This window comes from Rhinoderma darwinii, chromosome 4 (assembly GCF_050947455.1).
Source record: "Rhinoderma darwinii isolate aRhiDar2 chromosome 4, aRhiDar2.hap1, whole genome shotgun sequence".
NCBI classification, from domain to species: Eukaryota; Metazoa; Chordata; class Amphibia; order Anura; family Rhinodermatidae; genus Rhinoderma; species Rhinoderma darwinii.
In genome coordinates this window covers 36755460-36827548 of record NC_134690.1, presented here as the reverse complement: position 1 = coordinate 36827548, position 72089 = coordinate 36755460, and the positions used below count along the sequence as shown (strand labels likewise).

The 72089-nt window shown below is 42.3% G+C and overlaps 1 protein-coding gene across 10 annotated transcripts; it reads left to right on the top strand.

Moving 5' to 3' along the window:
- Positions 1-21480: 21480 nt before the first annotated feature.
- Positions 21481-53827, top strand: LOC142759143 (embryonic protein UVS.2-like). Of its 10 annotated transcripts, XR_012883092.1 has the most exons (16): positions 21481-21588; positions 21719-21740; positions 22497-22562; positions 22704-22838; positions 22943-23060; positions 24115-24143; positions 24269-24350; positions 28718-28839; positions 35654-35763; positions 35870-36095; positions 37959-38077; positions 38900-39122; positions 52585-52629; positions 53165-53215; positions 53321-53374; positions 53516-53550. XR_012883092.1 is itself a non-coding variant. In XM_075861029.1 (15 exons), exons 1-15 carry the CDS (start codon positions 21523-21525, stop codon positions 53590-53592), a joined length of 1494 nt encoding a protein of 497 aa, XP_075717144.1. In that variant the 5' UTR covers positions 21481-21522; the 3' UTR covers positions 53593-53827. The 10 variants fall into 10 exon arrangements, 3 of the variants coding, with proteins under 3 accessions (XP_075717144.1, XP_075717145.1, XP_075717146.1); XR_012883096.1 differs by lacking the exons at positions 53165-53215; positions 53516-53550 and adding an exon at positions 40953-41009 and having other exon boundaries at positions 53321-53338; XR_012883095.1 differs by lacking the exons at positions 53165-53215; positions 53516-53550 and adding an exon at positions 40953-41066 and having other exon boundaries at positions 53321-53338.
- Positions 53828-72089: the final 18262 nt, after the last annotated feature.

Genomic DNA, 72089 nt, shown 5'->3' with positions numbered 1-72089 from the left:
TTGCACAAGATGTTGGAATGTCAAGTAATCTGGGAGAGGCAAAATCTGTGGGCGGCTCCAATTGTTCTGGTACGCAAGAAGGTTGGCTCCCTTAGATTTTGCATGGGTTAACGAAATCTAAACGCATGTACAAATATAGATGCTCATCCATTACCCGGGTGGAGGAGTCGTTAACTGCCATACAAAAAGCACAATATTATACGACTCTGGACCTAGCCAGTGGGTACTGGCAGGTACCCATGAAGGAAGTGGACAAGGAGAAAACTGCATTTATTATCCCCACCGGACTGTTTGAATTTAACCGAATGCCGTTTGGGCTCACCAACGCTCCGAGTACATTCCAGCGGTTAATGGAGCATTGCTTAGGAGACTTGGGCAAATATGGTCTCAAACTGAAACCTAGTAAGTGTAAATTGGCCCGTCAGCAGATCAAGTACCTCGGTCATCTCGTGGATGCAAATGGAATCGCCCCAGACTCTGCCAAGGTGAAGGCGGTGCAAGAGTGGCCCGTACTGGAAAACACGATGGAAGTAAGGGCCAATCTGGAATTAGTCGGATACTATCGCATATATATTCAAGACTTTGCCAAGGTCGCGGGCCCTTTGAATCAGCTCCTTTTCGGACAACCCACGCATAAAAAAGGAAGTCACAGTCGGACTGTCGCTAAACAGTGGCAGAAACATCAACAACTGGCGTTCGAGGAGTTAAAGCCCAAGCTAGTGACAGCCCCTATCCTAGCTTTTGCTGACTTCAATTGAACATTTAGGTTATATACCGATGGTAGCTTAAAAGGGCTGGGAACAGTACTTGCACAACAGCAAGGAGAAGTAGAACGGGTCATCGCGCATGGCAGCCGCAGCCTATGGCCCACGGAGCGTAACCCCACAAACTACAGCTGGACATCTACCCTGATAATCCCCTGACCTACCTCAATACCGCAAAGTTGGGAGCAATGGAACAGAGGTGGGTAGCCCGGTTGACTCGGTTCGACTACGTTATCCACTACAAACCTGGCAAGGATCACACAAATGTGGATGCTCTATCCCATCAACCATGTGAAATCCCTAGTGGAGAGGTGGATGAAGAACAGGATGAAATTGAGATTCCTCCACTGCGGGTGGCCCCTGTAGAGTCAAAGGCCAAGAGGGTCACTAGAGTGGCTAAAGCAACTACCACGATGGCTGAAATTTATGACTAAACTGAATGGGCGACACGCCAACAACTAGAAGAAGACATCAAGGTACTTAGAGGAAAAAGACCAACACCGGTCGAGAGGAGCCGACTGACATCGCGAGCACGAATCCTGGGCCGCCAATTAGAGCGGTTGGAGCTGCAAAATAGAGTCTTGTACCGCAGAGTGTGGGTTCCGCGAGAGTATCATGAACTATGGCAGCTGGTGTTGCCAAAGACAGATGTGAAGTCGGTATGCAGATGGATGCATGACAAGGGAGGCCACTTTGCAGCGGACAAAACGGTCCAATTGATCCATAATCACTTCTTTTCCCCAGGATTAGGGGAAGTAACCAGACACATATGCGAAGAATGAGCGAACTGTGTTGTGCACAAAGCTACAGAACAGTGCGAAGAACCGATGGTCATCAAGACGGGAGAACCTTTGGAACTGCTGTCAGTCGACTTCCTGACCATACAGGAAGTCACGTCGGATCACAAATATGCCTTAGTGTGTGTCGACCACTTCTCCAAATTTGCTGTAGTAATTCCCACCCAGGATCAGACGGCATCAACAACAGCCACTGCATTATGGAAACACGTCCTCCGCCCTTATGGGTGTCCAAGACGATTGTTATCCGACCAAGGGCCAAATTTCTAATCCAAACTCATCTGGGAGCTATGTATTCTACATATCAAGAAACCGAGGACGACGCCTTACCACCCACAAGGTAACGGGGCCTGTGAGGGATTTAACCGCACGTTACTTGGTCTGCTGAGAACTCTTGGGGAGGAGAAACACGAACGATGACCAAAGTACGTAGACGACCTGGTGTGGGCTTACAATCACACAGTACACCGCACGACATGATACGCCCCATATCAGCTGATGTTCGGCCGTCCTAGTCGGTTACTACTAGCGCTCCTGTGGGAGACCCCAGAATATCACATGGATAGGTCCCCCGCTGAGTGGTGTACAAGACCACCAGAGGCGTTTGAACATCGCAAAAGTCAGGGTGGAGAGAGTTGGATTAGGAGAGAAGTCTCCGAACCGAGCTAGACAACACGCAATCTTTCATCCGGGAGATCGAGTACTGGTCTCCGGAACCACCAAGCGACACGTGGGGGTAAGCTGGAACCCCCGATGGAAAAGGAAACCATATGTGGTGATAAAATGCATCGATCCTGAACTCCCGGTGTATGAGGTACAACTAGAAGGAGATCGGGGTCAGAATAGAACCCTACACCGGAACCTGTTGCGACCCTGCACCTTTCCAATGTCAGACGTGATCTCATCGCCAGTACCAGAAGATCAGAGGGACTCATTACGGACTAATGCAGAGGGGAACTGGTGTCTGGTGATCACCTCAAACAACCCCAATTCATCTTGGGAACCGCTGCCAACAGAAGCATTGGAGTTGACCGGGTCCTTGGAGTCATCAACACCCAAAGAGAACTGCGGATTACGTTTTCCTCAGGGATGTAGCCGCAACAGACAACAAGCTTATTTGCAGGACTATGAGGTTTAAGTGCAGAGGGCTGCACTTCAGAACGAAGGGGGAAGTGTAAGGCTGGGTTCACACGAGCACATTAACGTCCGTAATGGACGGACATATTTCGGCCGGAAGTCCCGGACCGAACTCAGTGCAGGGAGCCGGGCTCCTAGCATCATAGTTATGTACGATGCTAGGAGTCCCTGCCTCTCTGCAGGACAACTGTCCCGTACTGTAATCATGTTTTCAGTACGGGACAGTAGTTCCACGGAGAGGCAGGGACTCCTAGCGTCGTACATAACTACGATGCTAGGAGCCCGGCTCCCTGCACTGAGTTCGGTCCGGGACTTCCGGCCGAAATACGTCCGTCCATTACGGACGTTAATGTGCTCGTGTGAACCCAGCCTAAGGGTGGTGAAGGGAGAAGCGAGTGGCTGTGGTGGAGATGGTTGAGAGAGAGGAAGCGAGGTCGGACAGTTGGCGGCAGAGTGGTGGGGACCAGCGAGATACAAGTGTGGAGAGACCAGAGGCAGCAACCAGCCACATATTGGAGCAGCGCCATACTCAGCAAGCTGGACCAGATGAGGAGACAGACCAGAGGGGTACAGGTACTGGATTCCTTCCCCCCCATTGGCACCTCCTGTCACCATAAGGACAGGGGATTGCAGATACCATGCTGTAGGCCTAAATTGCCCGTGCCTTCACCTATACACAGAAGACGGAGTAGATTCTGAGCTACGGTCTCCAACTTTCCAGCCTGCCCGTTAGTATTGCACATGCCAGTGTCCCTGCGCTTATCTATGAGGAAGTATGTTGTCTGAAGTTAGAAGTTTTCCAAAGATTGTTTTGGACTGTTAACTATATCAAGTGTATGGAGTTTGGAGCAGACAGTAAATAAGCAGAGTGACATAAGTCAGTATCGGACTAGCACCAGGACTTTGAACAACTCATATCTGTCACCTGTGGCTGTTCGGTTGTGTCCTAGGCGTGCTGCTTAGCTTGGCCGCCGACTGAGGGCGGAAGAGGGTTGCCATGAAAGGTTGCGGATAGCTCCGCAAGGACCCGTGACAGTGCCCGAAGGCCGGTCGAGCTACTGACCCCCACGATGCAACCCATGGCCGAGAGTGTAACTCTTACCTGAGGGTATGCTGACAATAGTCGATAGCTCCCAACGTGACTGTCAGAGGCATGCAGAAACCAAAGCTTGGTAATGTGGGGGTTAGGCGCGACATCTCTCAGGGGGATTCCAGCGGGCTCGACGTCCCCCAACCTTGGTGGTACTGTCTGCGCCGACCAGAATGAAAAGGACCTGTTCAATTGATTGCAGTAAATGGTTAAACCAGAAGCTGTGTCGTATCTGTTGTTCCACACCGAGAGTTAAGCCACCTACACACAATCTACAGGGGTTTGTGTGTGGCACAATCTACAGGGGTCTGTGTGGCACTATATACAAGGGAGGGGGGCTGTTAGGCACTATATACAAGGGAGGGTTCTATGTGGCACTATATACTAGGGAGGGGGGCTGTGTGGCACTATATACAAGGGAGGGGGGCTGTGTGACACTATATACAGGGGGAGCTGTATGGCGCTCTCTACAGGGGGGCTGTATGGCACTATTTACAAGGGGGAGGTTGGAGGCGCTATCTACAAGTGGGGTGTGACATTGTCTACAGAGGGGCCATATAGTACTGTCTACAGGGGGGCTGTATGGCACAATCTACAGGGGGGCTGTATGGCACAATCTACAGGGGGGCTGTATAGCACTGTCTACATGGGGCACTATGTATAAGGGGGCTGCCTATAAGGGGGGCTGTGACACCTAGGGGAGGGGGAGCCCTGTCAAAAGTTTGCTATGGGGCCCAGTCTTTCCTAGTTACGTCCCTGACACAAAGTTTTTGGCTCCGTTTTTTGAGCCAAAGCAAGAAGTGGATCCAAAAGGAAGGAAATGTGTAAAGAAAAGTCTGATGCATCTCCTTTCTTTTGTGTCCACTTCCGTGTTCGGTTCAAAACTCTGAGTCAAAAACTGCCACAAAACCTGCATCAAAACTGTGTATGACCCTGGCCTGATACGTGGTAAAACACACACGGTTTTACCTGGTGGCTTTTATTTGTGCGGCACACTACTGATGAAAGTCAACACATTAGAATACACCTTAAATGTTGCACTCGCTTCCGGAGTAAATTGAGAAATATTTTTGGCATGGACTTCAACCACTGGTGAGGTCCAGGCATCATCATGTTCTGGCTAGTGAGGACCTAGAAGAAAAAAGTTGAGAAGCCCTGCCCTAGAACTTATACAAACTGGGATTTCTAGAAGGTTATACCACCCTACGTGTCCAATACATAAATGCAAAAAAGCATTTACAAACCCCTTTAATCCCCATACAAACCCCTTTAATCTGGCCAGAGGCGTAGCTAGGGGTTTAGCACGGGGGTGGGGGGGCAAAACAGATCTGAGTGCGCCCCCCCAATGCATGTAACACGCAGGATCGAGCTGTTACCATCACTTCTAAGGCTTCGTTCACATCTGCGTCGGGGTTCCGATCATGGGTTCCATCAGACATTTCCATCAGGGGTACCCATGAACGGAAACTGAACGGAAGCGAGATGGTAGCCACAGCTTTCCGTTTTCATTACCATTGATTTCAATGGTAACTCTTCAGTTGCTAATGGTTTCCGTTTGTCTCCTACGGAAGCGTTACCATTGAAATCAATAGTAATGGAAACGGAAAGCTATGGTTTCGTTCAGCGTCTGTGTGTGTGTGTGTGTGTGTGTGTGTGTGTGTGTGTGTGTGTGTGTGTGTATCAGTGTGTTTGGTGCAAATTTCTAATTCGATTTTGCTAAAAATTATTTTTACTTTTGTAAAAAAATAAATAGTGTACATAGACTTCAATCCTTTCTCTGACATCTGACAGCGGAGTTTGAATTATAAAGAGTTGCAGACCTCTCTGTATATACCAACCATCATCCCTGTTACTGTATATACCAGCCATTATCCCTGTATATAACCACCATCATCCCTGTATATGCCCCTATCATCCCTATATATACCAACCATTATCCCTGTATATACCAACCATCATCCCTGTTAATGTATATACCAGCCATCATCCCTGTATATAACCCCTCCATCATCCCTATATACAGGGATGATGGTTGGTATATACAGGGATGATGGAGATTATATATAGGGATAATGGAGGTTATATACAGGGATGATCGCTGGTATACACAGGGATGGTGGAGGTTATATACAGGGATGATGGTTGGTATATACAGGGATGATTAATGGAGGTTATATACAGGGATGATGGCTGGTATATACAGGAATGATGGGGGTTATACACAGGGATGATGGAGGTTATATACAGGGATGATGGGGGTTATATACAGGAATAATGGCTGGTATATACAGGGATGATGGGGTTATATACGGGGATGATGCCTGGTCCAGCCATCATCACTATATAACTCCCATCATCCTTGTATATAACCCCAATCATCCCTGTATATAACCCCCATCATCTCTGTATATACCAGCCTGGCTGGTATATACAGTGATGATGGGGGTTATATACAGGAATGATAGTTGTTATACACAGGGATGATAGGGGTAATATACAGGGATGATGGGTAGTCCCATGATCGCTATATATACCACCTATTATCCCTGTGTAACCCTAACTAAATAACTGTATCGATCAGGGAGGGGTGCTTACTCACCCTCTCCTCACGCAGGCTTCTTCTGCTCCTAACGGGCAGAGTCAGACGTGTGCCCTAGCAGACGTGCCTAGCATGCGGCACGTCTGCTAATACTGTAGCGTGAAGAGAGAGAGAGAGCAAAAAACACACGGCGCCACCTTGTGCAGGTCAATATGTTAGGTGGGTGAAGCAAGGGGGCAATTACCATGCTCACCTAGGTAGGATGTTTAAAGCGTAAGGGTAGATCCACATATGCTGCTGCCAGATCCGGATCGGTTCCCAGAAGGGACCGCTTGATTAACGGAGAAAGGAGGAGAAAAAAATGGATCGTCTGGAGGCGCTGCTGCGTGGCGAAATTTGTAGAAATGACGGTAAAGTCCAGATATAATAAAATAGTTTATTTCAATATGTGGCTACGCGTTTCAACGCTGAACGAGCGTCTTCCTCAGGCCTTGTACACATTGTGCTTCTGACACTTTATATAACATAGTGAGTTCAAATTAAAAGGAGTGAAAAACCGCCAAATCTGCCGAGGTCAGAGTGTGACCGTGACGTCACACCCGTTTTTTTCAACAAAAGGGCAGTTAAAACAGAAATGAACCATTATAAAAATAAATACTTTCTTTTGTTTACAAAACATAGACACTTGATGATAGGGATACAGTGGGATAGTGCCTGAATTGTATAAATTACAGAAATAACCTAAAAGTAGTGGTCTTTAAAAGCCGGGAGTGTGTTCTCATCTGCAATGCATTAAAACAGGTGTATTAAAACCAGTAAAACAAGCTCTGAATTGACAATTTTATATTTTTATATAAAAGATTAGTTAAACTCTCAATATTGTTGATAAGTTTAGCGTGAAGTAACTTTGTAATGAAAGTAGTTGTGTTGCTAGGTTACACTGAGAACGCTGAGACGCGTCTCCGTGGCCGGGACAACCAAGGAAAGTCAAGACATAATTTAATTTGGACAAAAAGTTTGAGTCAGAGACCGTCTCAATGTGATGCTTGGTTGAGCCGGTATCACATCCTTCAGATAGGGGTCATTTATTATAATATGTTTGTGCAGGATGACCCTGACTGCTTTGTTCCCTTGATTGAAAGTAGTGATAAAATTCGTATTGTATTTATTGGATTCTAATTTTTTATGTGTTGGATTTATACAGAAGTTTTGGGACAACTCTGAGGCTTTACGACGTGCACTTTTGATGAGGTTCAAAGGGAAATTCTTCTCCTTGAACCTTTAAGAATTTAAGAATTTCCCTTTGAACCTCATCAAAGGTGCACGTCGTAAAGCCTCAGAAACCGAAAATGCCGCAAACAAACTTTTTGGTGTCTATGTTGTAACAGCATCACTCACAAGAAATATACATACACATCCACCGTCACAAAATAATTATTTACTATTAAGTCATTCCTCAATTGCAGTAGTTCCTACGTAATTTACCTAATGGAATGTACCTGCCATTTACAATATATAGGGAGAACCACACAATGTCTGCCATCCAGATTGAACAAACATCGATTTAATGTGAACACGGGCTTTCTAAAACACAGCGTGTCCCGTCATTTCTCCCAGGTACACAATTGCCAGTTCAACCAAATCAACATTACACCAATTGAGGACATCCATCTAGATGTCCCCAATAGGTTCAACAAACTCAAACAGAGGGAAAATTATTGGATATTCAGACTACAAACACTACACCCAGGGGGTCTTAATGACATCTCTGAGTCCACATTAGATTAATATATCTTAATTTCAGGCAACGTGATCAACAAAAGCCATTGCTAACATGTTCATAACAGTGAAATTAAAATAAAACGAAAATAAGAATATAATTATCCCTAATGGGTACTCCTTCTGGCATACCTACTATCTTATATCAATATCGATGTAAACCATTTGATGTGATAACTAAAAAGTTTGTCACTATGCCATTACCATTCATTATCTTATATATGCCAAATAAATACACATAGAAGTATTCTTACTTCTTCATCAACTTACCTATGTTCCGTTTGGCCCATCATGTCTTGTTCCCCCTGATGTCTTGACTTTCCTTGGTTGTCCCGGCCACGGAGACGCGTCTCAGCGTTCTCAGTGTAACCTAGCAACACAACTACTTTCATTACAAAGTTACTTCACGCTAAACTTATCAACAATATTGAAAGTTTCACTAATCATTTATATAAAAATATAAAATTGTCAATTCAGAGCTTGTTTTACTGGTTTTAATACACCTGCTTTAATGCATTGCAGATGAGAACACACTCCCGGCTTTTAACCCCTTAACGACCACCCACCGTCTTTTGGCGTCGCTGTAGTAGAGGGGGTTTAACGGCACCCTGGTGACATCTGCACTAAAAACCGGCTGTAAGTAACAGGTCCGGTTCTTAGTGCAGCCATCAGGACCTGCCGATTTCGTCGTAACAGCACGTGACCGCTGTGACAGCCAATCACAGCGGTCACATGCTGTTACTGCGTACAGAGCCGCCGGGAGTGTCTAAATGACAGCTCCTGCTCTAAGAACGAGCTGTTGCTAGCAGCTCTGTTCTTAGAGCAGTGATCAGGAGCCAATAGTATTGGTTCCTGATCTTTTGTGATCACTATGAGATCCAATCATAGTGATCACTACTGTAAAATAAAAGTAAAAACATGTATCTGTTTCTCCTCACTGTTCTAGCTGTGGAGAGAAACAGATACAAGTGTGTCAGTGTCCCCACACAAAATCACTTGTCCCTTAAACAGTTTATTAAAAAAAAACAATTTTTTTCAGTATTTTATAGTATAAAGTATATACATATATATATAAATATAAATATATTTACTGTATATACTAAGAATCGTACTATAAACTACTTTCTTTTTAGGGTACGCTGTTAGACGGCGTGTACGCTGTTATGCCTCATGCACACGACCGTAGCCGTGTGCACGGCCGTGATTTTCGGGTCGGCCGGCTGCGGACTGTCAGCCGCAGGCTGCCCGCAAATCGCGGGACATGCACATGGCCGCCACCATTGTTTTCAATGAGCCCGGACCGCAGAACAGGGTCGTAATAAGACATGCCCGTTCTTTCTGCGGTCCGGGCTCCCGGGCCGTGCAAGGACCGCAAAAACTACGGTTGTGTGCATGGCCCCATAGAAAAGAATGGGGCCGCAATTCTCCCGTGGACTTTCGGTGGAATTGCAGCTGCAAAAACACGTTCGTGTGCATGGGGCCTTAGACGGCATAGGGTGCTGTTCTGGGCTTGGGTTTACGGTTTGTGTTAGGCATAGGGTTTAGGTTTAGGTTTGAAAAAAAAAAAAAATTTTAAAAAACAATAAAAAAAAAAAAAGTTTCATTCTTTTAGTGTTCTTAGTTGATTAGGCTTCATGCACACGACCGTGCTCGTAATTACGACTCGTAATTACGAGCACGGCCGGGCACGGCCGGCAGCGGGCAGCCGGCCGCTTTTGCGAGCCGTGCTGTCATTATAAAGTATAGCAGCACGGCCCGTAAAATAGAAAAATAGAACATGTTCTATTTTTTTAACGGCACGGGCACCTTCCTGTGAGAAAACGGGAAGGTACCCGTGGGTAATAGAAGTCTATGAACCCGTTATTGCGGTTATAACGGGTGTTTTTACGGTCGTGTGCATGAGGCCTTAGTTGATAAAAAAAAAAATTGAAACCGCTAGTTCCATTTATTATTTGCGGTTTAGACTGTATTATCATTATGGCTGCCAGAAGATACAGCGTTGAGGAAGCCTATCAGATGCTATGCTCAGATACGGATTCTGCATCTGAAGTTGAGCTTTTAGGGTATGTGCACACGTAGTGACCAAAAACGTCTGAAAATACGGAGCTGTTTTCAAGGGAAAACAGACCCTGATTTTCAGACGTTTTTTGAGCAACTCACGGTTTTCGCTGCGTTTTTGCGTTTTTTACGTCCGTTTTTGGAGCTGTTTTCATTGGAGTCTATGAGAAAACGGCTCCAAAAACGTCCAAAGAAGTGTCCTGCATATAATGTATATAAGTGTCCTGCACTTCTTTTGCCGAGGCTGTATTTTTACGCGTCGTCGTTTGACAGCTGTCAAACGACGACGCGTAAATGACAGGTTGTCTGCACAGTACGTCGGCAAACCCATTCAAATGAATGGGCAGATGTTTGCCGACGTATTGTAGCCCTATTTTCAGACGTAAGACGAGGCATAATACGCCTCGTTTACGTCTGAAAATAGGTCGTGTGAACCCAGCCTTACTTGAAAGCGACAGCGAAAGTTTAGCTTCAAGGGATTCTATGGATATGAGACCCAGCACCAGTGATATGGGAGACGGCGCAGTTGCCACTACGTCCGTTCAAAGTGCAGCCCCTGAAATTGCACAACCCCACCAAACCGATTTAGTGTGGGAACCCACGAGTCTATTTTCTCCCACCATAAATGACTTTATTGCTACTCCTGGCATAAGTCCCAATGTCAGTAATTTTTCACCACTAAATTATTTTAATATTTTTATTACGGACCAAGTTTTGGAAAATTTTGTGCAGGAAACAAATTTGTATGCCAGGCAGTACATTGCCAATAAGCCTTCGTCACCTAATGCCAGGTTGTGGAATCCCACAAATTTCAAAGGGCGTCTCTCATTCCGTCAATTCATACCCTCAAAAAGTGCAAAATACGGGGTAAAGATCTACAAGTTATGTGAAAGCACTACTGGCTACACATGTGCATTTAAGATCTACGAGGGTAAAGACAGTGAATTTAATCCACCAGGGTGCCCTCCAAATATTGGTACCACTGGTAAGATTGTGTGGGATTTAATTGCCCCTTTCCTACACAAGGGGTATCATGTATACACGGACAGTTTTTATACCAGTGTGCCATTGTTTAGCGCCCTTCATTGTGCCAACACCGGAGCCTGTGGCACAATACGCAGGAATCGCAAAGGTTTCCCACGTCAACTTGTGGATAAAAAACTACGAAAGGGGGAGTCATGCACTTTTCAAATTGAGAAGATGCTGGCTTTAAAATTTCGTGACCGCAAGGACGTCTACATGATCAGCACTGTCCATTCAAGTGCAACAGCAACTATTAGAGAACGTGGGGCCTCTGCAGATAGACAAAAGCCTGTGTGTGTCATCGGCTATAACAAATTCAGGTTGCGATGCAGAACGCATTTGTCCTGTACAAAAAATCAGCGGGCAGGGCGACATTCTTTGAATTTCAGGAGAAAGTGATTGAAGATCTCCTATTTCAATCTGCAGACCAGAGAGTAGTCCATGAGTCAGAGGATGTACACCGACTTGTTGAAAAACATTTTTTACACCCCATCCCTTCAACATCTAACCAAAAATACCCCAAAAACGGTGTCGGGTCTGCAGCAAACGTGGACAGCGAAGTGAGTCACGATATTATTGTTCCGCTTGTCCTTCCAACCCTGGTCTATGCATAAGTCCCTGTTTTGTCCTTATTTTTGGTGGACCTCTTACACCCGACAAAACTTCTAGAAATAGCGACATTAATTTGGGGAGTAGTGGTCCTTTACTGTATCTATACATATGGTGTGGGACACTGCCCCTTTATATATTCTACAGGCGATTGGTTGTTTTGTGCACATGGCGGTTCCTACCTTGCCGGGCAGGGGCTTGTTATGGTGTACCGCGTCACTTGGCACATTCGTCCCTTATATAGGGATTGAAGGAGCTAAAGAGACGTTGTATGACCAGTCACTTTGAATAATAAAGTCATTACAGCCCTACAAATTTTCTTTCATCCTGTGAACATGCTCTAGTTTTCCACATAGCTGGATACATTCTTCCTCCTTTTTTTGGATATATATCCTTTTTCCGCCAACAGTTTAATTCATTTTCCCACTCTAACTTACTATATATCAGAGCGGGTTGATATGCATAATGTCTATGGACTGACATGATTTCAGGACAGCTGCTTTCTTAGCACGACATAGTCATAGGGTGTAGAAACTGTTAGGGACATCTATTTCTCAATCTAGAAAAGTAGAATCCTCCCATTTTCAAAGCAAAATGTCTGTCCTGAAAGCCTCCGGGTGCTCCCTTCCTTTTGGGTCCTGCCGTGTGTCCAGGAAACACATTAGGGCCACAATGGGGATATTTTTGAACACAGGAGAAACAGGGTGATACATTTTCTGGTTCATTTCCTTATTCTCATGTCCTCTGTACAAGAAATCTGACCTTAAAATGACACATTTGTGAAAAAAAGTTAAATAAAATTTGCTTTCCACCTGCTTTGCATTACTTCCTGCGAAAACTGTGGGGTCAAAATACTTAGTACACACCTAGATGGATACCTTAAGGGGTCTAGTTTTCAAAATGGGGTCATTTATGGGGAGTTTCTATCTTTTTGGCAGCTCAGTGCCTCTATAAATGTGTATTGGGACCTAAAACATTTTCAAGCAAAACGTGTGTCCTGAAAGCCTCCGGGTGCTCCCTCCCTTTCGGGCCCTGCCGTGTGTCCAGGCAACGCATTAGGGTCACAATGGGGGCATTTTTGAAAACAGGAGAAACAGGGTGATAGATTTTGGGGTGTGTTTCTTCATTCTCATGGTTGCTTTACAAAGAAATCGGTCTTCAAAGTGATACTTTTATATAAAAAGTGTTTTGTTTTTTTTATTTCACCTGCTATGCATTAAATTTAGCAAAAAAACTGTGGGGTCAAAATACTCACTACACCCCTAGATAAATACCTTAAGGGGTCTAGTTTTCTAAATGGGTTCGTTTATGGGGAGTTTCTTTCGTTCTGGTAGTTCAAAACCTCTCCAAATGCACAGTGGGGCCTAAAACATTTTCAAGCAAAATATGAGACCTGAATGCCTCCGGGTGCCCCCTTCCTTTCAGTCCCTGCTGTGTGTCCAGGCAACGCATTAGGGCCACAATGGGGGCATTTTTGAAAACAGGAGAAACAGGGTGATAGATTTTGGGGTGTGTTTCTTCATTCTCATGGTCGCTTTACAAAGAAATCGGTCTTCAAAGTGATACTTTTATGAAAAAAGTGAAATTATATTTTTTTACGCCTGCTTTGCATGAATTCTTACAAAAAAACTGTGGGGTCAAAATACTTACAACACCCCTTATTAAATACCTTAAGGGGTGTAGTTTTCCAAATGGGGTCACTAGTGGGGGTTTCCACCATTCTGACACCTATGAGCCTATGAAAACCTGGCTTGGTGCAAGAAAACAAAATGTACTTCAAAATGTATAAAATTATTACCAAACATGTAAGTCTTCTAAATTGCTAAAAAAAAAATTTTTTTTTTCAAAAGTGCTGCCAAAATAGAGTAAAGCGATGGAAATATATATTTAATAAAAAAAATTGTACAGTATGTATGTACATATGTGACATATTGCAGTTAAAAATAGGGAAAAATGATAATTTTTACAGTATTTCTTACATTTTTCTATTTTTTAATTAAGTTCCGCAAATCGTATCAGTCTACTTTTACCACTAAAATAAAGTACAACATGTGACGAAAAAACAATGTCAGAATTACTTGTATATTCAAAACTTTCGCAGAGTTATTCTCTGATAAAGTCAGACATACCAGATTTAACAAATCTGGCTTGGTCATTAAGGTCTTTTCAGGCCCGGTCATTAAGGGGTTAAAGACCACTACTTTTAGGTTATTTCTGTAATTTATACAATTCAGGCACTATCCCACTGTATCCCAATCATCAAGTGTCTATGTTTTGTAAACAAAAGAAAGTATTAATTTTTATAATGGTTAATTTCTGTTTTAACTGCCCTTTTGTTGAAAAAACCGGGTGTGACATCACGGTCGCACTCTGACCTCGGCAGATTTGGCGGTTTTTCACTCCTGTTAATTTGAACTCACTATGTTATATAAAGTGTCAGAAGCACAATGTGTACAAGGCCTGAGGAAGACGCTCGTTCAGCGTTGAAACGCGTAGCCACATATTGAAATAAACGATTTTATTATATCTGGACTTTACCGTCATTTCTACAAATTTTGCCACGCAGCAGCGCCTCCAGACGATCCATTTTTTTCCCCTCCTTTCTCCGTTAATACTGTAGCGTGGCCTTGCCGGTCATGGTGCCCCCACCGCTAGCTACGCCACTGAATCTGGCTAAAGGTGAGGACAGGACAAGGCAAAGTCCAGATCTCAACCTTATTGGTCTTAAGAAAGCTTTGCATAAACTAAGGGTCCTTTTACATGGCCCGACGTAGGCCATGTAAACGAGCACCGATGAACGAGACAGCTCCTTGATTGGCGCTCGTTTGCTCCTTTCACAAGGAGATATGTATGGGGACGAATGCTTGTTACACAGGGCAAAGATCGGGAACCAGCGTTCTATGACCGCTCTTTTTCCCGATAATTGGCCAGTGTAAAAGGGCCTGAATACCCTCAAACAGCAATGAACTGAAGCAATGTTGTAAAGTAGAGTGGGAAAAAAATCTCTTAAATGGTTGAACTTGATGGACATGTGTCTTTTTTCAGCCGTACATACTATGTAACTATGTAACTATGTAACTATGTGCGAGACTAAAAAATGTATACAGAAGACATTTCCTTCAAGTTATTGTTACTAAAAGTGGTTCTACACGTTACTGAATTATAGGGTTTGGAAAAAATAACGACATTGTATATGTGTGTATGTGTATGTGTGCAGGCGCACAGGATGTGTTTCTTTCTTGCACTAGAAATATGCCCTGCAGGTCACATTACACCTGTAGGTGGAGAAGGTCAGAAGCCGTTAGAATCGTTACAGTAGCCCTTCAAATATAATTGTTCTTTGTGTGTCATTGATACAAAACAATTTAACATCCCATTCACAGCAAGATCTCAAACTATCCCCAGGACAAACATGAACACAACTGACCAGTACTTGTCACCTCTTCCACCACCCAAAACGGTAATTTGACAAAAATAATGAGACCATTTACTGTACTGTTACTTTCTTCATGAAACCGGCTATTCACTATAATCTTCAATTCCGTTTTACTCTAAAGTCTTGTTTACTCAAAGATCTTCACAATAATCACATAGCACTAAACACAAAGCAAAATAAACCTGAATTTTCGGCTGTAACTATTCTGTCAGACCTCCTTAATATCCCTAATGCATTGACCATGATAAACAGTAGCCTGCAGGTGACACATACTGCTCCCCACTAAAGGGTCCTAAGATTAAGACTAGGGTTACAGGTAGACATGTGGGACCAAAATTCAACGTATGTAGTGAGTAAAACAACAGTAACAAAACTTAAAGGGGTTATGTGGGGACCAAAAATTATTAGCAGTGTACTCTCTGCAGTATGTGAGTACACTCACTAATATACATCATGGTCCCCCTTTACGCTGATTCTGAGATTTACATATATTTTTAAAGTGCTGCCTGGGGACCGGAAGCTTAGTTGCACAATCTTCTTTGATGACAATACGAATTTGTCATGTGACCGGCCCCGCTGTACTCCATGTAATCGATGTACTACTGCTACTGCTTATACATAGGCAAATCTCCTATGTGTCCTGCGTCCTCACAACATAATCACCTCTTCTCGTTTCTGCTGTCCTCTTATCTACCAGATGCCACTGCACCAGATGACATTCAGATGAAATTCAGATAAATTTTATCCGAACCCGCCAATGTCTGCAGGATTGGCTGACTATCCAATGTGTATAGGGGTCTCCAATATCTGCCGTCGTGGAAAGAAGTATTGGGCATGTTGGATTTCAACATGTCCAGTTTTTTGCTCCCGTGGGAAATAAGCCACTGCAAGAGAGATTTTGGTAGTGGATTATTCCCCTCTATCCATTGAAGAGTCTTATTTGATGACGATAGGACTCTTCGGCTCGCTGTACTCTATGTACTTGATGTACTACTGCTACTGCTTATACATAGAGTACAGTGGGGCCGGTCACATGACAAAGATGACATTCAGATGACATTCAGATGAATTTTATCTGAACCCGCCAAAGTCTGCAGATTTGGCTGACTACCCGATGTGTATGGGGGTCTCCAACATCTGCTGTCGTGGAACAAAGGATTGGGCATGATGGAGATCAACATGTCCAATTTTTTGTTCCAGTGGGAAATAAGCCGCTGCAAGAGGGATTTTGGCAGCGGATTATTCCCCTCTCACCATTGAAGATAGGGAAAGCCAAGCTGAACAAGCAAGCTTATGGTTGAGTCGGGAAACCAGTGATTTAAAGTATGTATGCCCAACTTTACGGTTTCAGTGACTAATACTGCTCTACTATGAGAATTACAGCAATCACAAAATGACTTGCTTCTGAAACACAAGAACTAAAAACGATAAAGAAAAACGTTAAAAAAACACACAAAACAAAGTGGGCAAAACTCCATATATTGTAGTATCAAAGCCAGGTCCAAAATAAGACACGTGACCAGAGACCAGCACTAATGTAAGACATAGATACACACTAGTCCAACCCAGCAAGAAAATCAATTATGGTAAAGAATACAATGCAACAAATGCTACATAAATATACATATATAAAGTGCCATGTGCAATATACAATACCAACTGTGGCTACTTATGATCTCAAGATGGGAAAGCCTGGACAAGGTAAACCAGCTGAATGGGCACTAAGTGTAAAGCTGGCCTCAATCCCTTCCCCACGCGTATAGCCGGAGGGACCCGGCTTCCTCAGGGGTCAGTTAAAAACAGTGGCTGAATCAAGAATTTTTATATAGATAGCTGCGTGTGTAGTCAATATATACGCTGCAATAATTGATAGCTATGTACCATTATGGCGCCATGGGTAAGTCAACATGTGTCCCAAGTACCAGCGTCTGCAGTCCTATATTGCGTCTGTCTATGCACACGTGTGCCACAAGTGCATCGGCATCCACTGATTGGGTCTAGAATAGATGCGACCAGTGGATTGCTCATGCGGGGCTGGACATGTGTTATATCTAAATTCCTGGACTCCCGTGATCTGCATTAAAATCGAGCTTGAGGAACGCTATTGAGCCAAAACATTACGCGACCGGATTCAAGATTTTGCATCAAGGCGTCAGTAATGTCTATTACTTTGTTGGTGGATATATCTGTTTTTTGTCTAAAAAATATATGTACGTATACTTTGGAGACAAGATGTTTCAAACTAATTAAGGAAATGTTGGGTATATTTCCATGTATTTTTTTTGTGTTCAAGAAGGCAACCATTATACTATCATACATAATTGCTGTTTTATTGTCACTTTGCCTTCCAAAAATTTGAATAAAAAGTGATTAAAAATTTGCATGTATCGAAAAACTATATCAATAAAAACAATAGCTCGTCTCGCAAAAAACAAGCACTCATACAGATCCCTCGACGAAAAAATTAGAAAGTTAGGTTTCTCCAAACATGGTGACAGAAAAAACACATAATTTTTAAAAAAAGTAATTTTATTGTGCAAAAAGTTATAAAAAAGCGCTATGAATTTGGTATCGCCGGAATCATACTCACCCGCAGAATAAAGTTAACATGTCATTTATAACGCACGGTGAATGCTGCATAAAAGGAAACCTAGAAAACGATGACAGAATTGCTGTTTCTTGGTCTCCTTGCCTCCCAAATAATAGGACAAAATGTGATCAAAAAGTCGCATGTACCCCAAAATGGTAATAATAAAAACTACAGCTCATCCTACAAAAAAACAGCCCTCATACCATTACGTCTATATAAAAAAAAAAATGTTATGGCTCCAATAAGTCAGGAAAGAAGAAATATGCAGGTGTGCAGGCCCGGGGGGAACATTTCTTCTGTTTCAAGAGGCGATTATTAAGACCCTAATATTATGGAACCAGGAAAGGGAGGGCCCAAACATATCTGCTTGAAGCGAGGGTGCCTGTATTATACCAGGACAACACTTTCCCAGCAAAATTCCCCAAACTGCAAATGTGCGGAGTGTAAACCAGGACATTTATCAGTGCGACACCGGCCTGTGCAGAACGGATTGTTCCACAGCGTAACACACATCTATGGATTATTTTATTGTTTTTTTTACCCCATTATTCTACCACCTGACTATGCCCCTGATGTACTCTGCCCAGCTTACATGTACCCCCCACATTATAAACTGAAATGTCAGTCAAACTCCAAATAAAACTACTACCAAGCAAAATCCACGCTCCAAAAGCAAAATGGTGCTCCCTCTATTCTGAGCCCTACAGTGTGCCCAAACAGCAGTTTACATCCACATATATGGCACCATCAAATCCGGAGAACCGTTTTAAAAATTTTTGTAGTGAGTCTCTCCAGTGGCACAACAAGTTTGCCACTGAAATATCACATCTGGGGAAAAATTGCAATTTTTACTTTGCACCATCCTCAGGGCAATAATTTATGGAAAAGACCTGTGGGGTGAAAATGCTCACTACACCCCTTAATAAATGCTTTTAGGGGTGTAGTTTCCAAAATTGAGTCACTTTTCAGGGGTTTATTTTCTTATTTCACATCAGTCCTGCAGATGTGAACCAATACTTTGTAAATCGCCAAATTAGGCCTCAATTTCGCATGGTACTCTTTCACTCCTGAACCCTGTTGATCGTCCAGGTAAAAGATTAGAGGCAGATGTAGGGTGTTTCTAAAACCAGGAAACTCGGCATATTAATTAGAGAGCTGCGTTTTCATGGTGACACATGCTGGACACAACATATTGGACACTGAAATGGCAAATCCATGGTAAAATTGCCATTTTCACTCTGCAACATCGAGTGCACACTAATTTCTGGAAAACACCTGTGGGGTTAGCATGCTCAGTCCACTACCAGGTAAATACCTTGAGGGGTGTAGTTTCCAAAATGAGGTAACTATTGGGGGGTTTCCACTGTTTTGGTCCCACAGGGGCTTTGCAAATGCGACACAGCACCCAAAAACGATTCTAGCAAATGGTGCTCCTTCCCTTCTGAGCCCTGCCGTGTGCTGAAACCGCAGTTTATGACCAAATATAGGGTATTTACGAATTCTGGAGAAGTTTCTTTACAAATGTCGGGGTTGTTTTTCTCCTTTATTTGTGTAGAAAATAAAACATTTTGAGCTAAAGCTACATCTTATTGATAAAAAATTCATTTTTATTTTCACTGCCCAATTCTAATAAAATCTATGAAACACCTGTGGGGCCAAAATGCTCACTACACCCCTAGATGAATTCCTCAAGGGGTGTAGTTTCCCAAGTGGAGTCACTTTTGGGGAGTTTCCACTGTACTGGTATCTTATGGGCTTTGCAAAAGCGACATGGTACCGAGAAACCAATCCTGCACTCCTATCTTTCTGAGCCCTGCGATGTGCCCAAACAGCAATTTATTACCAAATATGGGGTATTTCCATACTCTGGAGAAGTTGCTTTACAAATGTTGGAGGGCTTTTTCTCCTTTATTCCTTATGGAAATATTTTTTTATAGCTACTGTACAACAACATCTTATTGGAAAAAAATAAAACTTTTCATTTTCACGTCCAAATTCTAATAAAATCTATGAAACACCTGTGTGGTCAAAATGCTCACTACACCCCTAGATGAATTCCTTGTGGCATCTAGTTGCCAAAATAGGGTATTTTTGGGGGTGTTTCCTTTGTTTTGGCTCCACAAGACCCATTCTAACCTGACATAGTGCCTAAAATTTAATCCAAGGATATATTCACACGCTTACAAAAAAACGTCTCAAAATACAGAGCTGTTTTCAAGGGAAAAAGCAGTATTTTTAGCACCTCGCGTTTTTTGCTGCATTTTTTAGGCCGTTTTTGGAGCTTTTTGTCTATAGAGTCAATGACCGTTTCCCATTGAAATCAATGGGCAGATGTTTGAAGGCATTCTTCTTCCGATTTCCCAGCCATTTTTCGGGATGTTTACGGCCCAAAAAAATGGTTAAATGGTTAAAATAGCCCGTTTGAACATACCCCAATAAAAAGAATGCCCCAAAATCCACTAGGTACTCCTTTGCTTCTAAGGCCTGTGTTTCGGTCCATTAGGACACTAGGACATGTGAGTTATTTATAAAAACTGCAGAATCTGGACAATTAATATTAATTCGTGTTTCTCTGATAAAACCTTCTGTGTTACAGAAAAAATTGATTAAAATGGAATTTCTGCAAATAAATGAAATTTGTAAATTTGACCTCCACTTTGCTTTAATTCGTAAAAAGTCTAAAGGGTTAAGAAACTTTCTAAATGCTGTTTTGAATAATTTGAGGGGAGCAGTTTTAAAATGGGGTGATTTATGGGGGCTTTCTAATATATAGTCCCCTCAAAGCCACTTCAGAACTGAACTAGTCCCTAGAAAAATAGGCTTTTGACATTTTCTAAAAAATGTGGGAAATTTCTGTTAAACTTATAAGCCTTGTAACGTCCTAGGAAAATAAAAGGATGTTAAAAAAACGATGCAAACATAAAGTAGATGTATTAAAAATGTTAAGTAGTAACTATTATGTGTGGTATTACTGCATGTCTTACAAGCAGATACATTGAAATTTCGAAAAGTGCTAATATTTGCAAATTTTCTCTTAATATTGGTGTTTTTCCACAAGTTCCAAAGTTATTACCACATAAAGTGAAACATGTCAGATTTGAAAAATGAGGCTCTGTCAGGAAGGTCAAAAGTGGCTGCAGCGGGAAGGGGTTAATAATAAATTTTGTGTTACATCTCACAAAACAGAAAATTTTTCAATTGTAATTTTTTTTAAAAACGTTCCCATGTGCAGATATTTTTGTTACATACATGGTTTGGTGCCCCCTGGTGTTCTTTTGATTTCTTCTCTCCACCTAATGTGTGGACTCAGTAGCACTGCCTGGATCTTCTTGTACACAGGTCACGGATTAATTCCTGCAGGCCAGTTCATTAGAATCGGCGTGCTGGATTTATTTTTATGGCAAGATTGGAGCAAAATTTTTTGGTTAAGAATTAATTTAATCCTAACAAGATATCTGTGAATATACGGTACCAATTATCCGGATAATGATATTATTCTTCATTGTGTGTATGTAAATCCAGCCTATATGTGGGTGGACCCTATCACATTACAATCCTTCCTTGGGGTGGGGGGGGGTCACTCCCTCTTTATGATCACATGCCCGTGTGATGATTGGCTGTTTCATCCCCAATTTTGGGTTTAAATAGAGTCTATGATGCACATGTACTAGCAGAAGAGAGAAACTTGACACACAAGATAATGGCGCTTAGTATCATGTTGCTGTGGTTAGTTGGCTGTTTACTCATTCAGGCGACACCAATAAAGGTAAGTAAGGATGCTTCAGTCTCTGAACTGTAACTGTATCCCATGCTTCTCTTACAAGGAGAGGTAGATAGTCCTGTATTTAGTACTTTTCTCATTCTCCCAATATAAACATGTCTCTATTTTCTCATAGAAAACAAAAGATGCTGGAAAAAGTAAGTTAAGATTTTTCTATCTATCTATCTAACCTTATTTCCATTTTTCTTCTCCCAATTAACTCTGCTAATTTTCCTTCTTTCCCTCATGCTTTTTGTTATGGTTTTCACGGTCAATAAAACAGTTACTAGTAATTCAGTTCACCTATCCAATTGCCACTTTAAAGTTGCTCCATCCTCACTTGTACTAACTCTGCCAATACAAATGTATAAAAATGACAAAAATCTTAAGCTTTCTCTGCTTCTTCCTGACTCTAAAAACACATAGAAGAGTACTCACTGTATTATCAAATGGAAAACATACTTTATTTTGTCAGTATTCAACATGTTCAATAGAGGCTAGTCTGCTTTTGGGACAGATTTTTTTGTTTCTACAGATGGTTATTATGTATCACGAAAATTGTTGCCTATGTGAATTATAATGATCTTGCATGGTAAATGTTATCCGTACAGTGAGAGAACAATTGCATCTTGAGTATTGTTTTTGCTGAAATTGTGAGGCTAGGATGGGAAATATCATTATTGTGCTGGTGGTTCTTATTTCTAATCCAACATTGATGCCCCTATTTGCATTGTTCAAATTATGTTCTTGCAGAGGCGTTACTTGAATCTCCTGAAATTTAAGTAAACAAAATTCTCCCCAAAAATCATCATAAGTGAACTCTAGTGAACGCAGTGTTTTGCTAAGGGTAAAAATGTTCTAACATTTGTGCTGCTACTTTGGTATTACATTTTAATTTCTTTTTTTTTTTTTAGCAATTGCCCCTTATCCTTACGCTGACAGCAGAGCAATGTTTGAAATAATTAAGGAAGCAAACAAAGGTGAGATGTGTGTAATATTTGCTAATGAAATTACTGCATTGTATTGATAAACAAAACTTTTTGGGGCAATTTTTGGGTGTTTTTTCATCATTGTGAAAATCTGTCAATATAGACCTAACTATTTGTCCTTTCTCATCGCAGACATCGCTGTCTTCCTTGTGGGTGGTGACATTAACGTTAAACACTCACGTAGTGCCAAAGTATGTCCTGGGTGCCAATGGAAAAAATCAGCAAATGGAATGGTAATAGTTCCGTTTGTCGTGTCCCCTGATTATTGTAAGTTATCCCTATTATAGATCTGACCTGAGATACTTGTGTCTAGAGATGAAGTTTGTCAATATTTTAAACCTAAAAACATAACTCTGTTCTTCTGTTTCCAGCTAGTTTCGAAATATCAATGTTCGATACGCTCATGAAGGAATTTGAGATTATGACCTGTGTACAGTTTGTCAATAGAAGCAATGAACACGACTATATCAGTATAGAGACTGGAGGAGGGTATGGAAATCTATCATTTAAGCTTAACTATAACAGTGTCCACAAAAATGAATCCATGAAGAATGAAAATCAGAGGGGTTGTCTCATCACAAACAACCTCTTTAATATTATAGCCATGAGTTCAGCTACCGAGGCACCCAACAGCGCTCTTGGCTTTTTTTGTAACTCCCAGTGTGCAGCCAACTCTCCATTCACTTCTATGGGGAGTGTGGTCGTCCTGAACTGGGGTCATGGATTCACAGATCTCTCGATGGGTGAGGGCCCCAGGGTTGGGACCCTTACCTCTCAAGTATTTATGATGGGAATACCCCTTAAATTATAGTATAAGTACTCTATTAGTTTTGCAAATGTATAAAAAATTTAGATTTTCCATTCTTCACTATTTTCAAGCTTTTTGCAGTCAGTAAATAGCAAAATTCTTCTTTCTCGCAGCTGGGAATTTGCTACAGTGGTATGTAATCTAAGCTATCCTCTGTAAGCCTAACAGTCAAGGCTACCTACACTGATACATTGGAGCGAGCTAGACCAGAGAGTATTGTCTACACTGGATATAAGTGTAGTAAACTCCCAGTGTGAGAAGGTTCTGGTCTTTACAGGTTTTTAACCTCTAAATGTATGTTTTCATTCACTGACAGCAAAATAAGGGCTTGGAAATGGTGAGGAAATAAAATGCCATGTATGTTCAAAAAAATGGAAGAACTTTTTATTGTAAATTAATTTTATGGGAATATACTTTGATAGCCTATCCTTAATATAGGCAACCATTGTGTGATCAGTGGGGATTTGACCCAGGGACCCCCCCACCCCCACTGATCATGTGCATGGATGTGCTGCTGTGCCTGTAGAGATGCAGCATCTTCTTCTGCTGATTATTGGGGTTTCCGGGGTATGGACCTCCACTCATCACACATTGATATCCTGACCTAAGGATAGGCTATCAACGTACATTTCCAGAAGTCTCTTTAAGCTTTATGTACAAAAAAAACAGAAACCCCCTTTAATGTGTTTACTGTTCATGTACTAATATGGTACTTGATGCTGTTATGTTTTTCAGGTGTTGGTCGTATGTTGGGAAGGTTGGAGGTAGACAGATATTGAGCCTTGATATGCCTTCCTGTATAAAATACACTCTGGTACCACATGAATTCATGCACAATGTTGACTTGAAGGATCACGAGACTGATATCTCATTATTTTTTCTTAAATAGGGGATTACAGCAATTTTATCTTGGATGGAGGAGATACTTTTCAGCTACCATATGGCTACAACTCAATCTTGCAATTTAACTCGTAAGTATATGAAAAAGTTGAAAGTACACGTACATTACTGTAGAGTACCCCATTTTGGATGTATCATGTAAGCTATATTCACACAAAATAACAAGATTATCATGATCTGTTAACCCCTTCGCACTTTGCCACTTTTGACCTTCCTGACAGAGCGTCATTTTTCAAATCTGTCATGTTTCACTTTATGTGGTAATAACTGCGGAATGCTTTTACCTATCCAAGCAATTCTGAGATTGTTTTCTTGTGACACATTGGACTTTACATCAATGGAAAAATTTGCTCTTGAAATAGGCCGTGAAAATTAAAATCAAAATTTTTTCAAAGAAAATATAGGTTTAGCTAATTTTTTATCATTTCCACAAGGACTAAATGAGAAAAAGCACTGCAACATTTGTAAAGCAATTTGTCCTGAGTAAAACAATACCCCACATGTGGTCATAAATGGCTGTTTGGACACACGGCAGGACTTAGAAGGGAAAGAGCGCCATTTGGCTCTTGGAGCTCAAATTTAGCAGGAATTTTTTTGGGAGGCCAAGTCGCATTTGCACAGCCCCTGAGGGGACAAAACAGTGAAAACCCCCCACAAGTGACCCCATTTTGGAAACTACGCCCCTTAAGGAAATTATCTAGGGGTATAGTGAGCATTTTTAACCAACAGGTTTTTTGGCGAAATTATTGGAAGTAGGCCATGAAAATTTAAATGTTTTTTCAAAGAAAATGTAGGTTTAGCTATTTTTTTCTCATTTTCACAAGGATTAAAGGAGAAAAAGCACTGCAACATATGTAAAGCAATTTCTCCTGAGTAAAACTGTACCCCACATGTGGTCATAAACCACACAGCACGGCTTAGAACGGAAGGAGCGCCATTTGACTTTTGGAGCTCAAATTTAGCAGGAATGGTTTGCGGAGGCCATGTTGCATTTGCAAAGCCCCTGAGGGACCAAAACCATGTTGCAAAGCCCCTGAGGGACCAAAATCATGAAAATGCCCAAAAAGTTACTCCATTTAGGAAACTACACCCCTTGAGGATTCATCTAGGGGTGTAGTGAGCATTTGACCCCATAGTTGTTTCATAGGTTTTATTAGAATTTGGACGTGAAAAAGAAAAGTTTTATTTTTTCCAATAAGATGTTGTCGTACTGTAGCTATAAAAAAATTATTTCCATAAGGAATAAAGGAGAAAAATCCCTCCAACATTTGTAAAGCAACTTCTCCAGAGTACGGGCAGTGAAAATAAAAAAAAAATCCTTTTTCTTCAATAAGATGTAGCTTTAGCTCAAAATGTTTCATTTTCTCCACAAATAAAGGAACAAAAGAACCCCAACATTTGTAAATCAACTTCTCCCTCGTACGGCAATACAACATTTGTGGTCATAAACTGCTGTTTGGACACACGACAGGGATCAGAAGGGAAGGAGCGCCATTTGGCTTTTGGAGTGCAGATTTTGCTGGATCGGTTTATGGTCGCTATGTCACATTTGCAAAGCCCCTGTGGGAACAAAGCAGTGGAAACACCCCAGAATTGACCCCATTTTGGAAACTACACCCTCAAGGTATTCATCTAGGGGTGTACTGAGCATGTTAACCAGGCAGGTGTTTTGCAGAAATTAGTGTGCACTCGATGTTGCAGAGTGAAAATGGGATTTTTTGCATAGATGTACCAATATGTGTTGCCCAGTTTGTGCCACCATAACAAGACAGCTCCCTAATTATTATGCTGTGTTTCCCGGTTTTAGAACCACCCTACATGGGGCAATAATCTTTTGCATGGATATTCGACCAGGCTCAGGAGTGAAAGAGTACCATGCGAAGTTGAGGCCTCGTTTGGCGACATACACAGTATTGGTTCACAATTGCAGAGGCTCTGATGTGAAATAATAAAAGAAACCCCTGAGAAGTGACCCCATTTTGGAAACTAAACCCTTCAAGGCATTTATTAAGGGGTGCAGTGAGCATTTTCACCCTAGAGGTCTTTTCCATAAATGATTGTGATGTGGATGGTGCAAAGTAAAAATTTAAATTTTTCCCTAGATATGCCATTTCAGTGGCAAATATGCCATGCATAACTTGTGCCACTGGAGACACACACCCCAAAAATTGTTAAAAGTGTGCTCCCGGGTATGGTGATGCCATATATGTGGAAGTAAACAGGTGTTTGGGCACACTGTAGGATTCAGAAGAGAGGGAGCGCCATTTTTTGCTTTTGGAGCGTTGATTTTGATTTGTAGTAGTTTTGTTTGGAGTTTTACTGGTATTTTAGTTTATAATGTGGGGGCATATGTAAGCTGGGTAGAGTACATCAGGGGCATAGTCAGGTGGTATAATAATGTTTTAAAAAACAAAATAATCCATAAATATTTGTTACGCTGTGAAGCAATCCTCTCTGCACAGGCCGGTGTCGCGCTGATAAATGTCCTTTCTTATCCTCTTTTCGTCCACACTCCGCACCTTTACAGTTTGGGGAATTTTGGTGGGAACTGTCGTCCTGCTATAATACGGGCACCCTCGCTTCCAGCAGATATGTTTGGGCCCTCCCCTTCCTGGTTCCCTAATTTTGGGGCCTTGATAAATTGCCTTTTGAAAGAGAAGAAACGTTCCCCTCGGGCCGGCACAACTGCATATTTTGCTTTCCTGACATATTAAAGCCTTAACAAATTATTTTTTTCATAGACGTAGTGATATTAGGGCTGTTTTTTTTTCAGGACGAGCTGTAATTATTATTGGTACCATTTTGGGGTACATGCAACTTTTTATCCTATTTTTTGGGAGGCAAGGTGACCAAAAAACAGCAATTCTGGCATTTTTCTTTTTTTTATACAACGTTCACCACGTGTCATAAATTACATGTTAACTTAATCTGCGGGTCAGTACGATTACGGCGATATCAAATTTATAGCAATTTTTAAGTTTTATAACTTTTTGCACAATAAAATTACTTTTGTAAAAATAAGGTATTTTTTCTGTCGCCATGTTCTGAGAACAATAACTTTTACATTTTTTAGTCGACGGAGCTGTATGAGGGCTTGTTTTTTTTTGCAGGACAAGCTGTAGCTAGTATTCGTACTATTTTTGGATACATGCGACTTTTTGATCCCTTTTTATTCCAATTTTTGTAAGGCAAAGTGACCAAAAAACCGAAATTCTGGCATTGTTTTTTAAGGTTTTTTTACGCCATTCACCGCGTAGAATGAATAACATAATATTTTTATAGTTCAGGACATTATGGACGCGGCAATACCAAATATGTATGGTTTGTTTATTTTTTTCAATAATAAAGGACTTGATAAGAGAAAAAGGGCGATAGTGTTTTGTTTTATTTTATCACTTGAAACTTTTATTTTATTTTTAACAACTTTTATTTTTACACTTTTTTAAACTTTTCTTTAGTCCAACTATGGGACTTGAAGGTCCAACTGTCAGATTATTTTTCTAATACATTGCACTATCTACGTAGTGCAATGTATTAGATCTGTCAGTCATTCACTAACAACAAGCCGATTAGGCTTCGCCCCCGGGCAGGGCCTAATTGGCTTCCATAATGGCAAAGCAGGATGCCATTGTTAGGCCTCCTATTGCCATAGTTGCAGTCGGCAGTCCTGCGATTGCAGTGCAGAGCTGCCGATCTGCTGCCAACCACTAAGATGCAGCGATCGCTTTCGATACCGGGAGGCCAGTGTTAGGCCTCCGGTTGTCTTTGCAGGCACCGGCATCCCGGCAATTTCATTGCTGGGGTGCAGATGAGCTGCAAACACCTTGAATTCAGCGATCGCTTTTGACTGCTGCATTTAAGGGGTTAATAGCGGGGATCGGAGCAAACTTCGGACCTCACCATTTCCCCAGGGTGTCAGCTATAACATGCAGCCGACACCCAGGTATGGGGGCACCAACTCAGCTTCTGGGCCGGTGTTCACCATTTGTCGTATGGATACGGCAAAAGGCGGGAAGCAGTAGCTTTCCATGAAGTATCTATACAACAAATGTCGAGAAGGGATTAAGGTAACTAACCAGGAACATAAGAATCCGATCCATTTTTTAATTTTTTTTTTTTACAAAATGATCAGTTGTGATCAGCGAGAGAACCCAGAAGCAAGTGTTCAGTTCCCCTGCAGCGCCACCACAGAGGAAATTAAGCATTACGCAGTGTCCCTTTAAATCGATAGGCTATCTGTGTAATGCATGATCATGCTGGGTGCTCCAGAGCAAGAGATGCTTTTTGTAACCACGTTTTGTAAGGCACTAGAAGGGGAACTCCCCCCACTCCATCATTGTACATGAAAAAATGAAAACCCATGAAGTCTAATCTAATTTTAAATATAACCTACATGCGCTTCTTTAGGCATATGATTAACAATAGGCACCTCCCATAGGAATTACTACAGCACAGGAAAGCCATCAATGGACGTTAAATCTGACCCTACCATAACTCTTGGACAGTATGTAGGACTGGATGATTCGGATGTGAAGAAGGTCAACGCGCTCTATAATTGCAGTAAGTACTTATATTTCACCCTGATGTTATAATAGTGATGACGATACGACTCTGCATCATGTGACCGGCCCTGCTGTACTCTACGTACTCACTGTACTACTTGTACATAGAGTACAACGGGGAAGGTCATATAATGAAGAGTCGTATCATCATCAAAAAAGACTGTGCACCTAGACTTCCGGTCCGCCGGCAGCGGTATAAAAATCTATGAAAATCTCAGAATGAGCACGACGGGGGACCGGAATGTATATTAGCGAGTATACCTACATATTGAAATGAGTACACTGTAAATAATTTTTGGTCCACACATAACCCCTTTAACCTCTTAAGGACAAGGACAATTTTGGCCTTGAGGAAAGAACAATTTTTTTTATATTTCCCTCTTTGCATCCCGACGCACATAACTTTTTTTATTTTTTTACGACGTAGTTGTATGAGACTTTGTCTGTTGCGGGACGAGTTGTACTTTATGTAGGTACCATTTTTTGGTACAAATATATTATCGTTTAATTTATATACATTTTCATTTTGGTGAAAATGCTGAAAAAAAGCAGTTCCGCTGCAGTTTTATTATTTTATTTTTTTTACACCCAACACCGATCATCATAAATAATGTTATACATTTGTTGTACAGGTTGTTATGGTCGTGGCAATACCAAATATGTCTATATTATTTCATGTTTTGGGACTTACTGTATATTTCAAAAAGTTTATTTATTCTAAAAAATTTGCATTTCTGTGTATTTTTTTGACAATTTTTCTTTATTTAACATTATTTAACCCGGGGCAAAGATTCAGATTGGCGCCCCCCCCCCCCCCAATTTATTTCCCGACATCTCCTTCCCCCTCGCCATGTTTTCTTTCTTTACCAATCAATGAGGTGTAATTTTTTTTTCACAATTTTTTTAATGTAACTCTAGTATAAAAGCATTTCTACATTTTACAAGCGATGTAGTTCTATAATGTAATTAACATAAAAATAAATGAAAATAAAATAAATTAAAGAGGCCACACACAGCCCCCTGTAGATAGCGCCACACAGCCCCCTGTAGATAGTGCCACACACAGCCCGCTGCCCCTTTGTAAATAGCGCCACACTCCCCCCCTTGTAAATAGTGCCACATTCCCTCCTTTTAAATAGCGCCACACTCCCTCCTTGTAAATAGCGCCACACTCCCCCCCCTTGTACTTAGCGCCACACTGGAACAGACCGGTCAGCGGTAGCCTACCGCTACCACTCTCCGCTCTGCCTGGTGTGACTTACCGGAGAAGCCGACGAGGTCATTCGGTGCAGGCAGCGGCGGAGTTCCTTCTGACTAGGGTTGGTGACAGCCAGGGCCGACCTTAGCTTGGATGGCGCCCTGTGCGGGACTCTCTATTGCCGCCCCCTACACAAACCAAAAATTAACCACATATATGGACACGCTGGAACATATATACTGTACATACATAAAGACAGATATTTAGACATACAGGCAAATATACATACACACATCTGGAACATACACATACACATACAGGTAAATATATAGACGTACAGACACATATACGCACACACACCGGCAGATAAATACACAGACCGGAACATATACAAATACATAAAAGGCACAAATATACAAGCACAAAGACACATTCACAAACAGACCCATATATACCCACACAGGCACACATGTACACAACACAGATAATGTAGTAGATGTTACCTGCTGTCCTATGTAACAACACAGATAACACACAGTGATAACTCTCTGAGTACAGATAATGTAGCAGATGTTACCTGCAGTCCTATGTAACACCACAGATAACACAGTGATAACTCTGAGTACAGATAATGTAGTAGATGTAAGAGACAAACACATGCAGAGACACAGACAGACAGAGACACACACACACACACACACACACACACACACACACACACTGTAACATATACACATACAAACACAGAGACACACACAATGTATTCACACTACACAGACATATTCACACAGACACTCACCATGTCTCCTTGCTGACAGGTCAGGACGGGCTGTGGGCGGAGCTTCCTCTCTGCTTCGGCGTGTGTGTAGAGCACAGAGGCAGATGCTGGAAGGCTGCAGCACGGGAGTGGACCTGTGCCCTGACCTGAGTCTCATCTGACCTCATGTCACTGATGTGAGGTCAGGTGACAAGTCAGGTGACTGGACTGGTCCACTCCCTGGCCGTCACAGACCCGAGTCAGAACGCCGTAATTTCCTGGCTCTTCCTAAAGCTGCTGCAGGTGTCCGACATACGGGGCGCCTGTCAGCAGCGATCAGCTGCTCTTCGGTGCCCCCCCTTTCCCTACCACCGGGTTGCGCCCAGGGCACATGCCCCGCCTGCCCCCCCTAGCTACGCCCCTGATCTCAGTATGCCCCAACAACAGACAATATGGTCAGACAGCCCTGGGGTCCCTCAATGGATCCTAGGCTGTCTGGCCATACAAGTTTTGGGCTTAGATCGAGTCACAGGGATTTTCTGTGATGCGATCAAAGGGCAGTCCACCCTCCTCTTATTTACTTTGAATGCTGCAATCAGCTTTGATTGTGCAAGGAGTTAACCTCTTCTCTCCGCCGTTGGAGTGGGTCTGCGGCTGTCTATTATAGCCGTTGCCCCGCTCTTGATCACTCACGGACATGACTGTAACACAGGACGAGAATGCTCGTCCTACTGCGCAAAGTACCCGCCGCTCAGGACGAGTATTCTCATCCTGAGTCGGCATGTAGTTAATCTCTATATGTTATGTCTATGGCTGGGCTAGATCAAGGTGTGTGGAGGTCCCTGAGTAATATGGGTCCCTAGCAGGGACGTAACTAGGAAACACTGGGCCCTATAGCAAACTCTTAAATGGGGCCCCCTCAGGTGCCACACACAGCCCCCCTTATAGATAGTGCCACCCATAGATTGTGCCATACAGCCCCCCTGTAGACAGTGCTATACAGCCCCGCCTGTAAACAGTCACATCCCACTTGTAGATAGCGCCCCCTACCACCTCCCTTGTAGATAGTGCCATACAGCCCTTTGTGGATATCGGCATGAAACCCCCCTGTATATAACGCCATACAGTTCTCCCTGTATATAGTGCCACACAGCTCCCCTCCCATGTATGTATTGCCACACAGCCCCCCTTAGTAGATAGCGCCACACAGTTACCCCTTAGTAGATAGTGCCACACACAGAACCCTGTAGATTGTGCCACACACAGCCCCCTGTAGATAGAGCCACAGCCCTCTTTCTTGTAAATAGTGCCATACAGCCCCCCTAGTAGATAGTGCCACAAAGCCCCCCTTAGTAGTGCCACACAGTCCCTTGTATATAGCACCACACAGCTCCCCCATGTGTATAGTGCCACAAAGCTCCCCCTTGTGTATAGTGCCACACAGCCCCCCTTGTATATAGTGCCACACAGCCCCCGAAATAGTACAAGGCAATGGCACATCCGAGAAAGTTGTATCAGCCAGGGGGAATGTCAATCAAACATGGAAAGGTGAGTTTGGAGGCAGGACTATGTGACTCTTCAGGATAGCGGCACCACCCCATGACCCTTTAATGAGTAATTAGCATATGGTGTGCGCCGTCTAAAAGTGGATTTTATAGATTTTTGCTGCGTCTGAAAAAACAGCATACATTCGGAAATATTGTCAGGTCATGTATTACCGCATGGTGGCGGTTCAAGGGGTTAAAACTACCAGACAGGTTTCCATTAAATATACAACAAATAAAAAACAATTGTATGTGCCCTGCAATTTTGTTATTATAAATATATCCTATATAATTAGAGCACCAGAACCAAGCTCAGTACATAAATACAGCACTAGAACCAAGCTCATACATATATACGGCACGAGAACCAAGCTCATACCTATATACGGCACTCGAGCCAAGCTCATACCTATATACGGCACAAGAGCCAAGCTCATACATATATACAGCACCAGAACCAACCTCAGTACTTAAATACATAACTAGAACCAAGCTCTGACATATATACAGCAACAGAATAAACATCAGTACATACATACAGCACTAGAACCAAGCTCAGTACACATATACAATAACAGAACCAAAGTCAGTACATATATACAATACCAGAACAAAGCTCAGTACATATATACAGCACCAGAACCAAGCTCAGTACATAAATACAGCACCAGAATCAAGCTCAATACATAAATACAGCACCAGAACAAAGCTCATACATATATACAGCAACAGAACAAAGCTCAATACATAAATACAGCCCCAGAACCAAGCTCAATACATAAATACAGCACTAGAACCAAGCTCATACATATATACAGCACGAGAGCCAAACTCATACATATATACAGCACCAGGACAAAGCTCAGTACTTAAATACAGCATCAGAACCAAGATCAGTACATATATACAGCACCAGAGCAAAGCTCAGTACATATATATAGCCCCAGAACCAAGCTCAGTACATATATACAGCACCAGAACAAATACAGCTATATTTAGTGCAACCCCTGCCGTATAGGTTTGTATGGCGTAAAACTGCAGCTCCCAGCATGGCCCAAACAATGGTAAGGATATGCTGGGAGATGTTGTTTAAAAAAAAAAAATCAAACCACCCATCATCTCGCTGCAGATCATACAATGACTACAGTGCTGATTAGAGGCAGAATAAACATTTTTATTAAGTGACTCACCGGTGCCGTCTCAGATTCTAGTTCTTTTTCTCTTTTCTTCTCCCACCAATCCAGACCTCTATGATGGATTTCTCCCGGCCACAACCCATTTCTGCAGTTTTCAGCTCAGAAGTCTTCAGCTTCTCACTTTCAAAACATTTCTGCACCTATAAACGAAGATAAATTCTCAACACCTCTAAATATAAAAGTGCCATACACTGCACCTCTAACTATAAGAGCGCCATACACTGTGTCCCTGATTATTATAGTATCATACACTGTGTACCACATACACATCATGCCCCCTGTAGTTAGTGCCCCCATAGCCCCCCTGTAGATAGTAACTCCCATAGAGCCTCTGTAGATAGTGCCCTACATAAAAGCCCCTGTAGATAGTGCCCCACATACAGCCCTCTGTATATAGTGCCCAAATATGGACTCTAGAGATGCAATGCAATAGTGCTAACCACTGAGCCAACCTGCTGACCTATATATAGATAGTGCCACACAGCTAACCCACCCCTGTATATAGTGTCCCACATATAGCCCACTCCTATAGATAGTGCCCTACAAATAGCTCCCACGATAGTTCTCCACATATAGCGCACCGCTGTATAGTGTCCCACATATAGCCCACCCCTTTAGATAGTGCCCTACATATAACTCCCCCATATATAGTGATCCACATCCCCACACATAGACCCCCCCTGTAGATAGAGCCCCACTGTAGATAATGCTACTCAGTTTTAGTAGAAAAAAAAAATGTTACATACTCACATGATCCCGTTCCGTCCGGTGGCAATGCAGATCTGCTATCTTCTGAGCTGGTCTGCTGGAGCTGAACGACGCAGGCGGCACTTCGTTGAAAGGCGCTGATTGAAAGGGCAGAATGACTTGCCCCGTCAATCAGTGCCCTTCAACCACGGAAGCGGCGTGATTACGTCATTGAAAGGCGCTGATTGGCGGGGAAAGTCATTAGACGCAGGTACAATTATCGCTATAGACGCAGGTACAATTACTGCAAAAGGGGGTGGCTGTCGCTAGCACCGGGGCCCCCTCCGGTGCTAGCGGCACCACCGGGCATGAGAGGTCCCGTGCCGCCCAGACCATAAATGTTAGAGGCTCGGCGGCGCGGGCCCTGCAGTAGCGTCGCTACCGCCGTAGCAGCCATAACGGTTGCTAGCGGCGCCACCGGGCATATGGGGAGGGGGCGTGTTGGCGGGCAGCACAGGCCCCCTCATGCCAAGGGCCCCGTAGAAGCCACTATGGCTGCTACAGCGGTAGTTACACCACTGGTTCCTGGGCTATCCTTTTTATTTGCGGAAGGAATGAATACTATCTTAGAAAAAAATAAAAAGCTACAGTACAGATGAAAAATGAAAATAATATAGCTACACTATATTTAAAGATTACAAATGGTATCACAATCTATCACAACAACCATGCAGCATTAAAATAATACCACCATAAAGTGCTCGGACAATGGCATAACAATGCCCAAACAACAGCATTATATTGTGCCAAAATAATATTGCCATATAATGCCCAAATAATACCTCTATATACGACCTATATAATAAATATCACCGAACCTGCTGATTTGGGCAGTCTGGTGACTTTCAGAAGATAAGTGCTGCCAGAGAGTTCTGCTATTGGCCAATATCTTCCTCCCTATTGAAATAGATATGCACACTTGTTTGATCTGAGCATGCATGCTTATGGGGAAACGGAAGAAATAGATATATCACCTGAACGCGTGTTGTGCCGACTATCTTGTGTGTATAGTTATGGTATCAGAGACTTGTAGCACCCTGCTATGATTTGTCATGGGGAGAGTGGTGAAGGCCCCTGGATGGTGAAGGGCATTTGCCCATTTTGCCTCCCCTATAATCCAGCTGTGGTTTGAGGGTATGTATGTGTTTTAACGTCCTTCTGTTTTCCGTGTCCTTTTCTTTGCTGGGTCTTCAGGATTCTCATGGCTTCTGTGATTGCATCCACCCATCCATTTGTTGTCCTCTTCTTTTCCCTGCTTTTCTTCTGGGCATAATTATGTTTTCCAATGAATTGTTAGTTTTCATATTTTTTATGCATTTATGCTGCAAGTTTAAGTATGATTTCATGGCAAATTTTGTATTTTTTTTAAGATGTGTGTTCAAGAAAGTTTGTGAAATTATCAGGAACTTTCATCTATAGCTCAACTCTATCAAGCCAAGGAGGACCCAGCTGCTTTTATCTTATACAATCTGTCTACAAGGTACATATTAAATATCAAACAAACATCTGTTGTATTAAATACTTTTCCTGAACAAAAGCTTATTGGCTTTGAGCTTACACTGTTACTTCCTTCTCTTCCATCCCAGGTTTCCCTGCAGCTCAATGACATCAATATCTTATCATCTCCTGACTGTGATGATGCCTACATTAAAGTCTATGATGGAGTCAGTAAATCATCGCGTCTTCTGCTGGACAAGACATGTGGAAGCAACGTAGTTCCACCTCTAATTTCATCCGGATTTTACATGCTGATAGAGATTGTGAACAACCAGCCATCAGTTGAGAGCACATTTAGTGCTTCCTATCAATCAGGTAAGTGTCCTCCACTTTTCAAATCCACCTAAACAAAAACATGCTGGAAAAATAACTACCAAGGTAGGAGGCATGGGAGCTGCTATGTGGCCCAGCAGCTAAGGGGTCCATACAGGGGCTTAGATATAGGGGATGCAGTGGTAGCAGTTGCACCCGGGCCCTGGAGACTGAGGAGGCCCAAAATCCCCTCAGCCACATAAGAGGACACCAGTATTATAAATTATATATGGTAGGTGGGGGAGCTGTGAAAGATTTTGTATTGGGGCCCAGGAGTTTCAAGTTACGCCTCTAGGTCCACCTCCACTTATTGGTGAGGTGCAGTAAGTGATCGCTGTGGAAGAGTAGGGGCAGTGCCGGCTCAAGGTTTATGTGGGCCCTTGGGTGACAGACTTAGTATGTCCTTTTGTGGGGGAACTCATGGTGGCAGTAAAATGTCAAACGTCACTTTGTGCCCCCATATAGACGTTAGGCCCTGTTTATGCCCCAATATAGAAGTTAGGCCCCCCGTTTGTACCCCCATAAATTTAGCGCACTCTGTAGATACTGCCACACAGCCCCCCTATCAGGTAGTGCCACACAGCCCCCTCTCCCTGGTAGTGCCACACAGCCCCCCTCCCTGGTAGTGTCACACAGCCCCCTCCCTGGTAGTGTCAATCAGCCCCCTCAGGTAGTGCCAATCAGCCCCCCTCCCAGGTAGTGCCACACAGCCCCCCTCCCAGGTAGTGTCACACAGTCCCCTCCTCCGAGGCAGTGCCACACAGCCCCCCTTCCTGGTAGTGCCACACAGCCCCCCTCCCAGGTAGTGCCACACAGCCCCCTCTCCCAGGTAGGGACACACTGTCCCCCACCCTGGTAGTGCTGCACAGCTCCCCTTCCTGATAGTGCCACACAGCCACCCTCCCTGGTAGTGCCACACAGTCCCCCTCCCTGTAGGTAGCGCCTTTGAGGTTCCCTGTAGGAGTGCAATACCCAGCCAGAGAATTGCCGACCCTTTGACTGGGGATTCCTCTCCAGGAGAAGCCCCTGATGTCACTGTCCATATATAGACAGTGTTGTCAGGGGCAACCCCAGAGCTATAGTCCCGGGCAGAGCGCTACTAGTACTCTGCCTGGGAACCATGCTCTGCTCTTGACATCACTGTCCATATATGGATAGTGATGTCCGGAACAGAGCTTAAGTCCTGGGCAGAGCGCTAATAAAGGCTCTGCTCCGGTACTCCAGCTCTGGGGAAGCCCCTGATATCACTGTACATATACGGATACTGATGTCAGGGGCAACCCCAGAGCCAAAGATACCGGGAAAAGCGATACTAGCACTCTGCCTGGGACACTGCTTTGCTCCTGACAACACTGTCCATACATGGACAGTGATGTCAGGAGCTTTCCAGAGACAGAGTCCCGCAGCAGAGCTGCTAGCACTCTGCCTGGGACTCCTTCTCTCCTCCTGAGATCACTGTCCATATATGTACAGTGATGCCATGACGACGGGGCCCCACAAGGGTAGTGGGCCCTGCAACTTGCCCGGGTTTGCCAGGTGCTGACGCCGGCCATGAGTACAGGGAACGGCAGTGGAAAATTAAATGCAGAACATTCATCCACCAAAGAAAGGACGAGAAACACCGGAGACCACTGAGGACTTCATGTCGTGAACTCACTTCCTGCTGAAAGTAGTCATGGTAGAGTGGGACCCCATTTAAAGTTTTGATATGAAACCCCATAACTCTGTTTTACACCCCTACTTGTTCTTCTGGGTTATTATAGACAAGAAAAAGTGACTACTATGACTTTTTTTAAACTTACACACTAAAAAGTTATGATTTAAACAAACCGAGAATGAACACTAAGTCAAATTCTTTTCACATAGTGAAATACGGAGAGACCTTCGTGGCGCAAACCGGGATTGTGAAATCTCCAGGATTTCCTAATATATATCCAACCCATCTGGACGTTGTATATAGCATCATAGCCCCTGAAGGATATACGGTAAAAAGTTACATCTCAAAGGCTGATAATCTCTCATGATTTTCATTAGGTTTGAAGTGTGACTGGACATTTACATCACATTCCAAAAAGTACAATCCCACATTTCTGATTGACTCAAGATATTTGTTGTTATCGATGCAGTCTGTTTATCATAATATTAGATATGAAAATAATGTCAATGTTGATTTTACGCAACAAAAATCATTGTTTAAAGCATTGCTTCTCAAACTGTAAGTTGGGCCTATACCCAGTTGGACACAACCGAGTGCCACTCGGACCATATTTCATGGCATCCGAGTGGCACCCGATAATTTTCACTAACCTATTCACTTAGTGGGTGAATTGGGTACGTGAACACGGACCCGACGTTCCGATCCATGGAAAGAGAGAACATGTCCTATCTTTCCACGGACGGGACTCGGGCGGCACGACGGTCTTTTGCAAGGGCCCTAACTGGTGAGGTGCCATACAGTTCCTTACAGGGCACTGCATGCCTGCCGAACACCCCAGATTCCACAGGACAGGAGGGAACTTCTACATTTCTTCTTGTGGCAAGAAAAGGCCGGGGGCGACTGGATACAGTGACTGATAATGGGCACTGTGGCTTACATGTGGCCGCTGTGTGGCCTTTTATCCAGCACACTTTCCACACGACATCCATATGCCCATATTTTGGTAAGGATGTCGACCACTAGTGACGCCCACTTTTTGAGAAGCAGTGGTGGCTTAGTCAAAATATTAAATTGACAATCTGTACTGTATTGTAATTCCACCAATCCCAGACTCACGCATACATCCTTTACATGTTTGTTTTTTTTACAGGTGGTTCTAAACTTCCTATTTTTTTGGATTCAAAATTCACCAAAATGCATCCCAGAGTATTTGATAATTAGAGATGGTCCGTTAACCACATCCCCAATCCTGGGCACATATTGTGGACGTCTTGACAACATACAGGTGGCGTCTACTGGCAATGTAGTACTTCTACAGTTCCACAGTGGGAATCTTATTGAATATAATGGGTTTTATGCAAAGTATAAGTTTGGTAAGTGAGATCAGATATTTGTTGAACCACGTTGAGCAGTTTTCAAATTATTTTACCAGCCACTGTCATATTTAGGTCCTTACTGACCACACAAGTATAGCTGTATGGGTATTGTCCTATCCTTGTACACAAAGGTTGAGGCCATAAAATGTCAATGACGTAAATGGGTTGCCTAATAAAGACAAGTCCTGGTCATATACCCTATTTTTTGTGTCACCATATTCTGAGAGCCGTAACGTTTTTTATTTTTCTGTCAAAAAAGCTGTGGGAGGTCTTGTTTTTTGCAAGATGGGATGTAGTTTTTATTGGTACTATTTTGGGGTACATGCGACTTTTTGATCACTTTTTATTCTATATTTTGAGAGGGGTGGTGACCAAAACATACTGATTCTAACATTGTTTTTCATTTATTTTTTTCGGTGTTCATTGTGCGAGAAAAATAACATTATAGTTTGGGTCGTTACGAACGCGGTGATACCAAATATGTGTACTGTGTTTTAACGGTTTCATTATTTTCCTATAATAAAAGACTTATTATAGGAAAAAAAATGTTTTTTTTTTACACTTTTGTAAAACATTTTTATTAACTTTTTTTTTACTTTTTACACTTTCTTTTTTGACCTGCAGCTCTGATCGCTGCTAGAATACATTACACTATGTAGGTAGTGTAATGTATTCCAACTGTCAGTGTGACGTCACAGTCTCTCGGACAGTAAGTCTACGAGGACCAGCCAGTGGTTCCCGATGCACATTGTCATAGACACTGTCACCGACAGTGTGCATCGGGAACGACACAGTGACCTCCTGTCACTCTGATTGGTCCTGATAGGCTTCCGTACATGGCAGACACAGAGGCCATTGTTTGGCTTCCGGTCGCCATGCTAGCCATCGGCAAACCTCGCGATTTCATTGTGAGGTCTGCCAATGTGCTAGAAACCCCTAAAATGCGGCGATTGCAATAGATCGCCGCATTTAAGGGGTTAATTGCCGAAATCAGCGGAAATGAACCGCTGATCGGCAACAGTAGAGTGTCAGCTGTCGGGGACAATTGGCCTCCCAGTTCCCGATGCACTTGTCAGAACTCAGGAGCGGGGCAGTGGCTGTATCAGACAGCTGCAGCCCCGCTCTCATACATTCATGTGTTACAATACTGAGCTGTGCGGCCGCACAGCTTAGTATCGAAATACATGAAATAACGGTAGCGAACCGTTTTGGGGTCCACGGTATCGAAACAGTATCGAAGTTTCGATACATCATGCATCCCTATCCAGGACATGTATACTCTTTGTGTATATAGCTCTAAGGCCACTTTCACACCCAGTATTTTGCATTATAAGCCAAAATCAGGAGTTGGTCCAAAACACAGAAGACGTGCAAATATTTCCATTATACTTTTGCTATTCATGTTCCGCTTCTGGGTTTGGCTTATAAATAGTAATGCAAAATACTGACCAAAATCATGCAGTGTGAAAGTGACCTGTCAATCAATCTGCTGAACTCATTCCCTTTATTTCTAGAAAATAATATCAACAGTTTCAGAAACATCAGATTAAACAGTGAGTATATAAGACCCTCCACGGACAGGGATATTCTCTAGTCCAGGACATGTATTCTGTATGTGGTATCAATCTGTTTAACTCATTCCTTCCCTTTTTCCAAGACATTAACATCAAACATTTTCATTAGATAACATCAAAACATCATTAGTGAGTATACGAGACCCTCCCCAGACAGGGGCATCCTCCAGTCCAGGACATGTATTCTGTCTTGTATTATGTATATAGCTATGTCAATGAATCTGTTTAACTCATTCCTTCCCTTTTTTTCTAGACATTATCATCATCAATTTTCATCAGACATTCGCAGCATAACATCAGGACATCATTAGTGAGTGTACGAGACCCTCCCCAGACAGGGGCATCCTCAGGTCCAGGACATGTATTTGTATGTATTTTACATGTCTTTGCTATATATTTATCTATAAGTACCGTAAATCAATCTGTTTAAAGCGGTTGTCTGGGCATGGGGCGGTTTTCCATACTGATGACCCATCCACAGGATAGATCATCAGTATATGATCGGTGGAGACCCGACACCCGGACCCCGCACCAATCAGCTGTTCCGTCTGCCTCTGGGCACCAGATTTTATGCAGTAAATGGTGTCGGAAGCAGAATGCTCCGGTCACAGTATAGCGGCCGTGCTGCAGTACTGCAACCCTGTTCCTATTCACTTGATTAGGAGCAGAGCTGCTGTCTTGAAGAATGGCCGCTATACTGTGACCGGAGCCATCTGCTTCCGGCACGGACATCCGGTGCCCAGAGTCAGCCAAAGCAGCTAATTGGTGCGGGGGTACGGGTGTCGAACCTCAATTAATTATATACAGATGACCTATCCTCCATACATAATCAGTATAAAAAACCGCCATGTGCCCGGACAACCGCTTTAACTTATCTCTTCCCTTTTTTTTTTATAGACACTAACATCAATAATTTTTATGAGACATTGGCAGCATAACATCTTAACATCATTAGTGAGTATAAAAGACCCACCCCAGACAGGGGAATTCTCCAGTCCAGGACATGTATTCTGTCCTTGCATATACTGTATATCTATAAGTCAACCAATCTGTATAACTAATTTCTAAAAATTTTTACTATATATTAACATCAATAATTTTCATTAGACTTGGCCAGCATAACATCAGAACATCAGAAGTGAGTATACGAGACCCCCCGCCCCAGACAGGGACTTTCTGCAGTGCAGGACATGTATTCCGTCTTTGTATTATGTATATAGCTATAACTAAATTAATCAGTTTAAAGGGGTTGTACAGGCACAGGGCGTTTTTTTTTTAATATACTGATAACATATCCACAGGATAGATCATCAGTATATGATTGGTGGGGGTGCAAAACCAAGACCCTGCACCGATCAACTATTCCAGATTCCTCTGGGCTCTAGATGTTATGCAGTGGCAGGTGTCGGAAGCAGATGGCTCCGTAAATTGTATAGCGGCCATGCTGCAGTACTGCTCCTATTCATTTGAATAGGAGAAGATCTGCAGTACTGCAGCATGGCTGCTATTGTTGACTGGAGCCATCAGTACACAGATAAGCAGCAACAAGTTGTAGCATAAAGCAGAGACGTGGTCAGGGATGAATTACATTTCGGTACACAAATAAGCTGCTACAGTTTGTAGAGAAAGGAACTAGACTACAGGCAGGAACATCAATGGTCTGACACTCAGGAAGGGCAAGGGACAGGTTTATATAGTAAGCCAAAAGAGTGAGACCTAAAAGGCATTAACCCCTATCCGCACCAGGACGTAACTGTCCGTCCTCGCGGGAGGTTACTTCCCGCACGAGGACGTACAGTTACTGAGTTGGTCCCGGTGCACACCGTCGGCGACAGTGTGCACCGGGAACCGGGAGGTTAGCTGTCGCCGACAGCTGACACTCCCCTCTTGCCGGCCAGCGGTCCTTTGCCGCTGATTTAGGCGAATTAACCCCTTAAATTCGGCGATCGGGTGCAATCGCCGAATTTTAGAGGTTTCTAGCATATCGGCAGACCCCCGTCCGAAATCGCGGGGTCTGCCGATAGTTAGTATGGCAAACGGAAGCCAAACAATGGCTTCCGGGTCTGCCATGGACGGAAGCCCATCAGGACCAACCTTCGGCTGGTCCTGATAGGCTTCCTTTCAGAGTGACAGGAAGTCACTGTGTCGTTCCCGATGCACACTGTCGGCGACAGTGTGCATCGGGAACTTGGAAATCAGCTGTCCCCGACAGCTGACACTCTCCAGTGTTGCCGATCAGCGGCTCATCACCGCTGATTTTGGCAATTAACCCGTTACATGCGGGGCTCGATTGCGATCTCCGCATGTAGCGGGTTTGCAGCGCATCAGCAGCCCCCATGCAATCGTGGGGGCTTCTGATGCTTGTGATGGTACCCGGGGGCCAGACAACGGCCCCCAAGTCTGCCATGTATGTCGGCCTATGAGGATCATCCTCTGCTGATCCTCGTAGACCAACTGTCAGAGTGACTGTGACGTCACACTGACAGTTGGAATACATTACACTACCTAGGTAGTGTAATGTATTCTAGCAGCGATCAGTGCTGCAGTGTAAAAAGTAAAAAAAAAAGTTAATTAACAAAAATATAAAGTGTAAAAAAAAGTAAATAAAAATGTTTTATAAAAGTGTAAAAATAAAAGGTTTTGTTTTCCTATAATAAGTCATTTATTATAGGGAAAAAATGAAAACGTTAAAAAAAAGTACACATATTTGGTATCGCCGCGTTCGTAACGACCCAAACTATGAAACTATAATGTTAATTTTTCCGCACTGTGAACGCCGCAAACAAAACGGAAAACTGTCAGCATCGCTATTTTTTGGTCACCACCCCTCCCAAGATATAGAATAAAAAGTGATCAAAAAGTCGCATTTACCCCAAAATGGTACCAATATAAACTACAACCCGTCCCACAAAAAACAAGACCTCCCACAGCTTTTTTGCCGAAAAAATTAAAAAGTTACGGCTCAGAATAGCGTGTCTCAGAAAATAAATTATTTTATAGAAACATAATTTTATTGTGCAAACGCGGCAAAACTTAAAAAAAACTATACACATATGGTATCGGCGTAATCGTACCGACCGGCAGAATAAATGAAAACGTAATTTATTGCGCACGGTGAACGCTGTAATAAATAAAGAATTTAAAGCGCCAAAATCGTTGTTTTTTGGTCACCTTAGCTCTAAAAAAGATGCTGAGGGGCCAAAATGCTCACTATACCCCTAGAAAAATTCCTTGAGGGGTGTAGATTCCAAAATGGGGTCAATTTTGGGGGGTTTCCACTGTTTTGGTCCCTCCGGGGCGTTGCAAACCCGACATTGCACTGAAAACTAATCCAGCAAAATCTGCGCTCCAAAATCCAAAAGGCGCTCCCTCCATTCTGAGCCCTGCTGTGGGTCCAAACATCAGTTTACGACCACATATGGGGTATTGCCGTAATCGGGAGAAATTGCTTTACAAATGTTGGGCGGCTTTTTCTCCTTTATTCCTTGTAAAAATGAAAAAATTCTATGTTTCCACAGAAAAATAGGTGATTTTCATCTTCACAGACTAATTCCACTAAATTCTGCAAAAAAACTGTGGGGTCAATATGCTAACTATACTCCTAGAAAAATGCCTTGAGGGGTGTAGTTTCCAAAATGTGGTCACTTCGGGGGTGGGGGGTTTCGACTGTTTAGGTACCACAAGACCTCCTCAAACCTGACATGGTGCCTAAAATATATTCCTAAAAAAAGGAGGCCCCAAAATCCACTTGGCGCTCCTTTGCTTCTGAGGCCTGTGTTTCAGTCCATTAGGACACTAGGGCCACATGTTGGATATTTCTAAAATCTGCAGAATCTGGGCAATAAATATTGAGTTGCGTTTATCTGGTAAAACCTTCTGTGTTACAGATTTTTTTTTATTACAAATGAATTTTGGCAAAAAAAATGAAATTTGTAAATTTCACCTCTACTTTGCCTTAATTCCTGTGAAACGCCTAAAGGGTTAAAATACTTTCTGAATGTGGTTTTGAATACCTTGAGGGGTGCAGTTTTCAAAATGGGGTGATTTATGGGGACTTTCTAATATATAAGGCCCTCAAAACCACTTCAGAACTGAACTGGTCCCTGAAAAAATAGCCTTTTGAAATTTTATTGAAAGAATGAGAAATTGCTGCTAAAGTTCTAAGCCTCGTAACGTCCTCAAAAAATACAAGGACGTGAAAAAAAATGATGCAAACATAAAGTAGACATATGGGGGATGTTAACTAGTAACTATTTTGTGTGGTATTACGATCTGTTTCACAAGCAAATACATTTAAATATAGAAAAATGCAAATTTTTTACAATTTTTGCTAAAATTTGAAGTTTTTCACAAATAAATATTGAATTTATCGACCACATTTTTTCACTAACATAAAGTACAATATGTCACGAGAAAACATTCTCAGAATCGCTTGGATAGGTAAAAGCATTCCGGAGTTATTACCACATAAAGTGACACATGTCAGATTTGAAAAAATCATCTGTGTCCACAAGGCCAAAACAGGCTGTGTCCTAAAGGGGTTAAAGGAAAGGAATCCAGAGAGGCAAAAGTCAATAAAACCGACACAACAGATTCAGCAGTGGAGCTGTCCAACATCCCCTATAGCTCAATGAGAAGAGCTACTGCCTCGGACACAGGAGTTTTTGGGTTTGAATCCTGATATAGTCTATAGCTATAAGGCCACTTTTACACAGTATCTTTCTTATTATTTTGTATTAGTATTTATAATCCTAAACCAGGAGTAGGTTCAAAACTTGAAAGAGGTGCAAATCTTTCCATTTTACTTTTTCTATTGTCGTGGAAATCCATCGCTCAAAATATATTAGACTGAAATTTATACGAGTCCCAACAGACTCTCAAGGCCAGACTCCATTAGTCAGAATCCTAATTAGGATATTTCACCGATATATATCGAGAGACGAGAAGAAAACACACAGACACGCTGAAATGTTCAAAATTCTCATCTGAAGGATTTATTACCAAACTCAAACTGTTAAACTGAAATTCAGAAGGGGTGTAGGCTTGAGATAAACCAATCAGAGACAATGTAACAATATTTGTTATTCAGTAAAAAGCATACAATAAAATACATCATTATAATTCTTCACACATTATGTTTACAGGTTTCTTATCTCTCTTTTGGACAGAATGTCCTCGTGGAGATGGGGGAGACCTTCCCTCACGCATACTTGCCATCCCCCCATCTCACTCCCATCTCACTCCCTGTCCATCTTCGCATGGGAACCAAGGTCAAAGATAAAACATACGAAATCAACATTACTTGTATTAAAGGAACAATGACTTTTCTATTCACTACAATAAAACCAAGATGGGAACTCCAGACAAGATGGCTGCTGCACGAAACTAAATCATTTAAACATTATCATCACTTTCACATAATACATATCTTAGTAATTCAGCCTCCTGCTTGATAATTCACAATGTAATTTCATACAGAGAATATAAGCAAATAAATCATCCTTCACAAACCCCCCTTTTTCTCATATTAAATTACAGAAATTATATATTATGATTATGAAACTCAAACAATATATCAATAGGGCCACAACTAATATGATGCCATCACCAATGTCCGGTTAGGGTATGGGGTCCCACCAGTGCATTGACAAGTCATGTACATCATCGTCCTCTTCTTCTCCTGTCTTCTGATTAGAACACTTGATACTGCTGACGGATTCACTCAGGTCTTTGGTCTTTACTTGGAATTTTGCTGATGTCATCACGACTTGATTTGGTCCTTTTCATCTGTCAGACACCGTCTCTTTTAGTTTACGTCACCGGGCTATACACAACACCTCATGCTGTGAGCCTGGTGTGAGATCCCACGTAGGCGGATTAGTGGGGTGTTATTGTGACCCCACAAACCCTCCGCTCATCTGTCTTCTTACTTGTCTGGGCGGCTGCTTGGAATTATGACACTGCCGTCAGTTCATGACAAACGCGTTGTACTGGCTCCGGCTGCTCCTGCCGCACCTCAGTAATGGAGTTCATCGTATTAAAAATCTTTTAGTTCATGTTTACTGCCACTTGCTCGAGGACCCCAACCCTTGTCAATTGTTACTAATCTGGTGATAACATCTACGTAACAATGTCAGGCCCTTAAACTAAATCAAACAAACACCTTTATATAAGAAAAACGTCTCTGTTCCAATGGACAGGGCACCTAGAAGATGTGTAATTATTGGGTACATTTCATTTGCACTTAGTGTCACGCTTTCCAGCAGGATTTGTACCTTGATCTGATCTGATTGCCTGGAACATTTCCAGCTCACCAAAATATACACAGATTCAACATGTTTATCTGACAAATGTCGCAAACCAATTTTCCTTACTCTAATTTGTATTGCATGGGGAGACCTCTCAAGGTCTGTTCTCTTTGTGGGAGGCGGGTATGATAAGGTTGGCACCGGTCTGCCAGGACTGTTCTGTAGGCAAATCAAACAGCTCTAACAGAATTTAGCAGCAACAGCTGTAAAGCCTGGGACATACCAATTAGATCTCACCAAATCGATCCTTGCAGTCTTGGGGCCTATGTGAGGTCATACACCATCAATGCAAAAGCCATCAAGAGTGCCTTGGGTCTTACCGATTCACGTTCCCTTATCCGTCCACATTCTGTTAGAATCTGGTTCTCACGCCTTCCGCTCCCAGTTGGACTCTTCCTGTGGAGAACAAACTTTTTCATTGTATAAACATTAATTGATCTTAATCAAATAATTAATTTGAAGAAAAACATTAACAAATAACATCTTTACATCAAACGTTCACATTGAGCAATAACTAGAAATGATACATGCAAACTCATTTTTCTTCTTTATATATATATATATATATATATATATATATATATACACACACACACACACACACAAACACTGCACAGAATTTTCCTTTCACAATAACAACGACAAAAAACAAATAACTAAAAATATTTTCAAATGGGAATATTCCACTTCTGTACCTTTTATCTGACGCATGACTCTAATAGTCCAATGCTAAGGCTGATCCAGAACTTTACATAAAACTTAACTTCAGTATTTAATATTACCACAACACTTCTTAAATACAATTATTAAACAAACTAACTTTGGAATAACATCTGGAGAACTGCTGATATCGTATTGTACAAACATCAGGTCAATACTTGGGATAACACTATTCCCCTGTCACTTACACACAACGTCTGCAGTGGGGAAAATACAGGCCGGGCTTCAGCCCCCCCTGAGAACAGGTCTACACACACGAGCACCGCGTCATACACTTCTACCTCGGGTAGTTGTATGTTCTGCAGTCGCTGGGACTGTTAATCTGGCCGGGCTGCACTTTTCACAGGTACCTTTGCTGTTTTACCTATGTCATGCCGTGCGCACATCATGCCGGCTGCTACAAACCTAGTGCTTGCATTATTGTATCCAGGGACAAGCCAATTTACTGACACCTGGCTGCATATACCCTTGTTGTCAGTTCTGTTTTCTCTTGCTCTCTCAATTGGCTTACCCAATGATCCAATAAAGTTCCTACTACCAATGGGCCCATAATTGTGGGCGATGCCAAAAGCGTACCTAGAGTCAGTGTAAATGTCGGCCGTCTTACCTTCTGCCAGGTTACAGCCTCAGCGAGCACCTTCAACTCCGCTCCTTGAGATGAACAAGAAGGTGAGAGTGGTTTCTGGGTAATTTACCTGGTGCCTCGTATCCTGTTCTACACATGCTGTATATGATAAAGTATGTCTTCATTACAAATTTACATTGGAAACCCATGTCACATATAGATAGAACATTTCAAAAGGGTGGAGTTTTATTGTTCCACATTTATCTGATGATCCAGAACACTTGTACATCCCACCCACCAGGTCCTGTAAATACCTGATTAATACAAAAACAAACAAAATATGTTACTGAAATCTGGCATAAAATAAACAATATTCAAACAATTTTTTTTTTGTTTTGACTTCTCCCCATCTAAATCTGTAAAGACTCATCTGTGAGTGACGTCACCTCACCTCCTGTGTAAATTGGCTGGAGGGGGATCTGGAACCATCTACACAGAAAAACCTCAAAATATAAGTTACTGTCATACACATTTAATCTGGGTTACTCCTTAAAACTCATACACATTTTGTAGATCTCCTAGAACCAAATTCATTAATTCAAAACAAAATAAAACACAAAACAAAACTACCTGATCAGTCCCTTCACCATTGGGAAATCTTCAACCCTTTCTCAGCCACTGGGATAGGGCAGTGCTTGGCATAGCTCCCTCTGGCTGTGAAGGGGTCATAAAATTGCCTGTAAAAAAAGGAGAACAAAAAACAAAAACTACCTGATCAGTCCCTTCAACATTCCCTCCTATTTGGACTCTGCGAAAGTAATGTAGCAGGGTTCAAAACTACATATTAACATAATGAGATTAGGCACTCTATCGGGGTGGCACTAGTTTAACCCCCTGTAATACACAACAGCCTGGAACAAAAAAAGATGACTTTCTCCTGACAAAAATACATTTTATCTTTAAAATGACCTGCAACCATTTACCTGTAAAACATCTCACATTTTTAAAAAAATAACATTTAGGCAGCACTATAGCACGTGCCTCATGTGTGAAAACAAAAACAAAACAATTGTAATTAGTTATTCAATAACACAGAAAATAATATATCTGGTAATATTAATTACTGCAAACCAATAAGCTGTACATAAGAATAGGGAACAGAGGGGGCACATACATGTTCAAGACCCCGTGTCTCACAATATCTGTAGTTTAATACATTTGAATCAACATCAAAACATTCCAACAATAAATCTTATCACATTATAACACATTAATCTGCAGTATAGCTTTTATCTTTCTACAAACAGATCCAGCCGGCTGTAATATTTTTCTCGCTTGGTGTAGTTACAGACGACTGCGCTGCGCGAAAATAAAACACGTTCCATAAAAAAATGAAAAAAAAAAGTAGAACTGATTTTAACCCCATACACAAAACACTAACATTTTTAGACATTACTGCTGTTAAAAATAGGAAACATACAATATAGTTCTGCTTTTATTGTGGCCATTAGTTTCAAACTTCAGACATGTTACATTACACACATCACACAGATGTCTCATCACATCACACATGTTACATTGCACACATCACACAGATGTCTCATCACATCACACATTACACTCCCCCCGTTCTGACCCACGTTAGTCACTGCAATGTACCTGGCTGCTCCGTTTTCTTCACTCTTCCAATGAAAATTTACACCTGTATTTAAATTGTTCTTTCTCACATGCAAACATCCTTCTTACGCTGCCAGCCTTTTCAACAATTTTTTTCAGTGTGTTATTTTGCCTTCACATACTTTAGAATTAAAGCCCCAGCTCCTTTTGCTCATTCTAATGTTGGCCGGGACCAGTGCCCCAAAGCATCTTTGTCCAACTTCCTCCTGACCCCATGGTCGGAGAGCAGTAGGGTGATTTCCGGTAAATCCCCCACCTCCAGGCAAACAGGCCACGTTTGCCGACAGATATCTCAGACCAGTCTATCTCCTAGACTGTCTTACCAATACGATATCACAAGTCGTTCCTCCAGACATTCTAGCAGTAGGATCCTCTGATCCCTCACTGGATTGAACATCAAGAACAGACAAAATGCTGCCAATCAACAATTACAAGAGCAAATTCTTCAACACAATCGACATTCATGAAACTCCATTGATTCAAGCAGGAGTTGGTAACACTTCACTTATGCAGAACACTTGCTGCCGGGGTGTGTCTTTCAGTTCATAGAGCCCATGATGTAACATATATCCCAAACTCTTTCCTCTAGCACTTTGCAATGGTTTCACATGCAAATTATATTTGGTAACATATATATATTATCCTCCCCGCTCAGCCGTTCACTCTGTGGGTTGTAGTTTAGGGGGTTGTCATCTATGTTGGTGATAATTTCTTTACGGGCTATGGGTCTGAGCCAATACCAATGTTCTTCACTGTAATTACTACTACGACACAGGTGGCACCTGGGATAAGTGTCAGGGTCATTCAATGAATACAGGATGTTATATTACAACGGTATTCAATCCAGCGGTCTGATGTTATACTACTACAGACTTAATTACTTGGATGTTATTTTACATCAAAGTGTATATGCCGGATTATCATGTGCTAGAAATCAGTCTGTACTGATTCCCACCTTATGCCAGTCTGGCAATGCATACAACTGGTTTATGGACCCTTACACACAATATCACTGTCTGGCAATGAGCCAGGAAAATATAAATGATTTTCTAATACAGTATTCAAAGTTTTTCCCTATTGCACTGGGTAATGGTATTGAGTGCAAATTCAATATAGACACAATTGCTTCTCCTTGCACTGGATTCTACATTATCAGGACTTAACCATTGAAGCCCCTGTGGTACTACATGATATTACTCACAACTGTCTATGGGTCTGAGCCAATACCAGTCAGTACCTCCCAACTATAATCCCAGACAAACGGGTAACAGAACAACTATTAATCCTCAACAATTTTACACAACTAAATAACAAATGACGCTACAACAAAGCAGCAAGCAGAAGTTTTGTTTTTTCCTCACAGTCCAGCCCAAACCCTTTGCATTTCAAATACTTCACATGTGAGTTACGACTTCTCTCTGCCATGCGCTACGTCACTGCATTCCAAAGGCTTCTCACAATTTTTCCTGGTTAACTATGTATTTGCTGGCAAAAATTCTCTCATGTCTTTCATATCAACAGTTTAAGATCACGTACACACCTGCAATCCTTCATCACACAAAAAGCTTCAACATACCTTTTTGGATCCATCTTGCAACCCACTGACTAAGGAGTCTCGTCCATAGAAGTGACGTTCTGACAGCTGGATTCCAAGGCTTACGCAATACATGTGTGAATGGTGTAAGAATAAGCTCCTTACCTACCGCGGTTTTTGTAATTCACAGATGCAAAGCCAGACCTCTCCAGTGACAGCTTATCAGACGTGCAATCTTCCTGGGTTTTATCGGCACCATTACTGTCGTGGAAATCCATCGCTCAAAATATATTAGACTGAAATTTATACGAGTCCCAACAGACTCTCAAGGCCAGACTCCATTAGTCAGAATCCTAATTAGGATATTTCACCGATATATATCGAGAGACGAGAAGAAAACACACAGACACGCTGAAATGTTCAAAATTCTCATCTGAAGGATTTATTACCAAACTCAAACTGTTAAACTGAAATTCAGAAGGGGTGTAGGCTTGAGATAAACCAATCAGAGACAATGTAACAATATTTGTTATTCAGTAAAAAGCATACAATAAAATACATCATTATAATTCTTCACACATTATGTTTACAGGTTTCTTATCTCTCTTTTGGACAGAATGTCCTCGTGGAGATGGGGGAGACCTTCCCTCACGCATACTTGCCATCCCCCCATCTCACTCCCATCTCACTCCCTGTCCATCTTCGCATGGGAACCAAGGTCAAAGATAAAACATACGAAATCAACATTACTTGTATTAAAGGAACAATGACTTTTCTATTCACTACAATAAAACCAAGATGGGAACTCCAGACAAGATGGCTGCTGCACGAAACTAAATCATTTAAACATTATCATCACTTTCACATAATACATATCTTAGTAATTCAGCCTCCTGCTTGATAATTCACAATGTAATTTCATACAGAGAATATAAGCAAATAAATCATCCTTCACACTATTTATTCTGTTTCTAGTTTTAGCTTTAAAAAAACTGAAGCAAAATACTGACCGAAATACTGCTGTGTGAAACTGACAAATGACCTGTCAATTAATCTGCTTAACTCTGTCCCTTCTTTCTAGACAATAACATCAAGTGTCATGGGAAGAAAAACATCGGAATAAAGGGTGAGTATAGGAGACCCCCACCAGACCAGGCCATTCTTGTCCAGGACTTATATTCTGTATGTGTATTATGTGTATATTGTGCATATACCACATGTGTATATACCATAGCTACAGTCAAACAATTTGCTTAACCCATTCCTTTCCTTCTAGACAATAACATCAACAATTTCTATCAGCTATGTGCAGCAAAATATTAGAAAAACATCAGAACATCAGTAGTCAGTATACGAGACTCTCCCCAGTCAGGGACATTTCCCAGTCCAGGACATGTATTCTGTTTGTATATTATGTCCTATAAGGATATAAGGCCACATTCACACAGCAGTTTTTATATATTATTTTGTATCAGTATTTATAAGCAAAAAACAGGAGTTGGTCCAAAACATGAAGTTACAAATCTTTCCATTATACTTTTTATATTTATGTTTTGCTTCTGGTATTGGCTTATAAATACTGGTGGAAAATAATGACCAAAATACTGCCACGTGAAAGTGACCTGTCAATCAATCTGCTTAATTTATTGCCCTTTTTCTAGATAATAACATCTACAGTTTCAGATATGGGCAGTAAAGAATCAGAATGAACAGTAAGTATCTGAGACCCTCCCCAGTCCGGGACAGTTATTCTGGATGTGTATTATGTATATAACTACAGTCAATGTGTTTAACTCATTCCTTCCTCTTTTTTCTAGACATTGCCATCGATAATTTTCATCAGATATGGACACCAGAACATCAATACATCAGTGAGTATGTGTCAACCGTGTGACTGGCATCCTTTCAGAAGTCTTATCTGTGTGCAATAATAATACTAAGCAGCCACCCCCTCGTAAATAGTAGGTGTGTGTGGATGTTCTTCTGGTTATAACGTATGTGTTCTTCTACAGGTCACCATGAAGAACCATCATCACTTTTTAATAGGCGCAATTTGACATCTTATAAAAAAGAAAAACGCAGAAAATAACTTTTTTATCAACAAACATTGAAAAGTCAACGAAGACTTACTGGATCCTCGAAAGGGAAAGAAAGGATTTTATTTGAGGCGGCATATAGGACATCAAACACAAAGCTACGAGACAACATGTAGAGCCCGAACATCAATCATCATCAGCGGCAATACCTTTCCTAAATTTGCCACCTGGATTTAGTTAATTCATTATTATTATTGCGGAAATTTTAAAAAAATATTTTAAAAACTCTGTTCTTCTGTTTTCTCTTTCATCTTTCACTTCATGTGTTTTCTGCTTGATGGGTAAATAAACAGAGTTATGAGGCTGAGGAGAGGGGAGAGTCCGGGAAAGTCCTGGAGGAGTTCTGATGATGACCATAATGGTTGTCACTCGGCTTTATAGCCATTCTCTATGGAGGAAATTAATTCCAATCAATGTAAATATCTTTTTTAATATATTCCCCTTTCCTAAGTATCGGTTCACTTGTCGGAATTGTCACGTTGGGTGCGTGGACCCACTAGGCCGTACCGCCTTAACGGTATGGCAGCTGGCCAACAGGACACAGGTCAAAGTCTATAGTTCGTATAGGTGTACCTATGGTAGCTTCAGACAGTAGGAAGATAGGCTCGGATAGGACTTAGGCAGCAGGCAGACACCAGGCGTGGTGTAGCAGGACAGGCATAGTACTCAGCGCAGCATGACTCCAACTCAATACGGCGCTTGAAGCAGGATAACTCGGGATACAGGTAGCAGGAACGGGAACACTTGAAACTGGAAGATACTTAGGAGACCATTTGCAGAGACCATCTAGGGTAACGACAAAAACGCTCAGGCAATGCAGGAAGGGGCAGAGCCCTTCTTATAGTTTAGTGTGCTTATGAGCTAATTTGGTCTTTAATTCAGGCACCCTACGGGACACAGCAGAGCGAAGCAGAAGTGAGCGCTGGCATCTCCTGAGGAGGAGACGGGGACCAGCACTCTCACTGATCCATGGCTGCGGCCGTCAGGAGGTAAGCAAACCTGGTGTCCTGCGGCCATGGTCATGACAGGAATCAAGGCAAAATTATCTTGTGTATTTATCGCTGGAGATTTTCTAATCTGGAGATCTGTGTTGGACTTTCCCTTGCGGTTACCTGATGATCATGTCTGGTCAGCACAGAGGTGCAACAGGAACGCTGGGGAGCACACTAGACGCGAGGGCTGGAGTGGAATCTCTAAGTATATTACACAGCCTGGTATTTTTTCTAGTTTGAGCCCAAATGCAGAATTTTTTAAATTATGCAAAACCCTTTAAGGAGTCATTCTATCTTACATTCACCCCACATCACATTCTTCCCAGGGATTGTGTTCATTTATATGTATTATAGTCGGATTATATTTTATTAAATCATGAATTGTAAATTTGTATAACATTTCTACTCAAAAGTTTATTTTATTTTATTTTATTTTGTACTTTATAGATTGTGATTGTGTATTTTTTGTATAGGCAATTGTAGGTGTCAGAGGTGTACGTAGGAAGCCCACTAGTGCTTTCATAAATACTCCCAGCCACAGTCATTGCCTCAATACCATTGCCAGCTATATTAATACCTACAAAATTCCAGGCAGGAGGAAAAGCTAGCTACTTCCTGCCACATTAATGTCACCATTGAACTGCGCTTCATATTATTAGATGTTTTTCAACTTATTTAAAAGCCTTGTAAAACATCAACGCCATAACAGGGAGTGAAGGCTCGGGATCATCTGACTCATTCTTGGTGGAGAAAATATTTTGCAGGTAACAGAGATTTACCTGTAAAAACCATTTGGACAACACAGAATATGGGACATGTTTACCTAATACCCCACTGACAGGTTTACTGGGATATGTGGGAGAGATCCCTGCTGATGTTATGTGGTAGCTAGCCATTGCTAAAATACTCTATCACACCTGTAAAGTTATTGCTAGGCATTGGCTGCAACTCGTTTCGCCATTGATGGAGAAATTGGTGGATGCTCTGGGCTCTGTGTTGTGACTGTTGGGACCCTGTCCTATCTGAGGATGGGTACACTATCCATGTCCGAAAAACACCGGGGGTGGGGGGGTTGGTGCAATATTAAATTTTCCAGGTTTAGCATTTGTGGTCCTGCCAGCTCTTGGCTACTTCTCCTTTAAGCTTAGATAATACTTGTATTTTTTGTGTGTGCTGATTCCCCTATGAAACTGAACTGTGTGGTGTCCTTTTTGGACTGTATTAAAAAAATCTATATTCTTTGTCAGCTGGATCAGAACATTAGACAATGATAAAAAGGAATGTTCGAGTTTCATCAAATATCCGTAGAATAAAAAACATACTTTCTGTATCAACTTCATATTTTTTTACATTTCTGCTTGCCGTCATTCAATAGAAACGTTCATTGCTTACCGCTACTGCAATTAAAATCAAACCTTGAAGGTTCATATTCAATGACGGCAAGAAGAGGTCTTGAAAACTGTGAGGAATTGATACAGAAATTGGGAAATCATTGCTCAACCTACTAAAAACCGCAACACGCAGCTTGTCCTAAGGCTATGTTCACACGGGGTCTTTTGCCGAGTTTTTTGACGCGGAAACCGCGTCGCAAAACTCGGCAGAAACGGCCCGAGAACGCCTCCCATTGATTTCAATGGGAGGCGTCGGCGTCTTTTTCCCGCGAGCAGTAAAACTGCCTCGCGGGAAAAAGAAGCGACATGCCCTATCTTCGGGCGCTTCCGCCTCCGACCTCCCATTGACTTCAATGGGAGGCAGGAGAAAGCGTGTTTTCTGCCCGCGGCGCTCAATGGCCGCGGGCGAAAAACGGCGCGATCATTGCTATTCACACGGAGTATTTTGGGGGAGGAATATCTGCCTCAAAATTCCGTTTGGAGCTTTGAGGCAGATATTCCTCCCCCAAAATACTCCGTGTGAACATAGCCTAACAGCCTCAATATCTGGAGAGAGAGCTTAGAAGGAGAAGTTAAAGAACATGCCCCCTATTGGTGGCTCTCTATTCGCGGTGGACGGCCGTATCCGGTTACAAATCATCATCCATGAGTCCATGACTTCACTATTCTGGTCTAAATAAGATCACTATGAAAAACGACTGCCGGCTTCCGCTTATCTCCAAGGTATTTGCCCGTATCAAGGGGCCTCTATCTTTACTAAGATGGATTAATGAGCTTATAACTTGATCTAAATCAAGGAATGAGATGAGTAGTACGCGGTATTTACCACTCGGGACGGGCATTATGAGGATGTTGTCATGTCTTTGGGCGATGCACTGCCCTCGCCAGATTTCAGCAGTCTGAAAACAACCTCTTCCGGGATGATTTTTAGCAATTTGTTCTGGTCTAACTGGATGACATTCTCATCTATTCTCATATATACTACGGGGATCAGCATATATACTATGAAGAGCAGTATATATACTATGAAGAGCAGCATATATACTATGGGAGCAGCATATATACTATGAAGAGCAGCATATAATACTATGGAAAGCAGCATATATACTATGGAGAGCAGCATATAATACTACGGGAGCAGCATATATACTATGGGGGGCAGCATATATACTATGAAGAGCAGCATATATACAGTACTATGTGAGCAGCATATAAACTATGGAAAGCAGTATATATACTATGAAGAGCAGTATATATACTATGGGAGCAGCATATATACTATGGGAGCAGCATATATACTATGAAGAGCAGCATATAATACTATGGAGAGCAGCATATAATACTACGGGAGCAGCATATATACTATGAAGAGCAGCATATATACTATGAAACCTAAAGAGAAAGAGGTCAAGTACATTCAAAATAATGTGTAATAGAAAAACTTTCTTTATTAACAGATAGAAAGACAAACAGTTAAAAATGAGTCATACAGTGTAAAAGGGCGTCAGCCCACACGGAATACATGAAAAGATACTGATGATGGTATTAAATAACAAAGACCCAGGGTTAAATGTTAACAGTGAACAGCTCGATACATGTAGCATAAATATAAGGGAATAGATCAAGTGATCAAGTAATTCTGATGTCTATAACACCATACACTGGTATTGGTAGTTGTAATCAGTAAATATAGGTTACTATCATGTAGCAGTATAGCTGAGACTGATTGAGGAGCAGTACAACCTGGATCTAAGTGGCCATGTGCATTAGGTAAATAAAACATGTCACGTACCCGGATTCATGTAGCCGCATGGGGGAGACGCCAAGCCCGACGCGCGTTTCGGCGGATGCCTTCGTCCGGGGGTGGCGTCTTCCCTGCGGGACCCTCCCTTATATCTGAACATGATTAGAGAAAATTAGTATCCGTGTGGGTAATATGGGAGGTTATTTCGGCGACAGGCCGGGGGTAGCAAGATGGCTACTGCCCCACTTCCGGTGAACCGCGTCATCGAGGCGGACGTGCGCGGACGCTGTCTGACAGCGCCGCCCACGTCCAGCCAGGATTGAAGACCCGGCCGAAAGTGAGTGAGCCACTCCCCCACCCCTAGCTAGCGCACACCTCTCTCACCCCGTACCACTGGATAAGAAGCAGGCTTATGAAACAGTTAGAGATAACTGAGATAGATGTATGTAGATATAGATAAGGGGATCGGGAGACGATAAATGTTAGTTTAATACCAAGAATATGGCACATATGAATGTAACCTGTGAAGAAGAGAAAAAGCAGAAAAGAAGAGAAGGGAGAAACGGAAGAAACAAAGAAGGGAAACAGAGACAGAAAAAACGCAAGTGTGTGTGAATGTTGACAAGAGGACGGTCCATGTAAACACTTGGATGATACACTGATATGTAAATAAGGGACCGAAAAAAACTAAAAAACTGAATAAATAAATAATTAATGGATTACTAAGTGAAGGAAGTGACAAAATATGTGTAAATAAAGAAATAACAAACCCATACCATTTCATTGTATGTATGTATGTGATGAATATGCAAATGTATGAAGTACTGTATGTGAAAATTCTATATATATATAAATAAATAAATAAATAGTCAAACATGTTCATAATTATGAATACATCAAAAATAAATAAAGATTATATATATGTATAAATGTATCCATATACTGTTGTGTAAAAGAGAAAACATAATGTATATAAATAAATAAAGAAGCAAAAAAAGAGCATAATTAATATATGTATTGGGTTTGCCAAGATTAAATAGTGTAAGACCATATATTAAAGAGAAACAAGAAAAAAGATATATATATAGACTATTTATATTTATGCACATACATGATCAGTAGTGTTCACATTCAGTACATCAATGGTTTCAGTCCATACACAAAAGAAACATACACAAATGTACAACAATGTATTGCAAGACATAAACCAACAAGCAGGGGTATCTATAAACACTATTAGGCATGAGTGCACAATAAATAAATGAATAAAATCCATGGTAAAGAAATACATCAATAAAAAATATATGTGTATATATATATATATATAAGAAACAACATGCACAGGTATATGTATATAAAAGACATGCAAAAATAAGTCAAATACGTATCTACATGTCTATTGTGTTAAAAAATCAATCAATATGTGTATAATGGCAATGCATAGATATCTACATATCTATATGTTAAAAAATTCGTAGATGTGTATAAAGGCAATAGTGAAATATATAGAATAATAAGATACATAATTAATACCAGTTACCAATACATTATAAAACATGACAATATATATAATACGTAGATTATACCCGCATGTGTATGTCTAAAGTGCATAGTGTGATCGATAAAGAACCCCACATGGATCTGATGACAGCATCCCCATAGTAGAAAGAGAGCGATAAAGCATATATACAATATAGAAACGATGAGTAGAATGACACCATGCCAGTGGCCAAGGAGCATACATATATAATATCTTCAACGCCTCCAGAGTCCATAGCCTCCAATATCTTCAGCATATATATCTCCAAATATACCAGCATTTCTATATACCTTCAAAAGATAGGTATATATGTGGGTCTAGGTTTTTTAATTATTTTTAATCAATAAATATATATTGTTTTATTATTTTATTATGTATATATATATACAGTCCTTACCTTGTTAACTACCCTCTTCTATGAACTCTTTATCTTTTGAAGGTATATAGAAATGCAGGTATATTTGGAGATATATATGCTGAAGATATTGGAGGCTATGGACTCTGGAGGCGTTGAAGATATTATATATGTATGCTCCTTGGCCACTGGCATGGTGTCATTCTACTCATCGTTTCTATATTGTATATATGCTTTATCGCTCTCTTTCTACTATGGGGATGCTGTCATCAGATCCATGTGGGGTTCTTTATCGATCACACTATGCACTTTAGACATACACATGCGGGTATAATCTACGTATTATATATATTGTCATGTTTTATAATGTATTGGTAACTGGTATTAATTATGTATCTTATCATTCTATATATTTCACTATTGCCTTTATACACATCTACGAATTTTTTAACATATAGATATGTAGATATCTATGCATTGCCATTATACACATATTGATTGATTTTTTAACACAATAGACATGTAGATACGTATTTGACTTATTTTTGCATGTCTTTTATATACATATACCTGTGCATGTTGTTTTTTTTATATATATATATATATATATACACATATATTTTTTATTGATGTATTTCTTTACCATGGATTTTATTCATTTATTTATTGTACACTCATGCCTAATAGTGTTTATAGATACCCCTGCTTGTTGGTTTATGTCTTGCAATACATTTTTGTACATTTGTGTATGTTTCTTTTGTGTATGGACTGAAACCATTGATGTACTGAATGTGAACACTACTGATCATGTATGTGCATAAATATAAATAGTCTATATATATATCTTTTTTCTTGTTTCTCTTTAATATATGGTCTTACACTATTTAATCTTGGCAAACCCAATACATATATCAATTATGCTCTCTTTTTTTGCTTCTTTATTTATTTATATACATTATGTTTTCTCTTTTACACAACAGTATATGGATACATTCATACATATATATAATCTTTATTTATTTTTGATGTATTCATAATAATGAACATGTTTGACTATTTATTTATTTATTTATATATATATAGAATTTTCACATACAGTACTTCATACATTTGCATATTCATCACATATATACATACAATGAAATGGTATGGGTTTGTTATTTCTTTATTTACACATATTTTGTCACTTCCTTCACTTAGTAATCCATTAATTATTTATTTATTCAGTTTTTTAGTTTTTTTCGGTCCCTTATTTACATATCAGTGTATCATCCAAGTGTTTACATGGACTGTCCTCTTGTCAACATTCACACACACTTGCGTTTTTTCTGTCTCTGTTTCCCTTCTTTGTTTCTTCCGTTTCTCCCTTCTCTTCTTTTCTGCTTTTTCTCTTCCTCACAGGTTACATTCATATGTGTCATATTCTTGGTATTAAACTAACATTTATCGTCTCCCGATCCCCTTATCTATATCTACATACATTTATTTCAGTTATCTCTAACTGTTTCATAAGCCTGCTTCTGAACCAGTGGTACGGGGTGAGAGAGGTGTGCGCTAGCTGGGGGTGGGGGAGTGGCTCACTCACTTTCGGCCGGGTCTTCAATCCTGGCTGGACGTGGGCGGCGCTGTCAGACAGCGTCCGCGCACGTCCGCCTCGATGACGCGGTTCACCGGAAGTGGGGCAGTAGCCATCTTGCTACCCCCGGCCTGTCGCCGAAATAACCTCCCATATTACCCACACGGATACCAATCTTCTCTAATCATGTTCAGATATAAGGGAGGGTCCCGCAGGGAAGACGCCACCCCCGGACGAAAGCATCCGCCGAAACGCGCGTCGGGCTTGGCGTCTCCCCCATGCGGCTACATGAATCCGGGTACGTGACATGTTTTATTTACCTAATGCACATGGCCACTTAGATCCAGGTTGTACTGCTCCTCAATCAGTCTCAGCTATACTGCTACATGATATTAACCTATATTTACTGATTACAACTACCAATACCAGTGTATGGTGTTATAGACATCAGAATTACTTGATCACTTGATCTATTCCCTTATACTTATGCTACATGTATCGAGCTGTTCACTGTTAACATTTAACCCTGGGTCTTTGTTATTTAATACCATCATCAGTATCTTTTCATGTATTCCGTGTGGGCTGACGCCCTTTTACACTGTATGACTCATTTTTAACTGTTTGTCTTTCTATCTGTTAATAAAGAAAGTTTTTCTATTACACATTATTTTGAATGTACTTGACCTCTTTCTCTTTAGGTTTCTCAGTATATATTCATGGTCAGAGTACCAGGTCATGTTGGGTTTACATGTATGTTCCTCCTACTTCATAATCTTGGTTATTTATGTCACTTTGACTGTTACCGGTACTTACGTAGATATATATCTGTAGTATCTTTTCTGATGTGGAGTGCATACGTTTGCTGCATGTGTACAATTTGGTTTAGCATATATACTATGAAGAGCAGCATATATACAGTACTATGTGAGCAGCATATAAACTATGGAAAGCAGTATATATACTATGAAGAGCAGTATATATACTATGAAGAGCAGCATATATACTATGGGAGCAGCATATATACTATGAAGAGCAGCATATAAACTACGGAAAGCAGTATATATACTATGAAGAGCAGTATATACAGTATACTATGAAGAGCAGCATATATACTATGGGGGGCAGCATATATACTATGAAGAGCTGCATATAATACTATAGAAAGCAGCATATATACCGTGGGAGCAGCATATAAACTACAGGAAGCAGTATATACACTATGAAGAGCAACATATATACTATAGAAAGCATCATATATACTATGAAGCTCAGAATATATAATATGGGAAGCAGAATATACACTATGGGGAGCAGTATATAGGCTATGCTGCGCAGCATATATACTATAGGAAGCAGCATATAGACTATGGAAAGCAGCATATAGACTATGTGCAGCCACATATATACTATGGGAAGCCGCATACATACTATGGAAAGCCGCATATATACTATGGGAAGCCACATATATACTATGGGAAGCCGCATACATACTATGGGAAGCCGCATACATACTATGGGAAGCAACATATAATACTATGGAGAGCAGCATGTATACTATGGAGAGCAGCATGTATACTATGAAGAGCAGCATATAATACTATGGAGAGCAGCATATATACTATGAAGAGCAGCATATATACTAAAGGAAGCAGCATATAGACTATGAAGAGCACCATATATATATACTATAGGAAGCAGCATATAGACTATGGGAAGCAGCATATATACTATGGGAAGCAGCATCTATACTATGGGAAGCAGCATAAAATACTATGGAGAGCAGCATATATACTATGAAGAGCAGCATATAATTATAACGGTTCTCACCGGTTTGTTTGTGGATCCTCTGTGTCGTCTGGGAGAGGGTCCTTGGAACCAAGGGCAACGCTTGGCACAGCGGGTTTAGAGGCGGTCAGATGGTGAGGCCAGAAGTCAGGACAGACAGCAGACGTCGTAACGGGTATGGATAGCAATGGGTCAAGGCAGGCAGCAGGCAAGGATAGTCAAGTTCAGGCAGAGGTCACAATGGGAAATCTAGACAAAGGCAGAAGGGATGGAAACAGAGTACCAGGTTACAGGGAAGCTCACGGCAAACTTGGTTTAACAAGAATGGATTAGAGGAAGGAGGATCCTTAAACAGGAAGTCTTTGAATTAAGGCGCGCGCTGGCCCTTTAAGAAAGGACGAGTCAGTGCGCGCGTCCTCTAGTGGCTGCAGCCGCACATCGAGGATGACGGCCGCGGAGGGAGGTAAGGGATGCACTTATCCGACGCTGCCCAGGGCAAGCAGAGCGTCCGGATCTGGTAAGTGGAGCTCGGGATGAGTAACACTTGGCGCACATGCACACGATGAGTTTGAATATTGGGAGAAAAGATTAAAATGTAATCTAGGTATACCACCACACAGCTGTACAACAGATCCCGAAAAATGTAATTAACAAAAGCCTGGAAATCCGCAGGGGCATTACAAAGTCCAAAAGGCATGACGAGGTATTCAAAATGCCCATCACGAGTGTTGAATGCGGTTTTCCATTTGTCTCCCTCGCGGATACGGATGAGTTTATAGGCTCCACGAAGGTCTAGTTTGGTGAAAATTCTCGCCCCCTGTAGGCGGTAAAAGAGTTTAGAGATCAATGGTAACAGGTACTTGTTCTTTAGCGTGATATTATTCAACCCACAGTAATCAATACAAGGACGCAGGGAGCCGTCTTTTTTCCCCACAAAGAAAAACCCCGCGCCAGCAGGAGAGGAGGACTTACGGATGAATCCTCTCTCCAGATTCTCTAAGATATACCGAGACATGGCCTCCGGCTGAGGCAAAGACAGAGGGTAGACTCTACCTCTGGGAGGCATAGCGTTGGGAACCAGGTCAATGGCACGGTCGTATGGCCTGTGAGGAGGCAGCGATTCAGCTTGTTGTTTACAGAAAACATACGAGAAGCTTGTATGGAGTAGGAAGTCCTGCTGAGTTAGGTTCTGTAGGCTGAGGCATAGGTGGGTGAATTACTTGTAGACAATGTTGGTGACAGAAGTCACTCCAGCGGGTAATTTGACCCCCAGTCCAGTCAATAACAGGAGAGTGCTTCTGCAACCACCGTAGACCCAGTAGCAGAGGGTTCAGAGAGTTCTTTAAAAGATAGAAGGAGATCCGTTCCTGGTGCAGCGCCCTTGTTAACAAGAGAATGGGCTCGGTGACAAGATAGATAGTCTCCTGTAGAAGCCCCCAATCCACAGAAGCAATGGACAAAGGTTTGGTTAATTTTTGCACTGGGATTTGGTAGCGATTTACCAAGGACTGGCACAGAAAATTCCCAGCGGATCCGGAATCAAGAAAGGCTTGGACGCAGAAAGTGGTTCCTGCAAAGGACAGTTTTGCTGGTATGGTCATCTTTCGAGAGGAAGGTATTCCACCTAGGGTAGCCTCTCCTACTTGCCCTAGGCGTTGGAGTTTTCCGGCCTCACTGGACAGTCTCTGAGGAAGTGCGTTTTTCCACCACAATATAAACATAAGTTCTCCTTGCGTCTATTCAGGCGTGAGTCTTGTTCTCTTCACTTGCATGGGTTCATCCGACCGAGAGGAAGATGAGGCAAGAAGAGGCCTTTGGAAAGTTGGTGCCAAATGTGATGTCCGATTGCCTCGAGCAGATTCTTGTTGTCTCTCACGGAAACGCATGTCAATCCGATTAGCAAGAGTAATCAAGTCAACCAAGGATGATGGAAGGTCTCGCCAGCAAAATCATCCTTCATTCGGCCTGCCAGACCCTCCAAGAAGGTAGATACCAAAGCCTCATTATTGCACTGGAGTTCAGTAGCCAGGGTGCGGAATTGAATGGCGTATTGGCCTACAGTTGAGGTTCCTTGCCGGAGCTTGAGAAGAGAGGAAGCTGGCTCGACCCGGTTCTTTAAACACCCTTTTAAAAGTTCTGAATATTATACATGATGGAGTCGTTTCTCTTCCACAAGGGCGATGTCCAAGAAAGTGTTTCGCCAGACAGCAGGGACAGGATGTAGGCCACCTTAGCCCGGTCTGAGGAAAAATGATGCGCCATGATTTCGAAATGGATGGTGCATTGATTAACAAATCCCCTGCAGGTCTTGGGGTCTCCCTCATAGCGAGCAGATGTAGGTAAATGTAGTCCTGGATTGTAGACAGGAGCTTGCGGTGGTGGCAGCTGTATCAGAGGCGCCGGAGGCGCTAGTTTATTCAAACGAGTGGACACATTTTGCAGCAGCTGAAAAAGCTGATCTTGGCGGACTCGTTGTCTAGAAAGCTCCTGAGCCATGTCAGACGTGTCAGGCAGGGCTGTGTCAAGGGGATCCATGGCTTGTTCAAGCTATAATGGTTCTCACCGGTTTGTTTGTGGATCCTCTGTGTTGTCTGGGAGATGGTGCTTGGAACCCAGGGCAATGCTTGGCACAGCGGGTTTAGAGGCGGTCAGATGGTGAGGCCAGAAGTCAGGATAGCCAGCAGACGTCGTAACGGGTATGGATAGCAATAGGTCAAGGCAGGAAGCAGGCAAGGATAGTCAAGTTCAGGCAGAGGTCACAACGGGAAATCCAGACAAAGGCAGAAGGGAGGGAAACAGAGAACCAGGGTACAGGGAAGCTCACTGGAAACTTGGTTAAACAAGCATGGATTAGAGGAAGGAGGATCTTTAAATAGGAAGTCTTTGAATTAAGACACACACTGGCCCTTTAAGAAAGGACGAGTCAGCGCGCGCCCTATAGTGGCTGCAGCCGTACATCGAGTATGACAGCCGTGGAGGAAGGTAAGGGATGCACTTACCTGACGCTGCCCAGGGCCAGCAGAGCGTCCGGATCTGGTAAGTGGAGCTCGGGATGAGCACGAGGGAATGGAGGGCGCAGGAATCGGAGCAGAGGCCGTGGGGAAGTTGGGGAACGGCGCGGCAGCCGTTACAATAATACTATGGAGAGCAGAATATAATAATATAGAGAGCAGCATATATACTATGAAGAGCAGCATATAATACTAAGGAAAGCAGAAAATACACCATAGGGCAGCAGCATATAAACTACGGAAAACAGCATTTATAGTAATACTATAGGTAGAAACATAGATACTATGTGAAGCAGCATATACACTACCAAATTATTATGCAAATGTTACTTTTCGCTGATTTTCCTAAATAGTCGATGCAAATGACAGTCAGTATAATCTTCAAGCCATCAACCTTTGGAGTATAATGCAAATTTTATTGAACAAATCTCCTAATGATAACAGATTTTTTTTTAGAAGTAAAAAACTCAAAATTTCAAATTATTATGCACAACAGAGATCAAAACATTTTAAAGGTTGTAAAGAGAACTAAAATGGTAATTTGTTGAATTTGCAGCATCAGGAGGTCATATTTACAAAAATCAAAAGCTCTTTCAATCAAAAACAACTTAACAGGCCAAGTTACATGTTAACATAGGACCCCTATTTTGATATCACCTTCACAATTCTTGCATCCATTAAATTTGTGAGTATTTGGACAGTTTCAGCTTGAATATCTTGCAGGATGTCAGAATAACCACCCAGAGCTTCTGTTTTGATGTGAATTGCCTCCCACCCTCATAGATATTTTGCTTGAGGATGCTCCAAAGGTTCTCAATAGGGTTGAGGTCAGGGAAACATGGGGACCACACCATGAGTTTCTCTCCTTTTATGCACATAGCAGCCAATGACACAGAGGTATTCTTTGCAGCATGAGATGGTGCATTGTCATGCATGAAGATAATTTAGCTACGGAAGGCACGGTTCTTCTTTTTGTACCACGGAAGAAAGTGGTCAGTCATAAACTCTACGTACTTTGCAGAGGTCATTTTCACACCGTCAGGGACCCTAAAGGGGCCTACCAGCACTCTCCCCATGATTCCAGCCCAAAACATGACTCCGCCACCTCCTTGCTGACGTCGCAGCCTTGTTGGAACATGGTGGGCATTCACCAACCATCCACTACTCTATCCATCTGGACCATCCAGGGTTGCACGGCACTCATCAGTAAAAAATACGGTTTGAAAATTAGTCTTCATGTATTTCTGAGCCCACTGCAACCGTTTCTGCTTGTGAGCATTGTTTAGCGGTGGCCGAATAATATCTTTATGCACAATTGCAAACCCCTGGAGGATCCTACACCTTGAGGGTCGCGGGACTCCAGAGGCACCAGCAGCTTCAAATACCTGTTTGCTGCTTTGCAATGGCATTTTAGAAGCTGCTCTCCTAATCCTATTAATTTGTCTGACAGAAACCTTCCTCATTATGCCTTTATCTGAACGATACCCGTCTGTGATCTGAATCAGCCACAAATCTTTTCACAGTACAATGATCACGCTTAAGTTTTCTTGAAATATCCAATGTTTTCATACCTTGTACAAGGTATTGCACTATTTCACGCTTTTCGGTAGCAGAGAGATCCTTTTTCTTTCCCATATTGCTGGAAACCAGTGGCCTGCTTAATAATGTGGAACGTCCTTCTTAAAGAGGCTCTGTCACCAGATTTTGCAACCCCTATCTGCTATTGCAGCAGATAGGCGCTGCAATGTAGATTACAGTAACGTTTTTATTTTTAAAAAACGAGCATTTTTGGCCAAGTTATGACCATTTTTGTATTTATGCAAATGAGGCTTGCAAAAGTACAACTGGGCGTGTTGAAAAGTAAAAGTACAACTGGGCGTGTATTATGTGCGTACATCGGGGCGTTTTTACTTCTTTTACTAGCTGGGCGTTCTGACGAGAAGTATCATCCACTTCTCTTCAGAACGCCCAGCTTCTGGCAGATCATGCTCCAGGTCCTGCATCGTGTCAGACGAGCGAGGACACATCGGCACCAGAGGCTACAGTTGATTCTGCAGCAGCATCGGCGTTTGCAGGTAAGTAGCTACATCGAATTACCTGCAAACGCCGATGCTGCTGCAGAATCATCTGTAGCCTCTGGTGCCCATGTGTCCTCGCTCGTCTGACACGATGCAGGACCTGTGAGTGACGTCACAGCGTGATCTGCCAGAAGCCGGGCGTTCTGAAGAGAAGTGGATGATACTTCTCGTCAGAACGCCCAGCTAGTAAAAGAAGTAAAAACGCCCCGATGTACGCACATAATACACGCCCAGTTGTACTTTTACTTTTCAACACGCCCAGTTGGACTTTTGCAAGCCTCATTTGCATAAATACAAAAATGGTCATAACTTGGCCAAAAATGCTTGTTTTTTAAAAATAAAAACGTTACTGTAATCTACATAGCAGCGCCTATCTGCTGCAATAGCAGATAGGGGTTGCAAAATCTGGTGACAGAGCCTCTTTAAGTAGTTTTCCTTTGATTGGGCACACCTGGCAAACTAATTATCACAGATGTCTGAGATTGATTACAATGATCCAAAGAGCCCTAAGACACAATACCATCCATGAGTTTATTTGAAAAACGAATAATTAAATGTTTATGACACTTAAGTCCAATGTAAATAATAATTTGGAACACGGTGTATACTATAGGAATCAGCATATAGACTATTGGAAGCAGCATATAGACTATGGGCAGCCACATATATATACTATGGGAAGCCGCATATATACTATGGGAAGCCGCATATATATATATATACACTATGGGAAGCAGCATATAATACTATGGGGAGCAGCATATATACTATGAAGAGCAGCATATATACTATGGAGAGCAGCATATATACTATGGAGAGCAGCATATATACTATGAAGAGCAGCATATAATACTATGGAGAGCAGCATATAATACTATGGAGAGCAGCATATAATACTATGGAGAGCAGCATATAATACTATGGAGAGCAGTATATAATACTATGGAGAGCAGCATATAATACTACGGAGAGCAGCATGTATACTATGAAGAGCAGCATATAATACTATGGAGAGTGTCAAGGCGCGTGGTGTGGATCCACTGGGCCGTACCGCGTAGCGGGATAGCAGCTGGCCAAACAGGTACAATACAAAGTCTATAGTCCAGAAAGGGTACCTGAGGCAATGTAGACAGCAGCGGTGATACAGGCTGAAGATAAGGCTCCGCAGTAGACGGACACCCAGCGGGGTGTGACATGGTAGATGCAGCGGAAGACACAATTCGACTTCAACTCTAGACAGCACAGAGGCACGGTAGCATGGGATACATGGTACAGGCAGCAGGAACGGGTAACACTGGGAACTGGAAGACACTAAAAGACCATTTGCAAGACGAACTTTAGGTAGACAACAACGTTCAGGCAATGATCAAAACGGCAGAGGCCTTTTTATAGTCCAGCAGCATTCTGGGCTGATTGCAGATTTCCTGCAATTGTGCGCGCAAAGGCCCTTTAAGGCCGTGTACGCGCGGGTGCGCGTGCCCTGCAGGAGACAGTCTCTGATCCAGGAAGTGAGGTACTATGCACACCAATATGGAATTATTTATCCAAGTAAATAATTTATTTATTTGTAGCCAGTGACAGTGCGTGCGACGTTTCGGTCAAAACCTTGACCTTCCTCAGCCACTTTAGTCAATGCTGGTCCTGCGTGGCTGGCGCTGTAAGATTGGTGGGTAACTGCTGTGTGAGGCGCCTCACACAGCGGTTACCCACCAATCTTACAGCGCCAGCCACGCAGGACCAGCATTGACTAAAGTGCCTGAGGAAGGTCAAGGTTTTGACCGAAACGTCGCACGCACTGTCACTGGCTACGAATAAATAAATTATTTACTTGGATAAATAATTCCATATTGGTGTGCATAGTACTTCGTTTCTCTACTGGATCGGGTTGGGCCCCTACTCATGCACCCACACCATTACCTAGTGATATCCGAACCTTGTAACTGAACCAGGAAGTGAGTGCCGGCGTCTCTCAGGAGGGAGATGCCGCCGAGAACTCACACGTCCATGGCCGCTGCCGTCAGAGGGTAAGTCAGAACGACGGGCCGCGGCCATAGACGTTACAGTATCCCCCCTCTTACGCCCCCTCTTCTTGGGACCAGAGCGGGAGAGAAACTTCTTCACGAGGAAAGGGGCATCGATGTTCTGCTCTGGCACCCAACATCTCTCTTCTGGACCAAATCCCCTCCAATCCACCATATAAAACGTCCTTCTTCCCACTTTCTTGGTGGCCAGGATATCCCTTACTTGAAAGTCCCTGACGAGCCTCCAGGAGCCACTGCGAAACTAGGAGTCCTGTAGTAGCGGTTCCGGACCACGGGCTTCAGCAGGTAGACATGGAAGGAGTTAGGGACCTTGACGGTAGGAGGCAGCCGAAGCTTGTAAGACACAGGGTTAATTTGTAGCAGAATCTCGAAGGGTCTGAGGAACCTGGGAGCAAATTTGCAAGACGGCACCCTCAGCCGGATATTCCTGGAAGATCCACAGCCAGCAGAACAGAAGATCGGGTCTGTTGCCATATCTGCAGAAAGTCTCTGACGGTAGAGTCAGCTGCAGGCACCTGGGACATAGTAGAGACAGGAAGAGGTATTCGAGGATGTTGGCCGTAGAAGATGAAGAATGGACTGGAGGTGGTGGACTCACTAGAATGGTTAGTATAGGAGCAGCTGCACCCAGTCATCATGCCGCCTGGAGACAAAGTGCCGCAGATAGTTCTCCATAATCTGGTTAACCCTCTCGACTTGACCATTGGACTGGGGATGGTAGGCCGAGGAGAAGTCCAACTTTACACCGAGAAGACCGCAGAGTGCTCTCCAGAACTTCGAGGTGAACTGGACCCCTCGATCCAAGACAATATGCATAGGCAAGCCGTGCAGACGGAAGATGTGTTGAACGAAGAGATCGGCCAGTCGAGCAGCAGAAGGCAGGCCAGTCAGGGGAACAAAATTAGCCATTTTGGAAAATCGATCCACCACCACCCAGACCACACTGCATCCAGCAGAGAGAGGCAGATCTGTGACAAGGTCAATTGCAATATGTTGCCAGAGGGCATCGGGCACAGGCAGTGGTTGGAGCAGACCAGCTGGTCTGGAGTGGGCAACTTTATTTGCTGCGCATATCGTACAGGAGGAGACAAAGTCCATGACATCTTTGGGCAGCGTGGGCCACCAGAACTGATGGGCAATTAGGTCTCGGGTCTTACGGGCACCCGCGTGACCAGCCAGCTTGGAACTGTGACCCCAGCGAAGGATTCTTCCTCTGTCTGCCAGACGTACAAAAGTCCTACCCGTAGGAATATCTATAAATTGCAGAGGGTTAATAGAGAAGATGCAGCAAGGATCAATAATATTCTGTGGGGACTCCACAGTGTCCTCTGTCTCAAACGACCTAAACAAGGCATCGGCCCTCACATTCTTGTCGGCAGATCAGTAGTGGAGTTCCATCCGGAACCGAGCAAAGAACAGCGAACACTTGGCTTGACTAGGATTCAGCCGTTGAGCTGTCTGAAGATAGGTCAGGTTCTTGTGGTCCATGAAGACCAGGATAGGATGAGCTGCGCCTTCTAGTAGGTGTCACCACACCTGCAGGGCCAGCTTGATGGCCAGTAACTCCCGATCCCCAATCTAGTAGTTGCGCTCTGCGGGAGAAAACAGCTTAGAATAGAAGCCAAATACCACAGTCTTGCCTTTCGAACCTCTCTGGAACAAAAGTGCACCAGCACCAACAGAGGAAGCGTCCACCTCTAATGTAAACTGTAGGGATACATCAGGGTGATGAAGAATAGAGACTGGCGTGAAGGCCTGTTTTAAGGTTTTGAATGTGGTTTCTGCTTCCGGAGTCCAAACCTTGGCATTCATGCCCTTTTTGGTGAGGGTAGAGATGGGAGCTGTCAGTGAAGAGAAGTTGGGAATGAACAGCCGGTAGAAGTTGGCGAATTCCAGGAAGTGTTTTATGGCCCTAAAGCCTTGGGGGCGTAGCCATTCCAGGACAGACTTTACCTTCTCAGGCTCCATTTTGAGGC

What these genes read in the sequence shown, in the direction of transcription:
- LOC142759143 (XM_075861029.1), top strand. Translation starts at nt 21,523, where the DNA reads ATGGCGCTTAGTATCATGTTGCTGTGGTTAGTTGGCTGTTTACTCATT. An exon ending in AATTAAGGAAGCAAACAAAG is followed by an intron (nt 22,563 to 22,703) that starts GTGAGATGTGTG and finishes TTCTCATCGCAG; the next exon opens with ACATCGCTGTCTTCCTTGTG. An exon ending in TAGTGCTTCCTATCAATCAG is followed by an intron (nt 36,096 to 37,958) that starts GTAAGTGTCCTC and finishes CTTTTCACATAG; the next exon opens with TGAAATACGGAGAGACCTTC.